General features: G+C 43.7%; 1 protein-coding gene across 1 annotated transcript; it reads right to left on the bottom strand.

Moving 5' to 3' along the window:
- Positions 1-33,291: 33,291 nt before the first annotated feature.
- Positions 33,292-60,286, bottom strand: LOC126474364 (UDP-glucosyltransferase 2-like). The gene is made up of 4 exons (XM_050101831.1): positions 60,104-60,286; positions 34,454-34,635; positions 33,909-34,368; positions 33,292-33,339 (listed from the first exon to the last, which is right to left on the bottom strand). Exons 1-4 carry the CDS (start codon positions 60,284-60,286, stop codon positions 33,292-33,294), a joined length of 873 nt encoding a protein of 290 aa, XP_049957788.1.
- Between the last annotated feature and the right edge of the window lie 11,803 nt (positions 60,287-72,089).

Here is a 72,089-nt window from a genome sequence, read left to right as displayed (position 1 = left end):
CATCTAGTTTCACATCGAGACTAAAGTCGTTTTCTTCCATGGTTGTTCAATATAACTAACCACCACTGTGGCAATCTTAAGTGTTTAAAAAAGAGGCATTACATATACAAGGGAAAGCATTACATTCAATACTGCACAAAAAAGTTGCTATGTGTACCTATTTATGTCTAAGAAACTAATTCTTTTTGCACATTCATATAGCTACCAAATATTATGGACTCCTGTAACTGATTAGTCAGCCAACAAGTGAATTAGCTATCATTTAACTCTGCAAAACTTCATTTGTATAGATAAAATTGTGACATTCAGCGTTACATGATTCACATATATCACAGAAATTTTAGTTATAGATCGTTTCTTACGTATAGTTTTGATTAGATATTTAGTAAGTTGCACTCTCTGTGCACTCCGAAAACCTAACAAGCTATATTTTGGAAGGTCTTCAAAGAGATATAAAAATATTGCAATGATTTCCAAAGGGTTTCAGGAACCAAACTCAGTCCTTTTTGAAGAAATAATGCTGCATTTATTTTTATCCACATGGAGGATTTATTCAAGAGAGTATTGCCTTTGTTGATATTCTTTAAAGAAGGAGTATTTTCAAGTTATTAACATTCACTGTAATATGCCTCATTCAGATACTTCTCTTCAGCACCCAGTAAGCATTTTATGTTTAATTTAAGTTGTTAAAACTGTGTGTTTATATTTTGAGATTTGGTAAATATTTTCAGTATTCATATCACATTGTCACTATTTGCTTTTAAAACTTTCTACAAGTACCACATGGTTTGAATCATATGAGTGGAATTATAAATTCAAAAATTGTTTATTTTTAAATCTTTACTTCTATGAGTTTTATTTTTGTAGCTTTGCTAGTCATAGTTGATATGTAAAGTATCCATACCTTAACGGTTGGAATATTTGTTGGATTTTTATGATAATTGGTTCTTCTTCTGTTGTAGTTACATGTCATTGTGCTTTCTTCCTTTCTGTATCTTCCAGTTTCCTGTATATATGACTGTATTTAAGATTGGCTTTTGGCTTTGGTCTTGTAGAGCACATGCGTTGGTATAGCTGTTACTCAATAAGTTTTCTTTTCATTTACTGTTGTAAGCTATGTGCCTTTTAAATTTAATTGTTATGATATACTCTAAGTTTGCTCTCTACAATGACTAAGAACACTTAATTGACTGATCATCATAGCAAGAAATACGATTGTTATTGTCGACTGTAGTTATTGCATGTATAACAGATACATACTTCACCACCTGAACAATAGTCAAGAGCGAATTTGTAGCTCCAGGAAAATATAAATATCTAATTGTATTTGCATGGCTAATACTAAAGATTCCATAGCTCAGTATTTCATCAACTTTATGTAAGATATCAAATACAAACAAGTGATACACAAAACACACTCTAGCAGGGAAAAAAATCTTGCAGATAGTGAGACAGTAGCTGCTAGAATAACAAAGGCAGTGTGAGTTTTGGATATCTGGAAGCAATCTCCACAAAATTTCTAAATGACAACTTTTTATTCATTGACTGTATGTGTTTAGTGTTATCCTACAACTGAAAATTCTACTTTCAGCCAGTGTCTGGTGGTTTAGCAACATCATCAATAAATATTAAGGACATACATACCCTATGGAACAGCTATTACCATAACACAATGCTTTCATGAAACAATGAGAACTGATAATTAACAAGGACTACTCAAATTCTGATAAATATTGTCAGCATTGTTGAAAGAAATAAGATGAGTGCGATGTTATATGGCTCTTTTCACTGCTGTTATACACACCACCTGTACAAATGATCAAAACACATCTCCTAAAAGTGGTAGAAAAATAAAGCATTCATTACTAAATTTACGAGTATGTAATTGATAGAAATGATTTTCGGGGACTTGGCTTCATGATGTCTATAAACATCCCAGTATTGTACAAAATACTGGTCAAAACAAGTGGAGGAACCTACGACATATTTACAGCAATGCCAAAGTCTGCACTTCAGGCGCTTGAAGGCACCATAATACAGACACTTTTCGTAGTATAAACGAATATAATCCTCTGCAAAGTTAAAAGGGAAGAGAAAATCATGGGACTGGACGCCTCATTGATTGTACTATTAGACGATACATGCATCCACACATTTGAAAAATAATTTAAATCGTAGATAGTCGTGAAGAGATGTCTCGTAAATTGGTTTTATCACAGTTAACTAAATCTTCTATCCTGATGCAACTGTTGACCCAAAATCAATGAACCAAGAGTAATGGGAACTCTTGTCGACTTTAGCAACAACGTTTTCAGTCTTGTTACAAGAGATACAACAGTAGAAAACGGTACTTCTTGCAACAAGAAAATCAACATGTTTGATGGATTTTGTATTTTTAGCCTGAACTCAAAATATTCACGACCCTTCAATCGCGATATTATAATCAATATTCTTAGATTAGGCATTATTTTTTCATAGAGTGACCAAGGACAGCGTATTTATTCGTTTCTCCAAGAAATACTTTGGCGTGTGAAATGTTATGTACACAACATTATTGTTGATTTCATATTGCTTGTAACAAGTTCGCGTGCAATATATTATGGACTTACATCTACCAGAAAAAAACATTTTTCCTTTTCCTTATACCTACTTCCGATCTGTCAGAAATAACCTAATTAATTTTCTCGTCTACACTCTTCAAACATCTATGTAGTATGCATATGTTATTTCAACAATGGCGGATCTAAACAAACGATTTTGTTATTCTTCCCCTGTTATCTCATTCTGTTCTTTGCACCATCTTTCTTTACGGTAATTACAATTGTTTAGTTTTGAAGTATAGGTCCTTATATCACAATCTGCCATTCTATCTCTGAAATGAGCGCACTGGTGACATGAAATTTGCTTCCTCCCTACTGAAACCGTTTTTCAGTGAGATCCCGCAAAACACATATAATGTGAACAAACAGTGGTTCAGTTGTAGTACAACATGAACAATATTACATCACAATCTCAAAACAAGCTAATCAAATGATCTCGTTTTTCTTCCCACTGTTTCCCTTAAAACGTGTACGGTATGACTAAGAATAGTTTGAACTATAATGAGAATTTGCAGTTATTTGTGAGATATTGTGAAAACAGCAGCTACTAAAATCAATACAATTCTCAGGTCGCACTCTATTAAATCACCACTTGAGGGTAAATGTGCGTTGTTTTATTGGGGAAAAATTCTGGAATAACATCCCGTTTCATAGGGTCTTCTTCACAGATATGATTACCAAAATTTGTAGGCAAGGTTTCAAGTAGAGCTTATAACCCTACTACTACTATTGGAATTTAATATGCTTTTACCTAAATAACAGAAACGCTGTCTCTATGTTCCCACGAATAACCCTCATACTAAAATTTAGTTTAGTTTCTAAATAAAGTACACTGTGTGAGGATAGTCCTGTTTATAGGAAAAGCTAACCAATAGAGTTACCCTTTTTACAGGATTTGACCGTGTGTTGTGTCTAATGAATAAGTAAATCAGACTACTCACTTCTTTTCCTAAGATCTTACCCACCGGTTAGATAGAAACGCGGTATGAATAATATTACACTGAATCTGCGACAACTCAGTTCAAAGTTCATTTAGTGGTTTAAAACATGTACTGACGGCCGCCAGCCTATCCAGTCAATTAAACAATGAAGTATTGGAAAAGCAGAAGTATGAATTGTGCCCACTTTCTTGCTACTGTTTAATTTGGCTCTTCACATAAATATTACTCCTCTTAAACAATGCTCGACTACACCCTTATACATTGCGCTTGCAAAAGAGAAAAAAGCCCTGTAGATAACTTCAAGGAAGCTAAAAAAATTGACCAGGGGACCTTTAGAAAAGTACTTTCCATAATAAACAAACTTAAATAGTAAAATACTTAGATACTACAGCGCACACTTTTTATACTGGATATTTAACTTCAAGAAATCCTCTTTCTTACTGGAATTTACTTTCAAAAGATATTACTCTTTGAAGTAATTTTGTATAGTTATTTAACAGATTCTAATAACTTGGCTTCACTTTGGTTGGATTTTACGTAAGCAAACTTTTACTATAACATTTTGCAATAGTTGAGAAAACTTTGTTATTATTTACACAAAAACAATTTAAATGGTAACTCTTTATATTAACTTGGCACTTCAAAAGTCTGTAAAACAGGATACTCGGATTAATCAAACACCAGGAAGAAACTCTATATAGGTGTATGGTTAGGATGAAATAACAGGATGAACCAGTTCCTTTAAAGTTCAAGAATTATTATTAAAACACGGTTTAAATTAATGGTTCACGTTGTACAAAAGTAAAAATACAAAAAAAAATCTTATCTGGTGGCTGTAGGCTTGGGTGTGGCGAACAATTATGACGGCTACACTACCCATAGTATGGCCTGCAATTATCTTGCTGTATGGCTCCATTTCTCTTCTTGGCATTGTTCAATTTTACATACAGTAGCTCAACAACTCGCAGCTATCCCGTAAGCCATTTGCAGTCTTCGTCCGAGGCATTTTTGTGCAAATTTGCAGGCAAAGTTTCTCCTGCTCCACAGAGGTGTTGCCTCAATCACTGCTGCTTACAGACTGATTGGCTTACTTTCCGCGCTTGCTCTAGATAGCACGCCAATTTGCCCTTGCCACCTTTTCGACTTTCCAGAACCACTTCCATTTCAAATGCAAGCATACTGGCTTTTACATAACGCCTATTTCTTACACTGTTCCTAGGGGTGACCAGTTCTTAAATTGTCAAATTTACTCAACATTAACAATTTATACACATAAATATTTTTAAATGCGAAATGTCATTAGAAAATTATTTACAGTAATAAACAATTTACATAGTATTTTACATACATTACTCACATACAATGCGAAGAACTTCAAACTTCAGTGTAGCACACTTTACTTTACATCTACAGAAAATATAGTACCAATATGCGAAAATTTTAAAGCAAAAAAATTATAAAAATTTAAATTAACCATAAACAAGTAATGTTATAGGCTGTGTTGTTTGTTACGAGTGTCTTAAGCCAGAACGGGGTCGCTAAAGAGACTCTGAACCAACTGCAGCATCTGTGATATCTGGAAATGACTCATCCGGTGGTACTGCGAAACCAGATTAAGGAAATATTCAAAGAAAATAGTGATGTCTTCCACGTCAGTACCATATGAAGGACATAAAGATATTAGGGAAAGAACTTTGGGATACTCATAGTTGGTGGCTATTCAGAAATACGATTGGTGACTGAAAAGGAGTGATGAGGTGAGGAATTTTGCCAGTACACTATGTACTGCATGGTGAGTTTCCTTCCCAAGACACCATTTGGGAGATCAGAGCGTATCTATACGCCACAGCTAGCAAGAATGATTTGTACTGGAAAGAATAGTCAATTGCATTAGTGTTGAGTAGCGCTTCAATTTAGACCGCAGTACCCCCAGTGTCATACAACCAGTTGTTGCTGTTGTTGTCTTCAGTCCTGAGACTGGTTTGATGCTGCTCTCCATGCTACTCTATCCTGTGTAAGCTACTTCATCTCCCAGTAATTATTGCAACCTACATCCTTCTGAATCTGCTTAGTGTACTCATCTCATGGTCTCCCTCTACGATTTTTACCCTCCACACTGCACTCCAATGCTAAATTTGTGATCCCTTGATGCCTCAGAACACGTTCTACCAACCAATCCCTTCTTCTAGTCAAGTTGTGCCACAAACTCCTCTTCACCCCAATTACCTCCTCATTAGTTACGTGATCTACCCATCTAATCTTCAACATTCTTCTGTAGCACCACTTTTCGAAAGCTTCTATTCTCTTTTTGTCCAAACTATTTATCGTCCATGTTTCACTTCCATACATGGCTACATTCCATACAAATACTTTCAGAAACGACTTCCAGACACTTAAATCTATACTCGATGTTAACAAATTTCTCTTCTTCAAAAACGCTTTCCTTGCCATTGCCAGTCTACATTTTATATCCTCTCTACTTCGACCATCATCAGTTATTTTGCTCCCCAAGTAGCAAAACTCCTTTACTACTTTACGTGTTTCATTTCCTGATCTAATTCCCTCAGCATCACCCTACTTAATTCGACTGCATTCCATTATCCTCGTTTTGCTTTTGTTGATGTTCATCTTATATCCCCCTTTCAAGACACTGTCCATTCCGTTTAACTGCTCTTCCAAGTCCTGTGCTGTCTCTGACAAAATTACAATGTCATCGGCGAACCTCAACGTTTTTATTTCTTCTCCATGGATTTTAATACCTACACCGAATTTTTCTTTCGTTTCCTTTACTGTTTGCTTAATATACAGATTGAACAACATCGGGGACAGGTTACAACCCTCTCTCACTCCCTTCCCAACCGCTGCTTCCCTTTCATGCCCCTCGACTCTTATAACTGCCATCTGGTTTCGGTACAAATTGTAAATAGACTTTCGCTCCCTGTATTTTACCCCTGCCACCTTTAGAATTTGAAAGAGAGTATTCCAGTCAACACTGTCAAAAGCTTTCTCTAAGTCCACAAATGCTAGAAATGTAGGTTTGCCTTTCCTTAATCTATTCTCTAAGATAAGTCGTAGGGTCATTATTGCCTCACGTGCTCCAACATTCTGCGGAATCGAAACATCTTCGTCGAGGTCGGCTTCTACCAGTTTTTCCATTCGTCTGTAAAGAATTCGCGTTAGTATTTTGCAGCAGTGACTTATTAAACTGATAGTTCGGTAATTTTCACATCTGCCAACACCTGCTTTCTTTGGGATTGGAATTATTCTATTCTTATTGAAGTCTGAGGGTACTTCGCCTGTCACATACATCTTGCTCACCAGATGGTAGAGTTTTGTCAGGACTGGCTCTCCCAAGGCCGTCAGTAGTTCCAACGGAATGTTGTCTACTCCCGGGGCCTTGTTCCGACTCAGGTCTTTCAGTGCTCTGTCAAACTCTTCACGCAGTATCGTATCTCCATTTCATCTTCATCTACATCCTATTCCATTTCCGTCATATTGTCTTCAAGTACATCACCCTTGTATAGACCCTCTATATACTCCTTCCACCCTTCTGCTTTGCCTTCTTTGCATACAACTGGGTTTCCATCAATGGTCTTGATATTCATGCAAGTGGTTCTCCTTTCTCCAAAGATCTCTCTAATTTTCCTGTAGGCAGTGTCTATCTTACCCCTAATGAGATAAGTCTCACACATCCTTACATGTGTCCTCCAGCCATCCCTGCTTAGCCACTTTGCACTTCCGGTCTATCTCATTTTTGAGACGTTTGCATTCCCTTTTGCCTACTTCATTTACTGCATTTTTATTTTTTCTCCTTTCATCAATTAAATTCAATATTTCTTCTGTTATCCAAGGATTTCTACTAGCTCTCGTCTTTTTACCTACTAGATCCACTGCTGCCTTCACTACTTCATCCCTCAGAGCTACCCATTCTTCTTCTACTGTATTTCTTTCCCTCATTCCTGTCAATTGTTCCCTTATGCTCTCCCTCAAACTCTGTACAACCTCTGGCTTAGTCAATTTATCTAGGTCCCATCTATTTAAATTCCCACCTTTTTGCAGTTTCTTCAGTTTTAATCTACAGGTCATAACCAATAGATTGTGGTCAGAGTCCACATCTGCCCCTGGAAATGTCTTACAATTTAAAACCTGGTTCCTAAATCTCTGTCTTACCATTATATAATCTATCTGATACCTTCTAGTATCTCCAGGATCCTTCCATGTGTACAACCTTCTTTTATGATTCTTGAACTAAGTGTTAGCTATGATTAAGTTATGCTCTATGCAAAATTCTACTAGACGGCTTCCTCTTTCTTTTCTCGCCCCCAATCCATATTCACCCACTATATTTCCTTCTCTCCCTTTTCCTACACTCGAATTCCAGTCACCCATGACTATTAAATTTTCGTCTCCCTTCACTACCGGAATAATTTATTTTATCTCATCATACATTTGATCAATTTCTTCATCATCTGCAGAGCTAGTTGGCATATAAACTTGTACTACTGTAGTAGGCGTGGGCTTAGTGTCTATCTTGACCACAATAATGCGTTCACTATGCTGTTGGTATTAGCTTACTCGCACTCCTATTTTTTTTATTAATTATTAAACCTACTCCTGCACTACCCCTATTTGATTTTGTATTTATAACCCTATATTCACCTGACCAGAAGTCTTGTTCCTCCTGCCAACGAACTTCACTAATTCCCACTATATCGAACTTTAACTTTTCCATTTCCCTTTTTAAATTTTCTAACCTACCTGCCCGATTAAGGGATCTGACATCCCACGCTACGATCCGTAGAATGCCAGTTTTCTTTCTCTTGATAACAACGTCCTCTTGAGTAGTCCCCGCCCGGAGATCCGAATGGGGGTCTATTTTACCTCCAGAATATTTTACCCAAGAGGACGCCATCATCATCATTTAACCATACAGTAAAGCTGGATGCCCTCGGGAAAAATTACGGCCTTCTTTCAGCCGTTCGCAGTACCAGCTTAGCAAGGCCGTTGTGTTAGTGTTGCAAGGCCGGATCAGTCAATCATCCAGACTGTTGCCCCTGCAACTACAGAAAAGGCTGCTGGCCCTCTTCAGGAACCACACGTTTGTCTGGCCTCTCAACAGATACCCCTCCGTTGTGGTTGCACCTACCGTACGGCCATCTGTATTGCTGAGGCACGCAAGCCTCCCCACCAACGGCAAGGTCCATGGTTCATGGGGTAGGCATACAACCAGTGATTTATTGGTTTTCCTCAGCTCTTCTGTTCATTGTGTTGGAAAGAAAAATATTGACACGTCACTGTGTTTGTTTTGACCAACTAAAGCGGTAGTAAAGGAGTAGCAGAAGTACTGAACTAGGTTTCCAAATGTTCCTTTACAAAGGAAATACTACAAATATTGACACAGCACAATTAGCGCATCATTAGAAAAATAAGTGCTGTAGATATTAATGGCGATAACGCTGAGAAACAAAAGAGATCATTTAACTGAACAGGTCCCCCAAAGTCCAATGGATTCCCTGCCAGAGTCTATACAGGATCTGCAGTTGACTTAGACCCTTTTTTTGACCATAATAAACCGTAGTGTGCCCATTATTTGCTCACACCTGCCTACAAGAAGAATAGCAGAAATGATTCACAAAATTGCCATGTAATGTCATTGACATCCAGCACTTGTAGGATCTTAGAACAACTTATGAGCCCAAATGTAATGAAATATCTCGAACAGAATCACCTCTTCCAACTCCAACCAGCATGAATTTGGAACGACCCAGTCATACGAAACCAAACTAACCTTCTTCACACAGGACGTCCCGAAACCCGTGGGTCAAGGCAAAAACGTAGACTCAATTTGTCTAGTCTTCCGTCAAAGCATTTGATTCAGTGAAATACGGACGATTATTAACTAAGTCCAATTATACGAGGTTTTTGATTGGGTTAATGATTTCTTTGATATCGACATATGCAGATCTAATTCAACATATACCACAGGGACATGTATTACTATGCTTGCTGTTAATGCTGTACGTTAATGACATGATCGACAATATTGATAGCATTCCCAGACTTCTTGCAGATGATGCTGTTACGTATAATGACCCACTATCTGAGAATAAGTTGCACAGTTATTGAGTAACAGATTAATAATGTTTCAAAGTAGTGCAAAGATTGGAAACGAAACTTGCTTCAGATATTCAGAAGCGTAAAACTGTGTACATCACAAAATGCTAGCACGTTATAGTCCATGAGTACTATGGCAGAAAAATCTGCATGTAACAATTTGTGGGGATATGAAATGGAAAGATATTGTAAGCCTAGTCGTAGACAAGCTGGTGTCTAACTTCGGTTCATTAGTACCATACCATCTACATCTACATCCATACTCCGCAAGCCACCTGACGGTGTGTGGCGGAGGGTACCTTGAGTACCTCTATCGGTTCTCCCTTCTATTCCATTCTCGTATTGCTCGTGGAAAGAAGGATTGTCGGTATGCCTCTGTGTGGGCTCTAATCTCTCTGATTTTATCCTCATGGTCTCTTCGCGAGATATACGTAGGAGGGAGCAATATACTGCTTGACTCTTCGGTGAAGGTATGTTCTCGAAACTTTGACAAAAGCCCGTACCGAGCTACTGAGCGTCTCTCCTGCAGAGTCTTCCACTGGAGTTTATCTATCATCTCCGTAACGCTTTCGCGATTACTAAATGATCCTGTAACGAAGCGCGCTGCTCTCCGTTGGATCTTCTCTATATCTTCTATCAACCCTATCTGGTACGGATCCCACACTGCTGAGCAGTATTCAAACAGTGGGCGAACAAGCGTACTGTAACCTACTTCCTTTGTTTTCGGATTGCATTTCCTTAGGATTCTTCCAATGAATCTCAGTCCGGCATCTGCTTTACCGACGATCAACTTTATATGATCATTCCATTTTAAATCACTCCTAATGCGTACTCCCAGATAATTTATGGTATTAACTGCTTCCAGTTGCTGACCTGCTATTTTGTAGCTAAATGATAAGGGATCTTTCTGTGTATTCGCAGCACATTACACTTGTCTACATTTAGATTGAATTGCCATTCCCTGCACCATGCGTCAATTCGCTGCAGATCCTCCTGCATTTCAGTACAATTTTCCATTGTTACAACCTCTCGATACACCACAGCATCACCCGCAAAAAGCCTCAGTGAACTTCCGATGTCATCCACAAGGTCATTTATGTATATTGTGAATAGCAACGGTCCTATGACACTCCCCTGCGGCACACCTGAAATCACTCTTACTTCGGATGACTTCTCTCCATTGAGAATGACATGCTGCGTCCTGTTGTCTAGGAACTCCTCAATCCAATCACACAATTGGTCTGGTAGTCCATATGCTCTTTCTTTGTTCATTAAACGACTGTGGGGAACTGTATCGAACGCCTTGCGGAAGTCAAGAAACACGGCATCTACCTGTGAACCCGTATCTATGGCCCTCTGAGTCTCGTGGACGAATAGCGCGAGCTGGGTTTCACATGACCGTCTTTTTCGAAACCCATGCTGATTCCTACAGAGTAGATTTCTTGTCTCCAGAAAAGTCATTATACTCGAACACAATACGTGTTCCAAAATTCTGTAACTGATCGGCGTTAGAGATATAGGTCTATAGTTCTGCACATCTGCTCGACGTCCCTTCTTGAAAACGGGGATGACCTGTGCCCTTTTCCAATCCTTTGGAACGCTACGCTCTTCTAGAGGCCTACGGTACACCGCTGCAAGAAGGGGGGCAAGTTCCTTCGCGTACTCTGTGTAAAATTGAACTGGTATCCCATCAGGTCCAGAGGCCTTTCCTCTTTTGAGCGATTTTAATTGTTTCTCTATCCCTATACTGTGTAAATGCATTCACTCTACAGAGGAGATCGCTTAAAAAATACAAGGCGCGCTGAAAAATTCGTTGAATGGTCCCAAAGGCTAACATCAGCGTCAGTTATAATGAGAGAAGTGTCAACAGGCGCTTCCTATGGCGAAAACTGCCGAAGTGAAGCAATGGTGCACCCTGCCACCAAATTAACGGAGTCAATATGAAAACTTGTGTCACTGCAAAATGGTGCAACCCGTTGGCATGAAATTTTGCTTCAACTTAGTGAACACTGTGACGTAGACTCTTGGGATGTCAGTGCAAGTGTACGAAGTTGAAGCAGTAACTAGGAAGTGTGTATTGCGTGATTTAAACTCTTTAGAGTCGGAAAGAGAGGCTTCATGGATGAGCCACTTTTGGGTCGACTGTCAACAAGAACAGTGCCAGACAACGTCGAGAGAGTGAAACGGATGCTTACGGAGGGTCGGCGACTGAGAATGACAACAGAAGAGTCGAAGATAAGCAGAGACGGTGTAAGAGGTATTGTTCAGAAATTTTAAAAAAGGCGGAAGATCGGTGCCCGGTTTGTACCGCACACGCTGACAGACGAGAAGGAGCAAACACGGATGGAAACGTCTGGACATGTCATCGACATGTCTGGCCAGCATCATCACGTTTTGAAAACCATCATTACAGGATATGAGACCTGGTGCTACCAACACGATCCAGGGGCCCACCGACCGTCAGTGGTATGATGTTCATCATCTTTCGCGAACCAAAAAAAAGTCGGCTGGCAAAATCCAAGCTTCCGTCGATGATGATCGCCTTTTCCTACAGGAAGGGCTTCATCTCTCAGGAATTACTACCCGAGGACCAAATTGTCAACATGGAAGTTTATGACTGAGTTTTGAAACGGCTGCTGCAACGCATCCAGCGGATTCGGCCACAACTGTACCTGAGTAGACGGTGGAATTTCGTCGGCGATAACGCCCGTCCGCACATCGCTATCTATGTGCTCAACTTTGTCGCTCTGCGCAAGGTGATTGTTTTGCAACAGCCTCCTTGTCTTTCAGATTTGGCGCCGAGAGACTTCTTTTTGTTTCACTTTAATTTGACGCTGGTAGGCACAGACTTCGAAGACGTTGCGGACATCCAACAACGCGTGGCCGCAGCGATTTGAGCGATTCCACAACAAGCGTTTGCCAACGCCTTAACAAATGATATCAGAGGTGTGTTGTAGCTAATGGTGATTACCTGAAAGAACAAAACGCCGAAGAAGCCTCAAAAGGCCCAGCAGTATCGACCGACTGCAGCGTCATTTTCAGCCTAACAGGTGTCAATGGGTGCGGTTATGGAGGGCATGTGGTCAGCTCTCCACTCTCCCGTTCGTTGTCAATTTTTGTGACCGAAGCCGCTTGTGACGGTACGTCACATAAGTATTGACATTTTTAGCGGTTGTAAATCGTAGTTTACGTATTTTATGAATATAATTAGTGTAAAACATATAGTTAATGTTCTTGAAACAACTGATATGCACCGATAGCAGCTTTATTCAATGTCTATGAAAATAAAAAAGGATCGAAAGAGACGCGATTGTACGGCCGAAGAGGAAGGACGTATTTTGTGGGAGACACACTGTTTTGTTTCGCTATACGGAAGGCAGCCATTGAGCGGCTACACATATTTTATGTAAGTTATTCATATTTATTGCCAAAACAAACTTGTTATTATTATTACAACATGAATTTTTTTGTAATAGTTGTAACCTCAAATGCTCGCAGTGCTAACTATTTTTAATAAGCATTTTTTCAGTAATTTGCGCTGCGAGATGCTCATCTTCCTATGCAGCCTCTGGGCGGCCATTACGCGCCGAACTATTAATTTATTTATCAAAGTGTTAACAGTAAATGTAAATGCGAGAGATTTCGTTGTACGAACCTTTTAAAATTGCAACAGATTAAATAATTTACGTTAAAGTTCATGCTTTTAAATTATACAGATTGACGTCACAAGTGGCGCCCAACAACGTGGGGGCCCAAACTTTATGTACCAATATTAAACACAGAAATGACTGAGATATGGTTGTCCGTCTAGAAAACTATATTCAAAAGAAATTTTTTTATGTATATAATTATATGTATGTGAAATTAATGCCATATATGTAATCTATTTCCATGTACCAAAAATACAAAACTTGAACGAGATCCAACCAGTGAAGATAAATGGACATGAAGCTGATTACATGCCTACCATTGTCTCGACTGAGATAAAGACAACACCAAGCAACAATAACTAATAAAGGTAAGGGTGTATATGCATGCGCTTCTGGGCTGGAAACTAAAGGAAGAAAGGATCCGGGGGCCATGCACTGTGTTTATCTTCTTGAGTTAAAATTTGCCAAAAGTGTTTACGCAATTTGTTTTAACGTCAGTGGATAGTGAAACAGATTCATTTACTAGTACTGAACAAAAATCAGTGTTAGAATTCTGAGACAGTGATTAGTGTTCTGGATTTGAGGTCACACAATCAGCTGTCTGAATCAAATAAATGCTAGTGAATTTGATTGCCAAAGTAATATTTTTGCAGAAGTAAAATTTTTCACAGTGCAACGGAAATATAACGAGTACGAAAGTGTAACTGTTAGTTTCAGTAGTAATAGTAGCAGGTAGCTTCTTTGCTTTACTTGATTTCAGTGTTTTGTATGTGCTTTGTGTAGTTAGAATATTTTGTGTCTGTGTCATTTTTGGGGGAAAATAGATTCTGTGTGTACTCGTGTCTTACCAGTCAGGATTAATACTAGTTTAAATGGTGAAGACACGCAAGGACAAGCGGTTAGAGGGGAAAGATCTGTCAGGCTATGACACAGACGAAAATATACAAGAGTGTCCAGTGAGGAACACACCCACAATGACGGGTTCTCAACTTCCAAAACCGGAAGCTGAGCAACCTGAAACGGACAAAATATTAGGATCTGATCAGGATCAAGCTCAACTGAGCAAAGAAATACACTCGACTACTGGCACAGGGAAGGAGGATGCTACTGCATCGACAGCAAATGTTGTACAAGTACATGCACCAACGACCAATTTTCTAACGGTGCTGATGGCACAATTAGACATGAGAGACAAGCAACGGGAGCAGGCATTAATTAAGCAAGTTAAGGACATTTTAGTGGAAGAGCGTCTCGAACGTGAGGAAAAAGAGAGACAGGAACGCCTTGGACGCGAACGCGGGGAACAGGAGCGTGATGCTCAGTTCCTGGCAAAAATGAATGAAATGTTTGAACAACGTGACAGGGCGTTGGTGTCATATTTGTCGCAGGAGATCGATGCAGTAAAACAGCAAGTGGCTGACTTCGTAGACCAAAACAAAGACATTTCGCAAAAGGTAATGCAAATAGACGAGCGCGTAGATCAATTAGACAAGGCGCATATCGCCTTAGAAATTGAAGTGAAATATATACAGGAAGCAGTCGAACATATGTCAAACAATATAGATCAAAAGATCGATGACTATGTCACAGGCCGCAGCTCGCTTAGAGCGGACCGAGCAGTCATCGACCCCGCGCCACTCACAACAACAACAACACAAAGTACGGAAATGTGCCGATAAATGTATGCCGAGTGAAAAAAGCTGACTGCGAGAAAGTGCAACCGTAACGCCAGTCAATTGTTCAGGCGTTGTCGTCGCGAACGGAAAGGTAGCGCTACCAACTGTAGCGCAAGTAAAGCACGAAGAATCACTATTAAAACACAGGCAGTTCCAGACGTTTAATGATTAGAAAAAGAATGTACATCCGGTAATAGTTATAAAAAGTTTCCGGAATGTACTCCCAGCATCATGGACTGAGCACCAAAAGGTTCAGTTTGTGATCTCTTTCATCACAGGCGACGAGAGATCAGGGGAGTACAAACAACGGACAAGCGAACGGTAAAGGAAAAAACCAATCCCATAATAGCCATCGTAAGAACGGGTATTCAAAGAGTGACGCATATTCGCAATGGGAAAACTTCTCTAAGAAAGGAAACACTATGAATAGCGTGCCCACTGTGGATGGTCACTGGCACAACACTGGATACAATACGTACCAGCATGGCCACTCAAACCCGTCTTCGCCAAAAAGAGGTGGGGAAAACTACAATCGAAAGAGACGAGGCGAAGGGGGAGGAAATTCCAACTTCGGCAATAAAAATATGAGAACTAACAATGAGCAATGGCAACGGGCAGGGCCAGCAAACTGGCAGGCGCATCAAAACATGCCGTCAGGTCATGTGCCTGTTAATCACATCAATGTCGTCCCGATGCCACCGCCTCCACCTCAGCCTCCGAACAATCAGTCACACGTGTACGCACCGCAGTGCACCTCACCAATTGTGACTGATAATGTTCGAATAACCGATGTGTCTGATCACGTGTCGGCAGGGTGCGACAGGCCGTCAAACTCTGGCCGACCTCTATAGGCCCTTCCCAGACGGTGGGCAAGATGAAAGAGGGGGACAGACAGAATGTGGGGGTGAATATGCTCCGCTACAATGACGGATGCGACATGAAAGATGAACTGACAGTTGATCCGCGACCTGCGGACCAACAAGAAATGGAACATGTGCAGGCTGCCTTTGTGGCAAAGATAAATGGGGTCGAAGTAATAATAATATTGGATACAGGGGCGAGTGCTCCTTGTATTGATGAGTAGTTATTCAAGTGCGTGGATCGTGTGAAAAAGTTACCGAGCCTGCCATTAGAAAATTGTAGGATAGTAGGTGCCCTACGGGGCAGGGTGCAGCTAATAAAGAATCAGGTGCAGGCAGAGATTGCCCTGGAAAACGAAGCCATACTGTGCTCAATCCTGGTGGTCAAAAATCTCACAGTGCCTTGCATACTGGGCCTTGACACTCTTAGGGAATTGAAGGCAAAACTTGACCTCTCCCGAGCCAGATGCACTTTAACCTATCTAAACCGAAAAATTGATCTGGCATTAATGAGGACTCCGGACGCGTATGTGAACTACCGCCGGAATGTCCGGGTAACTTTACAGGATACTGACGCATTGAATCACAACAACTGTGTTGTAAATCAAGGCAGCAGCGAACCGGAACCCGGTTGGGAACGGCAAAATGCTATTATTAAGCAGCGTATTGAATCAAAAGTAGCCGAATCTTCGTACCTGAGCCTGTCACAGCAATCTGATTTGAGTCAAGTGCTGAACCAATTTGTACAGGTGTTTTCAGAAAAACCGGGGATAATAAAAGAGTATGAGTTCGACATGCAAGTAAGACCTCATCAAACTTTCTGCCGTGCCTCCTATTCAATACCGTGGTCGAAAAGACAAACCGTGGGGAGAGAAATTCAGAGAATGCTGCGGTGGCAAATATACACTCCTGGAAATTGAAATAAGAACACCGTGAATTCATTGTCCCAGGAAGGGGAAACTTTATTGACACATTCCTGGGGTCAGATACATCACATGATCACACTGACAGAACCACAGGCACATAGACACAGGCAACAGAGCACGCACAATGTCGGCACTAGTACAGTGTATATCCACCTTTCGCAGCAATGCAGGCTGCTATTCTCCCATGGAGACGATCGTAGAGATGCTGGATGTAGTCCTGTGGAACGGCTTGCCATGCCATTTCCACCTGGCGCCTCAGTTGGACCAGCGTTCGTGCTGGACGTGCAGACCGCGTGAGACGACGCTTCATCCAGTCCCAAACATGCTCAATGGGGGACAGATCCGGAGATCTTGCTGGCCAGGGTAGTTGACTTACACCTTCTAGAGCACGTTGGGTGGCACGGGATACATGCGGACGTGCATTGTCCTGTTGGAACAGCAAGTTCCCTTGCCGGTCTAGGAATGGTAGAACGATGGGTTCGATGACGGTTTGGATGTACCGTGCACTATTCAGTGTCCCCTCGACGATCACCAGTGGTGTACGGCCAGTGTAGGAGATCGCTCCCCATACCATGATGCCGGGTGTTGGCCCTGTGTGCCTCGGTCGTATGCAGTCCTGATTGTGGCGCTCACCTGCACGGCGCCAAACACGCATACGACCATCATTGGCACCAAGGCAGAAGCGACTCTCATCGCTGAAGACGACACGTCTCCATTCGTCCCTCCATTCACGCCTGTCGCGACACCACTGGAGGCGGGCTGCACGATGTTGGGGCGTGAGCGGAAGACGGCCTAACGGTGTGTGGGACCGTAGCCCAGCTTCATGGAGGTTGCGAATGGTCCTCGCCGATACCCCAGGAGCAACAGTGTCCCTAATTTGCTGGGAAGTGGCGGTACGGTCCCCTACGGCACTGCGTAGGATCCTACGGTCTTGGCGTGCATCCGTGCGTCGCTGCGGTCCGGTCCCAGGTCGACGGGCACGTGTACCTTCCGCCGACCACTGGCGACAACATCGATGTACTGTGGAGACCTCACGCCCCACGTGTTGAGCAATTCGGCGGTACGTCCACCCGGCCTCCCGCATGCCCACTATACGCCCTCGCTCAAAGTCCGTCAACTGCACATACGGTTCACGTCCACGCTGTCGCGGCATGCTACCAGTGTTAAAGACTGCGATGGAGCTCCGTATGCCACGGCAAACTGGCCGACACTGACGGCGGCGGTGCACAAATGCTGCGCAGCTAGCGCCATTCGACGGCCAACACCGCGGTTCCTGGTGTGTCCGCTGTGCCGTGCGTGTGATCATTGCTTGTACAGCCCTCTCGCAGTGTCCGGAGCAAGTATGGTGGGTCTGACACACCGGTGTCAATGTGTTCTTTTTTCCATTTCCAGGAGTGTAGAACCGTCAACATCACCATATAGTAGCCCTCCGTTAGCGGTTACAAAAACAGACGGCAGCGTTCGGCTGGTGCTGGACGCACGGGATATTAATAATTTAATAATACCTGTTCGGACCCGGCCGGAAAATATAGAGGAACAAATTCAGAAATTTCAAGGTGTTAAGCACTTAGCAAGCCTGGATTTAAAAAGCTCGTACTGGCAGGTGCCGTTAACGCCAAATTCAAGAAAATATACCGCGTTTATATTCGCCGGTAGAAACTATCAATTTCGAGTTTACCGTTTGGGCTGAATATAAGTGCGTGCATGTTCATTGCAGCTCTGGACACCATGTTAGGACCTGATCTTCTTGAAAGGGTAACGGTGTATGTCGATGATATTCTCATCGCCACAGAAACCTGGTCTGAGCACATCGAGATTTTGTACCGTGTGCTGGCAAGGTTTGCAGCCGTCGGGGTTACTGCCAACCTCGAAAAGTCAAAATTTGGCAGGCAAGAAATAAAGTTCTTAGGACATATTATTTCTCCGGTGGGGATTCTACCTAACCCAAAGAAGCTGAAAGCGATAGAGGAGATGCCGTACCCCAAGACGAAAAAGCAATTGAAGGCGTTCCTTGGAGTGGCCTCCTTTTTTAGGCGGTTTTTACCGGCGCAGTTGCTAAACAGTGAGGACTTACTAGGTCTGCTTAGAAAGAATCGGCCATGGAATTTTACGGAAGAATGCAAGAGAGCCTACGACCAAATTAAAGCGGCATTAGTGAATGCAGGAATCCTACACCATCCTGACATGTCACGAGATTTCTATCTAGCAACAGACATCTTTTTGCGGGCTGGGATGTTGTTTATTCCAAGTAGACAACAACGGCCAGCAAACAGAAGTAAAGATAATAGGATTTGCCAGCCGAGTGTTAAATTCATGTGAACGGTCCTATTCTGCAACTGAATTAGAGGCGCTTGCAGTAATCTGGGCCTTGAAGAAATTTCACTGCTATGTATATGGCAAAAGAGTCATAATCTTTTGCGACCACCAGGCTCTCAGCTATGTGCTTACGTGCCGTTTGTTGCACAAGCGACTCACGGGGTGGATTTTAGCTCTACAGGATTAAGATTTTCAAATCAGGCATGTGAAAGGGTCGGACAATGTTGTGGCAGACGCGTTGTCTATATTACCCCGAGCATTACCAGAATTTGCAGGGCTTGTAGAACAATCTACAGAATTCAAAATCTTGGTACTGGGAGATTCCATCCGGCGGAATAAATATGTGCATATGTGTCGAGAGATCGCACATATGCAGCGTGACGATCCGTTGTGGTGTAAAATAATGGATTCTCTAAGCAATGATCCGTATGGGAAACTTGCCAAATTATATATGACACAAAATTATATTTTGTACCACCGAAGGGCTGAAACATCTGAAAACTGGAATGAGATTTTCACTCTGCAGCGGAGTGTGCGCAGATATGAAACTTCCTGGCAGATTAAAAAGTTTTAATCTGCCAGGAAGTTTCATATCAGCGCACACTCCGCTGCAGAGTGAAAATCTCATTCTGGAAACATCCCCCAGGCTGTGGCTAAGCCATGTCTCCGCAGTGTATTTTGTTTCAGGAGTGCTAGTTCTGCATGGTTCGCAGGAGAGCTTCTGTAAAGTTTGGAAGGTAGGAGACGAGATACTGGCAGAAGTAAAGCTGTGAGTACCGGGCGTGAGTCGTGCTTCGGTAGCTCAGATGGTAGAGCACTTGCCCACGAAAGGCAAAGGTCCCGAGTTCGAGTCTCGGTCGGGCACACAGTTTTAATCTGCCAGGAAGTTTCATCTGAAAACTGGTGTGTGTGTATACCAACACAGTCAGTAGAGAATTTAATATGGTACACACACGATTCTTGGGGACACTTTGGCGGAAAGAAATGCGCAGACTTATTGTCTAGGTACTGCTACTTCCCAAACTTGCATCGTAAGGTGAAGGCTCTTGTGAGAACTTGCCTTATTTGTCAAAAGACAAAACCGTGCACTCGTAGCGCGAGACACGAGCTACACCCAATAGTGCCGACAGCACCAGCACCCTTGCCGATAGCAAGAGGCGGGTTGAAGTATGTGGTAGCAGCATTGGACATTTTTTCAAAACATTTGAAGTTGCATCCTACAAAAATGTCTACCACAAAAGCAATAGTCAGGAAAATGGTATCAGATTACATACCGAACGTCGGAAAGCCGATGACTTTATTAACTGACAATGCTACTTATTTTAAAAGTCACGACTGGAAAGTGTTTATTTTGGAACATAACATCAAGCATGTTTGTTTGTCATTGTATAACCCGAGCGCGAACCCTGTCAAACGTTGCTTCCGCGAATTCAACAGGTTTGTCCGCACATATGCGGCAAATCATCAAACGAAATGGATTGAGTTAGCACCTCAATTCGAGAAAATACATAATAATATACCCCATGAATCCACTGGGTGCACACCAAATGAACTCATGACACAGGATTCACCCGACGAGGAGTGGTTAAAGCTTTTGCGACGAATTCCACGACTTGCAAACAGAGAGCAGAAGCTACAGCAAGCCCTGTTCGCAATGCAACACAATGCAGCCATTAGGAAGAAGAAGTAAGATCGCACATTTAATAAACTCTACACGTACAACAGAGGAGACTTGGTGATGCTCAAGAGTCATCCCAAGTCCTCGAGTATCAAAAAAGTCAACAGAAAGCGGCAACTCTTGTATACAGGACCACATAGGATTTTAGAGATACCACATGACGGGTGTTACCTGTTGGCACACCCGGACACAGGAAAGATAAGAGGCTTGTTCCCGCACAAGGACTTAAAACCGTTTATATCCAGGGATACTTAAGGGTTTAAGTCTAAAATGTGTAGTGTGTAAAAGTAGATGTAAGTTGTATGCCTAGTTAGTAAGATTTATTTAATGTTTATTTGATTTTATACTTGTGCTTGTTAGATATAGAGTAGTTGTTAAGTGTATGTATGAGTGAGTTGTGACAGAAGGAGAATACTGAACTTAAACAAGTGCCGTGACAGAAATGAGATTAGCAAATGAATCTGCGTAAGGACGCTCTGCACAGGATAAACCTTGAAAATGGAGGAAGCATTGTGCATGGTTGTCGGACGCGCAAATTAACAGCGAGAATTCTCGTAAAAAAAAAAAAAAAAAAAAAAAAAAAAAAAATTCAAACAGAATAATATCGCTCAACTTCCACACTGATTCCAGCTTGAAGGCGCTTGCAGGTACACCCGCTCGCAAGCAAGGCAGCTGAAAACGCAACAATGACAAAAGTTTCTGAATCAGTGTTGAATGAATAAATAATAGACATGTCATAAAACCTACTGAACTCACGGGTCCAGTATGACCAACTGGTCAACACTTTAAATAAGAGGTGACAACTAGGTCAATCACTGAATACTAAGTGATAAATTGACCTAGAAGGAACTCTAATTGTACCATATCTATGTATATACATAATATTAACATATAAAATGGAAAGCAAATTTATTATGTAATTCTAGTAAAATGCTATAAACCATGTTCCAGTTTAAAAGTGACTATCCGAACGCTCAAATAGTGAAAAAACGGATGAACTGAACTACGAATTGGATCGACATAAAAGTGTGAACAGTTAACTGTGCAAGAACACAACATGTGTGACTGTGTTTAACAGTGGATGACTGTTCTGAAAGTATAGTGAACAAAGGAATAAAAATTAATAGCTCAAATGGTGTGCCTTTCCCAGAAAACAATTTAGATGCGAAACATGATAGACATTCACAATGCGGATAAATGTTTCGGCAAAGAAGTGAGACTTCTGATAAACGGAGCCCTAGCAGTGGACTGAGAAAATACGCTATAGGTAGCGCACAGCGAACTGTGGTTTCCGGACCGGCAGAAGCACGCTAGAAGCGACGCAGGCCAAGTGATATGAAGCGAAAAGTGTCACCGCGACGTACTCAACCGAACACTCACCATAGTGACATAGTGACTGCGATCAAGTGACCACTTAGCTTAAAACTACAGTTATGTTAAATCAGTGTAAAATATGTAAGTTAGTACCAGAACTTATTTAAAGGCCTGGAACTCGTTCGTTCGTACATTCTTACAATGCATTACGTAAACAGTGAACACGAGTGACTGTGGAGTGTTTAATGAATTTTCTTCCAACACTTATAGCAGGTATATTTACTTTATTATGCTGATGAACTGATACTAGGTGAAATCGGCGGTTGTCCTGTCCACGCAGCGGGCGCGGCGCCACGCCCACCGACCGGCAGCTGTTCGCGCCTACGTCACCGCTTGGGCCAACGAACCGGCGCCGGCTGCTACAAGCGGTCACATACGCTATCGTCTACGCCAGAAGCGACACCTCGCCAGACCAACAACAAACCGCCGTCGGCAACGTTTATTTCGATCAGATCCAAAAATGTTGTAGTCGACGATTAACTGATATACCACGTAAAATGGTAACAGTCAAAAACACAAAGCCTAAAACAACTATCTGTACAAAAAAAAGACTGTTGGACGTTATGTAATTTCATGTTTTAGTGATGATTTTTTGTAATGTAAATGTATACGTATATATTTGTCTGTTAATTTGTGTGCATGTGCTATACATTCAATGTAAATCAAAATTAACCGTAATAACAACAATCCGAAGGCTCCGGGCGGGGTTTTTTTGGCCCGTTTTTTTCCTTTACGCCTGTAACCCGAATGGGGGAGCGTAAGTCAAAGTGCCTCGGGTTTGTAAGATACCGGATTGTTCCTATTCATAATAAAACAGAATGACAGATGGGACTGATAGACGTACTCACCTGTAATTGTGACAACCATAATTGTGTAATGAACAGAGTATTGAACAGTGAATTGAAATAGGTGGGCCAAACAAACTTTTGGCCGTCCACAAAACTGAACTAAATATAAAACCGTAGTGAGTCTGTACATAAACAGTGGACTTTATTACGTACACCCTCACTAGGGGGTCCATGTGACGGTACGTCACATAAATATTGACATTTTTAGCGGTTGTAAAAATGGTTCAAATGGCTCTGAGCACTATGGGACTTAACAGCTATGGTCATCAGTCCCCTAGAACTTAGAACTACTTAAACCTAACTAGCCTAAGGACATCACACAACACCCAGTCATCATGGGGCAGAGAAAATCCCTGACCCCGCCGGGAATCGAACCCGAGAACCCGGGCGCGGGAAGCGAGATCACTACCGCACGACCACGAGCTGCGGACTAGCGGTTGTAAATCGTAGTTTACGTATTTTATGAATATAATTAGTGTAAAACATATAGTTAATGTTCTTGAAACAACTGATATGCACCGATAGCACCTTTATTTAATGTCTATGAAAATAAAAAAGGATCGAAAGAGACGCGATTGTACGGCCGAGGAGGAAGGACGTATTTTGCGGGAGACACTGGTTTGTTTCGCTATACGGAAGGCAGCCATTGAGCGGCTACACATATTTTATGTAAGTTATTCATATTCATTGCCAAAACAAATTTGTTATTATTATTACAAAATGAATTCTTTATAATAGTTGCAACCTCAAATGCTCGCAGTGGCTAACTATTTTTAATAAGCATTTTTTCAGTAATTTGCGCTGCGAGAAGCTCATCTTCCTATGCAGCCTCTGGTCGGCCATTACGCGCCCAAGTATTAATTTATTTTTCAGTGTTAACAGTAACTGTAAATGCGAGAGATTTCGTTATAAGAACCTTTTTAAATTGCAATCGATAATTAAATTACGTTAAAGTTCATGTTTTCAAACTATACAGATTCCATGAGTTCAGTAAGTTTCATCTTGGCCGCTCCACGGCAACAATCGAAATTCTCTCAGGCCTTGCTTTGCAATCAATAAATAGAAATTAACAAAATTACATTCAGTTCAGTTAACGGCAACTATATTTTAGTCATCACGTTCAAAATCTAAAGCTGTTACATGAATAACTGAGGCCCTTGAAGAACCCGTTTGATATTTACTTATGCATGTAAGTAAAAGTGGCTCTGAGCACTATGGGACTTAACATCTATGGTCATCAGTCCCCTAGAACTTAGAACTACTTAAACCTAACTAACCTAAGGACATCACACACATCCATGTCCGAGGCAGGATTCGAACCTGCGGCCGTAGCAGTCGCGCTGTTCCGGACTGAGCGCCTAGAACCGTTAGACCACCACGGCCGGCAGATTTCAACTAATCTCTAACAGTCTTAAGAGGCAGTGTTCAGGACTCTAGGAGAATACACTACTGGCCATTACAATTGCTACACCTCGAATATGACGTGCTACAGTCGCGAAATTTAAGTGACAGGAAATAGATGCTGTGATATGCAAATGATTAGCTTTTCAAAGCATTCACACAAGGTTGGCGCCGGTGGCGACACCTACAACGTGCCGACATGAGGAAAGTTACCAACCGATGTCCCATACACAAACAGCAGTTGACCGGTGTTGCCTGCCGAAACGTTGTTGTGATGCCTCGTGTAAAGAGGTGAAATTCGTAACCATCATGTTTCCGACTTTGATAAACGTCGGATTGTAGCCTATCGCGATTGCGATTTATCGTATCACGACATTGCTGCTCGCGTTGCGAGATCCAATTACTGTTGGCAGAATATGGAATCGGTGGGTTCAGGAGGGTAATACGGAGCGCCGTGCTAGATCCCAACGTCCTCGTATCACTAGCAGTCAAGATGACAGGCATCTTATACGCAGGGCTGTAATGGATCGTCCAGCCACGTCTCGATCCCTGAGTCAACAGATGGGGACGTTTGCAAGACAACAACCATCTGCACGAACAGTTCGACGACGTTTGCAGCAGCATGGACTATCAGCTCGGAGACCATGGCTGCGGTTACCTTTGACGCTGCATCACAGACAGGAGCGCCACCGATGGTGTATTCAACGACGAACCTGGGTGCACGAATGGCAAAACGTCATTTTTTCGGACGAATCCAGGTTCCGTTTACAGCATCATGATGGTCGCATCCGTGTTTGGCGACATCGCGGTGAACGCACATTGGAAGCGTGTATTCGTCATCGCCACACTAACGTATCACCCGGCGTGATGGTATGGGGTGCCATTGGTTACACGTCTCAGTCACCTCTTGCTCGCATTGACGACACTTTGAACAGTGGACGTTACATTTCAGATGTGTTACAATCCGTGGCTCTACCCTACATTCGATCCCTACTAAACCCTACATTTCAGCAGGATAATGCACGACCGCAAGTTGCAGGTCCTGTACGGGCCTTTCTGGACACAGAAAATGTTCGACTGCTGCCCTGGCCAGCACATTTTCCAGATCTCTCACCAATTGAAAATGTCTGGTCAATGGTGGCCGAGCAACTGGCTCGTCACAATACGCCAGTCACTATATTTGATGAACTGTGATATGGTGTTGAAGCTGCATGGGCAGCTGTACCTGTACACGCCATCCAAGCTCTGTTTGACTCAATGCCCAGGCGTATCAAGGCCGTTATTACAACCAGAGGTGGTTGTTCTGGGTACTGAATTCTCAGGATCTATGCACCCAAATATCGTGAAAATGTAACGACATGTCAGTTCTAGTATAATATATTTGTCCAATGGATACCTGTTTATCATCTGCATTTCTTCTTGGTGAAGCAATTTTAATGGCCAGTAGTGTACTACAGCCGCACATTTATCGCTCCCATAGGGACAGTGAAGACAATATTATACGATCTGTATCACGTACAGAGGCATTTACGTAGTGAATTTCCCGCGCTCCACATCACAATATGTGGCACATAGGGGAGTGCTATCCACAAATGGTTCAAATGGCTCTGAGCACTATGGGACTTAACATCTGTGGTCATCAGTCCCCTAGAACTTAGAACTACTTAAACCTAACTAACCTAAGGACATCACACAACACCCAGTCATCACGAGGCAGAGAAAATGCCTGACCCCGCCGGGAATCGAAACCGGGAACCCGGGCGCGGGAAGCGAGAACGCTACCGCACGACCACGAGCTGCGGACTGCCATCCACCACACGGTGTTTGTGTAGGAGCATAAGCTATCACTTTTGGGCTATAGACTACATATCTCCTTTTCATGTGATACTTTCATTTAGATACATATTATTGTCTTTTACTTCTTATTGTGATGTATTTTAGCATTTCATGGCGGTATATAAGAGAATTCAAAGCCCAACGCTATTCATAGCAATGCTTAATCCATATTTAACTATGAATGTTGTCGTTGTGCGTAGACGAAAACTGCAGAGGATTCTGCAGCCTTTTATTAAATAGTCACACCGGTTTTAGTCAGATCACCGAAGGAGAGTAACGTCTGGCGTGGATAGTAATTGTATGGTTAGCCGTATGGGTAAAGTACGTGCTGTTGGCTATTTTCCCTTTGCTTTTACGGCGAAGGTGAAATGGGATGGTGGCGTAAAATTCCTGACCACCAGACCTCAGGTCGATGTCCTGGATTATATTCTAAACCTTTTGATGTGTCGACAGTAGTGCCGACACAGTGTGATTTGAGGGGACCGCAATGCACGCTATAAACACACGAAGGATGGCGTGAGGTCTGAAACAGGATACTAAATGAATGCTATAAAGAAAAGTACGTAGCTTCTGGAATACTTAACTTTAATCCATCCTTGTTGTACATCGCTCTTGACGATACAAGTGAGACTCTTTAGGTACAAGCTATGTAAGGCTAATGGCGCCTTGCTAGGTCGTAGCCATAGACTTAGCTGAAGGCTATTCTAACTATCTGCTCGGCAAAGGAGCGAGGCTTCGTCAGTGTAGTCGCTAGCAAAGTCGTCCGTACAACTGGGGCGAGTGCTATTCCGTATCTCGAGACCTGCCTTGTGGTGGCGCTCGGTCTGCGATCACACAGTGGCGACACGCGGGTCCGACATGTACTAATGGACCGCGGCCGAATTAAAACTACCACCTAGCAAGTGTGGTGTCTGGCGGTGACACCACATTCCTCCCCCGCAAATCGGCGGACGGTCGTGTTATAAGGCTTCCGCCCGCCGTGGGAGGACCCCATGTTGACGTATGCGACGAGGTGGGGAGCCTAACAACAGGCGAGGCTGTGCCACCCTCACCCGGCCATTCGGTCCGAGGGGAGCTAGGAAACGCCTGAAAACCTACTCCAGGGTGCACGTCAACATGCGGTGTATGCGCCCGTAAAGAGACAGGAGGGGCCGAAGGGTCGACCTCCATTGCGTCGGGGTACCCGACGCGCGAAGACGCCATGTGGTCCGGAGCGGGCAAGAGTTCCGTGGCGGAGGACAGCTGGTCACGGGAAGCGATCGGCGGCGCGTGACCCAGGGAGGCGCTTGGCGGTTGCAGCGAAGCGTCCACTGCGGGCGGCGCCGGCGGGAGACCAAGCGGCGGCGGCGGCGACGCGTCGCCATGGGGCAAAATGGAAGGCAGCGTCGGTAACACCTGGGGATGAGGCGAGCCAGTAGATGGGTCCCCAGGGCGCTGGCCGGACGGCACCGTCGCTGAAAGCAGACGGGGAGCGGCTGAACCCGTGCGACGACAGAGGCGCAGCTGATTGAGATGCCGACGCACCTCACCAGAGGCCCCCAAAACCAAATACATCGCGCGGCCGAGGCAGCGAAGAATGCGCCCTGCGAGCCAACGCCGTGAACCGCGAAAGTTGCGATAGAACACAACGTCGCCTGGAGCAAAAGCAGGAGTCTGCCGCTGCACAGGAACCTGATGCGGCGGATGCAGCAAAGACATCAAGGTTCGATGAGGACGACTGTGGAGCAACTCAGCCGGCGAGCGACCACCTCGGGGCTGAGAGCGATACGAAGACAAAAAGAGCAACAACGCATCCTCCCGAGAATGCGACTCTTTCAACTTCAACATCTGTGACTTGAAAGTCCGGACCAGTCGTTCAGCGGCACCGTTTGACTGAGGCGAAAACGGCGCGGACGTCAGGTGTTGAATACCATTGGCCTTGCAGAATGACAAATTCTGCGGACATGAATTGTGGGCCATTGTCGGAAACAATAATCTGTGGAAGACCTTCAATGCAAAAAATTCCAGACAACGCTTGGATGGTGGCAGATGACGTCGTGGAAGACATCCGGACAACAAAAGGAAAATTACTAAAAGAATCGACCACAACCAACCATCGAGCATTCCAGAATGGACCAGCAAAATCGATGTGCAAGCGTTGCCAAGGGGAAGTGGCTTTCGGCCATGCAAAGAATTTCCGCGGCGGTGCGGATTGTTGTTCGGCACACGCCAGGCAAGAAGAGCACATATTCGTAATCGCAGCATCGATTCCGAACCAAGTACAGTGCTGACGAGCAAGTTGTTTCGTTCGCACTATACCCCAATGTCCTTGGTGGAGAAGCCGTAAGACAGAGGACTGTAACGAACGTGGGACCACGACTCTGGACTGATCATTATGAGAACGCAACAACAAAACACCACGTCGTACAAAAAGTCTCTCCTTATGAGCAAAAAATCGGCGAACCAACGGATCCTCGATCCGTGACTTTGACAAGAGCCATGGCGTAGCAACAAAACGCAAAACGGTAGCAAGGACAGGGTCAGCAGCTGTGGCTGTAGCTACACGACCAAAACCAATCGGAAACAAGTCGACCACGTCATCGGTTTCCGAATCAATGAACATGCAAGCAATTTCGGAAGAATCGAATGCTCTATCCTCAGCAACAGGCAAACGGGACAACGCATCAGCGTTTCCGTGCTTAGCAGTGGACCGATACAAGATATCGTAGCGGTACTGCAAGAGGAAAATAGATCAGCGAATAAATTTCTGCGCTGTACGTGGAGGTACAGGCTTGTTCGGATGAAAAAGCGATGTCAAAGGTTTGTGGTCTGTGATGATGGTAAAGTGACGACCATACAAGAAATCATGAAGCTTTGTAACACCAAAGACGAGAGCCAAAGCTTCTTTCTCTATCTGCGAGTAATTTCTTTGCGTAGACGAGAGTAATTTGGACTCAAAGGCAATAGGGCGATCATGCGATCCATCTTTGTGCGCAAGCACAGCACCGATCCCGAAGTCCGATGCATCTACCATCAACAAAAGGGGTTTCTGGGGATCGAATGGCGTAAGGCAAGTATTAGAAAGCAACGCCGATTTCAACTGGCGAAAGGCGCGTTCGCATTCCGTCGTCCAGACGAACGGAACACCTTTACGGCGTAAGCGATGAAGCGGAGCTGAAATGGAAGAGGCATGCGGGATAAAGTTATGATAATAGTTAATTTTTCCCAACACACTCTGCAGCTGCTTCAAATTCTGCGGCGAAGGCAAGCCGTGTATGGCACGGAGGTGCTCTGGACTGGGATGTATTCCTTGTGCATTTATGACATGTCCCAGATACGGTAAGTCACGAGCAAAAAAAACGCATTTGTCCTTCTGCAAGCGAAGACCATTGTGTCGCAATACCTGAAATAACGTTCTTAGATTTGCGAAATGTTCTTCTGCTGTCTTTCTGGAGATCACAATATCGTCCAGATAGTTCGCAGCAGTAGGGACCGACGCACAAACAGTTTGTAAATATTGCTGAAACAATGCAGGGGCGGATGCACACCCGAATGGCAGTCTTTTGAATCGGTACAAACCAAAATGCGTGTTAACCACCAAGACGCGCTGGGATTCCTTGTCCACTGGTATTTGCAAGTACGCATCTGCTAGGTCCAACTTTGAAAAATATTGACCCGGGCACAGTTTATCAAAAAGATCTTCCGAGCGGGGTAAAGGATAAGTTCCAATCACTAATTGTGGATTCACTGTTGCCTTGAAGTCCACACAAAGTCTCAATTTTCCGGAAGGTTTCGGCAAAATTACTAAGGGTGAGGCCCAGAGAGAAGCTTGCACAAGTTCAATTACACCTTGTGATTCTAAATCGTGTAATGTTCTTGCGATCTCATCACGCAATGCGTGAGGAACATTGCGCACTCTGAAAAATTTCGGTTGCGCGTTGACTTTCAGTTCCAAATGTGCTTCATAGTTCTGAGCGCAACCTAAGCCCGGTGCAAAAATGTCTGCAAATTCTTCACACAGACGAGAAACACTGTCTGAAGGCACAGTCTGATTCACTGATAGGACCTGATGTACTACAGACATGTTAAACAACTGAAATAAATCTAATCCAAACAAGTTCACTGCAGTAGAAGAACGAAGAACGTAAAATGACAAGTTTTGTTTGTCCCTTGTATGTTGCAAGAAGAGTGCACTGTCCTAACACAGGGATATGCTGTCCTGAATAACTAGTGAGCTGAACATTTGCGGCACGCAATGGAGGTTTGCCCAGTTGTTTGTACGTGTCGTAATTGATCAATGAAACTGCAGCTCCGGTATCGAGCTGGAATGGTATGACCGTGCCATTAAAGTCCAAATCTACAAAAAGTTTATTGTCCTGCTGACGACAAGAGCGACTGTCTCGTGCAATTTGAACTGATACCGGTACAGCATCACTTGCTAATGGACGTGATTTCCAGCGACGTCGACGCACACATTTTGTGGGACGAACACAGTCACTGTGAGAGAAAGTGGCACTGGACGGACTGGAATTAACTACATGAATGTCCACGGGCGAAGTTCCACGAGCCTGAGTGTCCTTAGTTCGATTTCGGCGTAAAGCAAAAGGGCCTGGAATGATTAAGAGCGTCTGATCTGAGCTTTTTCTGGCAAACACTTTGAACATGTCCTTTCTTATTACAGTAAAAACGAATAGCTTGGCGTGACGGGCAATTGTCACGCGAATGTCTAGTTGCACACCGCGGGCATGATTTCACTGCATTTGTATGCTTGCGCGGCACACTTGGAGAGCTAGGCGGTAGCTGCGCGGACGAGCGCGAGGGCTGTTTATCGTTTCGTGCAGCGCGCCCGGCGGGCCGGTTAATGTGACACACGGCTTGCGAAGTTGCAAATGATTCCTGTGCAAAGTCAAGTGTGTCTTGTCTATCTAATATGTCTATCACTTGTTGAAGGGAGGGATTAACTAGTTTCAAAATCTGTTCCCGTATACGAACATCAGAAACGTTCTGTGCAATTGCATCACGGACCATAGTATCTGAATAAGGGAGTCCACATTCACACTCAAAAGCACAATCCCTTGTAAGGCCTTGCAAAGTTGCAACTCACTCCCGATTAGTTTGACCGGCCGTACGTTTTTACGAAAGAACGTATACCGTTTTGCAACTACATTAACTGTTTCCTTGAAATAGGCCTCTAAAGCAGACAAAATTTCTTCGTAGGACAGAGTTGCTACGTCGCGTCGGGGAAATAATTTCACTATCACACGGTACGTTTGCACCCCTACACACGACAATAAGTGAGGCTGCCGCTCGTTACCTTGAATTCTGTAGGCGGCGAGATGAAATCCAAATTGGCGTGACCACTCCGTCCATGTTTCCTTAGCTGGGTCAAATGGCCGGAACGGGGGTGCAACAGCATGTTGTGGCTGCGGTAGCAGTGAAGCGGCGGCCGGCGCATCGTTTTGCATTGCACGTTGACCCTGGACGAGCTGTCCAAGGGCATCCAATAACGCCTGCGTCTGCCCGATTCTGCAGGCGATAAAATTCGGACAGTACATCTGGAGAAGCCATGACAAGTAAATGTAAGCAAGTAGAAAGAACAAGACCCTTTTTTGACTCGTCGCCATATGATGTGTCGACAGAAGTGCCGACACAGTGTGATTTGAGGGGACCGCAATGCACGCTATAAACACTCGAAGGATGGCGTGAGGTCTGAAACAGGATACTAAATGAATGCTATAAAGAAAAGTACGTGGCTTCTGGAATACTTAACTTTAATCCATCCTTGTTGTACATCGCTCTTGACGATACAAGTGAGACTCTTTAGGTACAAGCTATGTAAGGCTAATGGCGCCTTGCTAGGTCGTAGCCATGGACTTAGCTGATGGCTATTCTAACTATCTGCTCGGCAAAGGAGCGAGGCTTCGTCAGTGTAGTCGCTAGCAAAGTCGTCCGTACAACTGGGGCGAGTGCTATTCCGTATCTCGAGACCTGCCTTGTGGTGGCGCTCGGTCTGCGATCACACAGTGGCGACACGCAGGTCCGACATGTACTAATGGACCGCGGCCTATTTAAAACTACCACCTAGCAAGTGTGGTGTCTGGCGGTGACACCACACCTTTCTGCAGCGTCTCGTGTAGTGTAGGCATCTGATACTGTCGATGGTGAGCCGTCCGGCAAAAGGTGGCGCTAAGCTCTGCGCCCCCTTGGTGCTATTCGAAAGGAGTAGGCTGTGTGTCGGTACTGGATTTCACTTCTCCCATCTCTCATCACCATTCACTACAGTCATGACCCCACGATTCACACACACACAATTCTCATACTTCGCGAAGGCATGGCGCCATCGTGGGCAAACTGCAGAAAAACCTAGACGGCTGAACCTGGCCTTCCCGAATCTCCCAACCAACAGCGCCTAAGTAGTGTATTCGCTCACTGCTCGTTGAAAGAGATGAAATTTCAGGAGGTAGAATGAAAACCTGGGGATACTGAGGCAGGTACAAACACACAGAATAAGTGGTGCGCTGCAATACAGGAGTTTTTTGTACTTACAGATTCGCTTCTTACGTCGTTTTTCTAAATATTTGGTTTCATCGTTCTGACTCAGTAACTCGGAAAAATTTGTTACCTTTTCTCCCTACAAAAGCAACACTTCATTTAGCTAACAAAATCAGGTTCTAGACTTCTGTAATCCAATACGTGGATGAAAATAAGAGTAGATGACTATCTTCTTAATCATAACAGCAGTCGTTCCCCGCTTACAGATGGATTTCTGCCCAGTCATTGCTTCGGAAAGAAAGTCACCGGGTAAAACTGAGACAGAAACTAGCAGGACTGCCAGCATTTGAACTCAAAATAAACTGTCGCCCCCATCATCCCCCCCCCCCCCCCCCCCCGCCCAATCATGAATCATGTTACATTCCTTAACACCTTTCGGGACAATACGACAGAAGGTATGTGACTGGCCAATGCAAAACTTCAGGGGAGTCTATGAAAGACGACATACAGATCCGACCCAGGTTTCTGATGTTTTTCATTGGTTTAGAAGCCCCCAAAATGTTCTTAATCGTTTTTCAATTGGGTGATGTAGGAAACCTGTCAAAAATTTCCTTCAAAATTAGACTCCTGCTCAGCTCCGCAGAAGAGCTGAATTTCGCATAGAAAGTCTGAATTATCATGTAAAAGCGACTTTGCTGTAGAAAATATTCTAATGTTGCAGTTCCTATCTGACAATTTCTTAAAACTAGAGTATCCATGACGACGTTTACTTCTTGCCTTCTCTTACAATACCACCGTTGATTATACACATGTGTGCTAGTAGCTCTTCTGGAATCTGTCTGGCACTCTTCTCAAACTTGTCAGTCTCTACAAACATGCAGACATCGGTGGCTATTAATTCTCGTTGTCATTTTCTTCTGACAGAAATCATTTGTATGTACGCATTTACATGCGCAACCTAACGTCGCACGTAGTGTATTCAGTGACATGTATGGCAATTTTTGACCAATCCGCATATGATATATTTATTAGGTATTTCAGTGCACAGTCAGACGGTATTGGAAATGCGTCGTGTCCACAGTTGTGTGTAATGGATCAAGAAATGTTCAGTTACTCATAAAGAGTGGAGGATATTCTTACAAGGAAGAGTTTTACACTAATAATTTAAAAATGAAATTATTCTTCTGGGCTAACACACAGTAAATGTTACTACTTACCCGAGGAAGTGGCTTCCGTTGTTTCTCTAGATGTAGTCCCGTCACCTCAATGATATTAGGCAACAGTGGCCGTGGGTAATTCACGCTGAAGTGGTTGTTGACAATAAGAAGGCTGAAGTTTCTGTCAATTTCTTCCACAGGGGGGTGATCAGGGCCAAAATATTTCCTAATCAGTTCATTTTGCGATGGCATTGTTACGTAGTTCCATATGTAAAACATTCGAGCCATAAAATAGGCATTATATAGTCTTTCCCAGAAAGACATGTGGTCTGTGTAGCCAACCAGCAGATCGGGACAGTATGCTGGGTTGTTGGGATTTCCATAAGAAGCGAGAACTGGAGTAGGAGCGGCCAGAGACACGTAGCCAATTGTTGGTGGGGATCCCAACTGGTGAATCAAGCCATAATAGCAATAATATACTAACTGCTCCAGAATAACTACGTCGAAAGACGGCTGGGACCTGCAAACAAAAGTAAGACATCAAAACATCTTAGTATTAAGCATTTTAGAATGTAAAACATATCGCTCAATTCAAACATAATTACCGGAGAAAATCCTTCATCTGTTGGGATTCTAACTGGATCTCACACGTCGCCTTTCCTGAAGGAGACCATCTTTCTATGAATCCAACTGGACTTCGGTCTGACATCGAAGTAAAGTCAAATGTTTTTCTCCAATAGTCGTATGTCATCGATACATCAATTTCTGTAAAATTCTGGATGTTTTTCTGTAGGAAAAAATGTATTTCAGTAGATACGTCCAGAAATATATTACATGTTCAATAACGAACTACACAATGGTGTCCAACTTCTAAGTGTCGGCGTGAAAAAGGAAAACTGAATGAGAAGAATCTGAAACTCATTCTATAACTACATTACGCAGTCAGCTGAGTAGCTGTAAGTATGTATAACACTTGACACGATATTCTGTTCTTTTCTTTACTGCATGAGCTTGTTTGTCAGTGGACGTGAGCTTAAGAATTACCTGTAACAGACTTCGAATAGGTACGTTATTTAAAGATAACGCATTGCAGAGGATCAGGAACACTTTTTCCCGCCATATCTACATCGTCTGTGCACTGGTTAACTGGATACAGTCCACACGTGCATAAAAGTACGCCACACAACGACCATCGTCACAGCTGAGCTTGCTAACGTATGTCAGTATGGTGTTTCTCCACTCTGAGGTGTGTGGCTCGAGACCGGGCGTTGGAATTAATTTTCATCTCTTGTATTTACCTGACAAATGAACTGCGGCTCATGTGTAGTGCCCTTGAACACAAGATTTTGCGCCAATAACCTGGACTAAATACTGGAAGTCCCCATAACGGTACATGGAGTGAAGGAATGACAAAGTGTTGACTGAAATCCGTCCGATAGATGGGAATGTTAAGCTGGGTGGTCCCTTTGGTGCCTATTTGAGAAGAGGCTACGTGCTGTCACAGGTTTCACTCTCCTTCTTCTCACATTTTCATACAATACAAATACGGCATTATACACTACTGGCCATTAAAATTGCTACACCACGAAGGTGACGTGCTACAGACGCGAAATTTAATCGACAGGAAGAAGATGCTGTAATGCTGTATATGCAAATGATTAGCTTTTCAGAGCATTCACACAAGGTTGGCGCCGGTGGCGACACCTACGACGTGCTGAAATGAGGAAGGTTTCCAACCGATTTCCCATACACAAACAGCAGTTCACCGGCGTTGCCTGGTGAAACGTTGTTGTGATGAGTCGTGTAAGGAGGTGAAATGCGTAATCATCACGTATCCGACTTTGATAAACGTCGGATTGTAGCCTATCGCGATTGCGGTTTATCGTATCGCGACATTGCTGCTCGCGTTCGTCGAGATCCAATGACTGTTGGCAGAATATGGAATCGGTGGGTTCCGGAGGGTAATACGGAACGCCATGCTGGATCCCAACGGCCTCGTGTCACTAGCAGTTGAGATGACAGGCATCTTATCCGCATGGGTGTAACGGATCGTGTAGCCACGTCTCGATCACTGAGTGAACAGATGGGGACGTTTGCAAGACAACAACCAACTGCACGAACAGTTCGACGACATTTGCAGCAGCATGGACTATCAGCTCAGAGACCATGGCTGCGCCGGCCGGTGTGGCCGAGCGGTTCTAGGCGCTTCAGCCCAGAACCGCGCTGCTGCTGCGGTCACAGGTTCGAATCCTGCCCCGGGCATGGATGTGTGTGATGTCCTTAGGTTAGTTAGGTTTAAGGTGTTCTAAGTTCTAGGGGACTGATGACCTCAGATGTTAAGTCACATAGTGCTCACAGCCATTTGAACCATTTGAACCATGGCTGCGGTTACCCCTGACGCTGCAACACAGACAGGAGCGCCTGCGATGCTGTACTCATCGACGAACCTGGGTGCACGAATGGCAAAACGTCATTTTTTCGGACGAATCGAGGTTCTGTTTACAGCATCATGATGGCCTCATCCGTGTTTGGTGGCATCGCGGTGAACGCACATTGGAAGCGTGTATTCGTCATCGCCATACTGGCGTATCACCCGGCGTGATGGTATGTGGTGCCATTGGTTATACGTCTCAGTAACCTCTTGTTCGCATTGAAGGCACTTTGAACAGTGGACGTTACATTTCAGATGTGTTACGACCCGTGGCTCTACCCTTCATTAGATCTCTGCGAAACCTTACATTTCAGCAGGATAATGCACTACCGCAATTTGCTTGTCCTGTACGGGCCTTTCTGGACACAGAAAATGTTCGACTGCTGCCCTGGCCAGCACATCCTCCAGATCTCTCACCAATTAAAAAGGTCTGGTCAATGGTGGCCGAGCAACTGGCTCGTCAGAACACGCCAGTCACTATATTTGATGAACTGTGATATGGTGTTGAAGCTGCATGGGCAGCTGTACCTGTACACGCCATCCAAGCTCTGTTTGACTCAATGCCCAGGCGTATCAAGGCCGTTATTACGGCCAGAGGTGGTTGTTCTGGCAACTGATTTCGCAGGATCTATGCACCCAAATTGCGTGAAAATGTAATGACATGTCAGTTCTAGTATAATATATTTGTCCAATGAATACCCGTTTATCATCCGCGTTTCTTCTTGGTGTACCAATTTTAATGGCCAGTACACATACCCATTACAATCACCTACACTTAACAGATCCATTTAAGACACAACTCTCATATTGTCACGAACTGCGAAGAAAGGGATCATACAACGAGGTGCCAAAAGACCTCCTAATATCGTGTCGGACATTCTTTATCCTTGGGGAAGCGCAGCAACTCGACGTGATATGCACTCTACAAGCCGTTGGTAGTCCCCTGCATAAATGATAAGCCTTGCTGCTTCTATGCAGGATTTTGTGGGCGTTCTGACCTCTCGACTGTGTCCCATAAATGTCCAATGGGATTCATGTCGGGCGAGATGGGTGGCCAAATCAAATCGCTGTAATTGTCCAGAATGTTCTTGAAACCAGTTGCGAACAATTATGGCCCAGAGACATGGCAATTTTAATTCATACAAATTCCAATGTTGTTTAGCAACATAACGTCCACAAATGGCTGAAAATAGTCTGTAAGTAGCCGAAGATAACCGTTTCCAGTGAATGATCAGTTCCATTCCATGTAAACATAGCCCGCACCATTATGCAGCCGGCCACCACTAGCTTGCACAGTGCCTTATTGACAACTATGATCCATGGCCTCGTGGGGTCTGGACTACAATTGAACCATACCATCATCTCTTATCAAATGAATTCGTGACTCGTCTAACCAGGCCACAGTTTTCCAGTCTCTAGAGCCCAGCTGGTATGGTCACGATTCCAGCTGTTAACTGAGGCACTCGTGTCGGTCATCTGCTGCCATAGCCCATTAAAGAAAATTTCGCCTCATTGTCCTAACGGATATGTTCGTCGTGCGTCCTACATTGATTCCTGCCCAGTGTTGCTTGTCTGTTAGCACTGACAACTCTAAGCAAAACCCGCTGCTCTCATCGTTAAGTGAAGGTCGTAGGCCACTGCGTTGTCCATCGTGAGAGATAATAGCTGAAATTTGGTACTCTCGGCACACTCTTGTGGCTGTGAACCTCGGGATATTGAATTCGCTGACGATTTCCGAAATTGAATGTCCCATGCGTCTGACTCTAAGAACTATTCCGCGTTCGAAGTCGATTAATTTCCGCCGTGCGGCCGCAATCACTTGGGAAACCTTTTCACATTAATTACCTGAGTACTAACGACAGCTCCGCCAATGCACTGCCCGTTTCTGCCTTGTGTAGGCGATACTATCGCCGTCTGTATGTGTTGTACTGCGCTGATGAAGCAAATCCTTCTCTATTAAGCTGCTGAATTTACACATAGGACTCTCCCAAGCCAACAGTAGCACTGAACTCTCTTTTGCGACGCTTCTGACATGCACAGTAAGCAGTTTAGTGATTACTGATGTGTCGTATTGGGATGGTCACACTTTTGTTTGTCATCGAGTGAATGTTTCTTCTTCTGTCGACTACAGAGATGGCTCAAATGGCTCTGAGCACTATGGGACTTAACTTCTGAGTTCATCAGTTCAAATGGTTCAAATGGCTCTGAGTACTATGAGACGCAACATCTTAGGTCATAAGTACCCTAGAACTTAGAACTACTTAAACCTAACTAACCTAAGGACATCACACACATCCATGCCCGACGCTGGATTCGAACCTGCGACCGTAGCGGTCGTGCGGTTCCAGACTGAAGCGCCTAGAACCGCTCGGCCTCCCCGGCCGGCGACTACAGAGATGACGCACTGCAACCACGTGACCGAGAGATGTGGCTGAGGCTCGGAATGAAAGCGGTTCGAACCCCATCTAGCTATCTAAATTAAGAATTTCCGGGGTTTCCCTAAATCGCCACGGAAATAAACCAGATTAATTCTCTCGAAAAGATAGCGGCCGATTTCATTTACCTTTTTTACTAAGCACCGCTTTTAGATCGTGCAAAAGAAGCCACCTGTCGTTAAAACTTCATTATTTAAGCGTTTCGGGTGGGGAACATCATCTGAGTGTCTACCAAACACATCACAGTTGACATGAACGCACAACGTAAATATGGAAATTTGTGGTAAGTTCCTATGGCACCAAACTGTTTCGGTCATCGGTCCCTAGCCTTACACACTACTTAATCTAACTGAAACTAACATTCGCTAAGGACAACACACACACCAGTGCCCGAGGGAGGACTCGAACCTCCGACGAGGGGAACCGCGAGAACCGTGGCAAGGTGCCGGCAGACCGCGGGGATACCGCGCGCGGCGCACAACTTAAAGTTGGCCTATTAAGAATAGATGTAATTAAATCCACTGACAAACGATTTCACACAGTAAAGAAAAGAACTTAATACATAATATCATGTAAAGAGTTACTTATCGCACAACTGACTCCGTACTGGAGTTATAGAACCCAACTATCATAACATGTCACCTGGTGGCATGGTTGTACTGACGTTAGAATGCATCATCAAAAGTCAGCGGACAATTACTAAAACATTTAATGAAAATTTAGAGCCACAGAAACGTGCAAACAGAAGAACATCGTAAAGGAAGGAATATGTAGAGTTTAACATCCCATCGACTATGAAGCCATATAGGGGCAGACCATGAGCTCGGGGTAGGGAGGGATGGAGAACGAAATCGGCCGTGCCCTATACAAAGGATCTATCCCGGCATTTGGCTGGATAAAGACAGGGAAAACATGGAAAATCTATATCTCGATGAATGGGCTGGGATTTGAATCGTCGCTTCCAAAAATGGGAGTCCGACCTTGTAACCACTGTGGCACCTCACTTCGTAACATCATAAATACGCGCATCAAAAAATGTTTTGCATCACCCCAGTTCCCAGAACTACTGAAGATAGACGTTGACTGTGGATACTGTTTCGCAGTCAGTCCCTTTGACTGTTCAGAGATGTCACTAAACCCGCCCAAAGATGTGAACAACCATGCATGAGCAGCGCCTATTTGACGGAGGGGATCCGACAGCCGATCAGCTCGTCATTCCACCAGGAAGGAGGTACACAGCTCTTATTGTCTGTAGTTCAACCATGCCTAGACGGGCAATACCGCGGATCCGTCGCGTCCGCATTGTTACTTTGTGACAGGAAGGGCTCTCAACAAGAGAAGTGTCCAGGCGTCTCGGAGTGAACCAAAGCGATGTTGTTCGGACATGGAGGAGATACAGAGAGATAGGAACTGTCGATGATATGCCTCGCTCACGCCGCCCAAGGGCTACTACTGCAGTGGATGACCGTTACCTATGGATTATGGCTCGAAGGAACCCTGACAGCAACGCCACCATGTTGAATAATGCTTTTCGTGCAGCCACAGGACTTCGTGTTACGATTCAAACTGTGCCCAATAATCTGCAAGATGCGCAACTTCACTCCCGACGTCCATGGCGAGGTCCATCTTTGCAACCACGACACCATGCAGCGCGGTACAGATGGGCCCGACAACATGCCGAATGTGCCCCTCAGTGGCATCACGCTCTCTTCACCGTTGAGTGTCGCATATGCCTTGAACCAGACAATCGTCAGAGACGTGTTTGGAAGCAACCTCAGCAGGCCGAACGCCTTAGACACACTGTGCAGCGAGTGCAGAAAGGTGGAGATTCCCTGCTGTTTTGGGGTGGCATTATGTGGGGCCGACGTCTGCCGCTGGTCGTCATGGTAGGCGACGTCATGGCTGTACGATACGTGATTGCCATCCTCCGACCGATAGTGCAACCATGTCGGCAGCATACTGGCGAGGCATTCGTCTTCATGGACGACAGTTCGCGCTCCCATCATGCACATCTTGTGAATGACTTCCTTCAGGATAACGACATCGCTCGATTAGAGTGGCCAGCATGTTCTCCAGACATGAACCCTTACGAACATGCCTGGGATAGATTGAAAAATACTGTTTATGGACGACGTTCCCCACCAACCACCCTGAGGGATCTACGCCCTATCGCCGTTGAGGAGTGGGACAATCTGGACCAACAGTGCCTTGATTAACTTGTGGATAGTATGCCACAACGAATACAGGTATGCATCAGTGCAAAATGACGTGCTACTGGGTATTAGAGATACCGGTGTGTACAGCAATCTGGAGCACCACCTCTGAAGGTCTCGCTATATGGTGGTACAACATGTAATGTGTGATGTTCATGAGCAATAAAAACGGCGGAAATGATGTTTATGTTGATCTCTATTCAAATGGTTCAAATGGCTCTGAGCACTATGGGACTTAACATCTGTGGTCATCAGTCCCCCAGAACTTAAAACTACTTAAATCTAACTAACCTAAGGACATCACACACATCCATGTCCGAGGCAGGATTCGAACCTGCGACCGTAGCGGTCACGCGGATCTCTATTCCAATTCTCTGTAAAGGTTCCGGAACTCTTGGAACCGACGTGATGCAAAACTTTTTTTGATGTGTGTACATGTGGTATGAGCAAGGGATGATGGAAAGAGGAGGAAGAGAGGACAGCGTGAAACAATCCTGGCTCATGCAGTCCACACATTTGCTCCACCTGTAACCACCTTGTATTCAGTGGGACGTTAAACATATTTTTTTTTCTTTCTTCTATGTATCACATCAGTGATGGGATAAACACATTATTATGAGTATTAATGGTTTCCAGAAACTTGATATTTATTCAATTCGATCTACGTATGCAGTGAGACACGGCGAAATCATTAAAATGGTTCACATTAATGTAACATTGGTTTCTAAATTTTTAACGAGATTTGTTTTAAGTTCTAAACAATGTATTCATAGTTCCTTCATCAAATAGACCGCATTTACATACAGAATTGTTTCTACATATTTCCATGGCGATAAACGTAAATTGACAAAAATATTGTTGGATGCTTTCTCTCCAGATGTTCTCTCAGGTTACTGTCAGTCATTTTGGGACATAATGTTTGATTACAAATATCGTACCATGCAAATTCGTAACTTTCGTCTGTTACAGTAACATATCTTCACAAATAACTTGACTTATGCCTGCCAATTATTTTTAGCAACCGGAAACGAACACAGACAAAACTGAATCTAGGATTACTATGCTTTACTTTATGTAATTCTAGCGGAGAAACGCGGTGTTGCCCAGGTACTTATTTATAGCTATGCGACCACGCCCGTACTGCCCAACGTCTGGCCTTGTACTTAATATTTATGACGTCATATCTTCTGAACTATGTGTTCTCCAGTGATATAAATATTTTGGCATATCGCCACCATAAGTGATTACCGACCGAAAAATGTGTTGCGAATGGAGTTACTAGTAAAGAAGTAATTAATTTAAACATCATACATGATGCGGCAGTTTTTCAAATTCAAATGGTTCGAATGACTCTGAGCACTATGGGACTTAACTTCTAAGGTCATCAGTCCCCTACAACTTAGAACTAATTAAACCTAACTAACCTAAGGACATCACACACATCCATGCCCGAGGCAGGATTCGAACCTGCGACCGTAGCGATCGCGCGGTTCCAGACTGTAGCGCCTAGAAACGCTCGGCCACCCCGGCCGGCGCAGTTTTTCACCCAACCCTTTTCTTCTACTTACCTACATGCATCTGTATGATTACTCTCCAACTAACAACTAAGTGCCAGGCAGAGGGTTCATCAAATCATCTTTAAGCTACCGCTCCACTCTAGCTTTCCGTGCGAGCTCAGATTTCTCTTGTTTTATTATGATGATCATTTCCAATATGTAGGCGGGTGCTAGCAAAATATTTTCTCACTGTGAGGAGAAAGTTGGTGATTGAAATTTCATGAGAAGGTCCTGCCGCAGCGAAAAACGCCTTTGTTTTTATGACTGACCTCCCAGTTCGTTTATCAGATCAATGGTAATCTCCTGAACTATATGTTGTACAGTGACAGTAAGGTATACCTGTACCAAGTTTGGCTGAAATCGGTCCTGTGGTTTTGGAGGAGGTGTGGAACATACACACAATGTTAATACCTGCTCACAAGAGCACAGAATACACTCGGAGCTACGAATGTTTCGCCCCTTCCGCGAAAGGAAAGCTGCACTTCTGACGACTTGTTTTTTTCATTCTTCACTAGCACAGCCAGTGAGATGGGGCAATGATTACAACAATGGTCCGCATTTGGGAGGACGACGGTTCAAAATTCGCGTCAGGCTATGCACAATATGTTTTCCGCTATTTCCCTCATCTGCCACGGGAAAATGCTAGGATGGTTCCTTTGTAAAGAGCACGGTCGATTTCCTTCACCATTCTCGAAACATTTCCAGCTTCTGCTTCGTCTCTAATGACCTCAACGTCGACGGGACGCTAAACCTTAATCTTATTTCCTTCACTCCTTTTCCAGAATCGCTGTTATATATTTCCCCGTCTCGTTGAGCTTAGTCGACCTTTTATTTTTCACCTGCCTCTCGATAAGTCATTTCCATTCAACATGTAGTGCAAAAGCCTTTTGATCGTTCATTAACTACTCTCTTCATAGCTTCAGCGTACCAAGAAGATACTGCGCTTCGTAACTGCGTTTATCTTCGACACCGCCTCGAGATATATAAAATACCCGTTTTCTGGGTTAAACATTTACATACCAGTTACACAGCAAATATTGTTTCCTTGAGAATATAAGCTACTCAGTGCACATCTTTAAACAACACATCGAGTGATCCATCCAATCAGCCACTTCTCACGCTGTCCACACCTATCCCTTAAACTGTGAGCTGCTAACGAAGACAGAAGTTCCATCCGCGAGTAACACTGCCCGTGTGGAGCTATTACGGAGTAGCGGCTGCCACTTGGAACGGCTTCGGGGAAACACAAAACTGTTCGTGTGCTTCCTAGGAGTGTGGCCATTGTGCTGATCACACGAGACGTCTCAGTTTAAACAGCTCCGAGACGGAATTCTGAGTCTGTCTACTGCTGTGGCAAGGCGTGAATGGTAAGAGTATTGGTTTGTTGTACATTAATGAAATTTGTAACTGACACCAGCACTAAATTATTGGGGCGGGAGGATTCAATAGATACAGTGCATATCACTAGGGGGTCTAAACATGAGATCCCCTTGAAAGAAGTTGAAAAAATTAGGACCTAAAACCGCTTTATGGAGCATTCTCAATGACTCAGAACAGATATTTCAATGGTGCTTAAAACTTCTAAAGCGTGTCATTTTAAGACTGCATTACCGACTCTAAAAAAGTTATATAGTATTAATATTTAAATTTGTCGACAGTGTGTGGACTATTACTATACATTATGTGCTAAACAATCGTTTTTCAAACTAAATTCCTTTTGGTGAGTAATACAAGCGCATTTGATTCACTGGAACGTTAGTAAATCCTGAAAACTGTAAATTCTTACTGCACAAGAGCTTTCAGTATGTGTAATCAGTTACGTTTGGATCAACGGTATCATTTTTTGTCAACTAAGACTCAAAAAACTTAAATCGCTTTTCAAATAATATTATGGAGGACTCGCGTCTGCGATCCCCCGCCCCCGCCCCCGGACGCTGATGCTCATGGCTAGAGGAAAAGTTGTTTAGTTTCATGGCCATTGCCAGAAGAAATGTATTTTAGCTTCATAGCTACACAAGACGAGGATTGTGGTGAAAATTCGCTTCTCTGTTCGTGAATGTAATATACCCATAGCGAATCGTGTTATTGCTTCATAGTTACAATTCAGTAGCGGTATTATTTTAACAGCTATGTTAAATATCGCCCACCCTTGAGCCAAATGAGTGACTTTTCAAAGTTCCCTCGCAGTCTCTGTCTCTAGAAGACAATGCCTGTCTGCCCTAGGGGACGAATATGTGGTGAAGATGCGTATGCCACGTAGACAGATCACACATGATCCCACATATGATTTGCAGAGAGCCGAGTAGCGATGAATAGGGGGAGAAGAACCGCAGATGACCTGCGACCAAGGACGCATGCAGAGCTGTGCAGGAACTTTGTGGACATCCATCATTGCTCTTTCAACAGCCTCAAAGAGAGCATACTACGATGCTGCCAAGCATGTGTGGTGGCTGCAGGTATCCTTTATTTTGTTAAGTACAAATGTCAAATACAAACACCAGTTTTCTTACTCTTTCTTGGCAAAGGATGAATCCTTTATACCTCAGTTAGTTAGTTACTTAGTTCTGCGTCCCATGCACGACCATAAACGTTATTATCAGGAATTTTTGAACTAAATAAAGGACTGTAGTAACTGTTTCACGTCTCTATACTTGCCAATTATAGTTTTGCATACGTCTACTTATTTCTAATCAAGAGTTGCTGTATGGTGAAGAAAATGTTGTTAAGAAGATACCACTTAAGTCTTCATGTGGAAACACTTCTAAGGTCCTTCATACATTCCATTCCCATACAAAAAGTTATCAAAGACTATCATAGGTCCGTATTTCACACCTTGTGACTAAGGTAGATTCACTAGAACGAAATTAAAATTATTTTTCTTTCTCTTACTGTATTTGTGAACTGGTTCATAACTCTGAAACTGCAGTGAATTGTGGGCAATAAATATCTTTAGGAAATATATGTACTGTAAAGCTGTGGCCAATATTCTCAGTTACCTTACGATTATTTTAATTATTTTCCTTTGTGCAATGAGTGCTTAATGAGGGGTTATTACAGGAAAGGTCACTTGTGGACTTACGCTAAACACACTGGCGGAAAACCATCGCAACACTAAGAAGAAGTAGTGCGACATAAAAGAAAGTTGATAGGCATGTTGTCGTACCTTTTTCTTTTCGAATTTCGCGTCTGTCGCGTAAGAGTGGCGCTATTAGGCCCACTACGAGGATGGAAATCATGTATTTTTCGAATACACACTGTTAAGGTCATCAGCGTTAGTTACCTTTCAGACTGGACGTGGTGAGTTGATGCTACTCAAGAATGGATTTAACGCGGCAAAGACACCATTCTCACCGCATCACTGACTTTGAGAGGGGCCGTATAACAGGGCTACGAGAAGCTGGATGTTCCTTCTGCAATACTGCGGAAAGACTTGAAAGGAATGTAACCACTGTATATAGTTGTTGGCAGTGGTGGTCGCAAGAAGACCGGGCTCTGAAGGGCCACGCGGCACTACCGAGAGGAGAGACCATCGTGTTGTGGCGCATCGTACTGCATGTCCAGCAGCAATGTGAGCACAGTGGCACAATGAACTGCTGTAAATCGTTTACTTCAAGGACAGCACCGAGCCAGACGCCGCATACCGTACAATCCACTGATGCTAATCTACCGTCATTTGGGACTTCGGTGGTGTGAAAGGACAGTCACTGAAGGGCACGGTGGAGGTATGTTGTGTTCTCTGATAAAAGCTGGTTCCGCCTCGGTGGCAGTGATGGTTGTTGTAGGATAGAAAGAGCCCAGTTGAGGGCCTGCTGCCAATCCGTCTGAGTGCTAGACGCACTGGACCGACACCTGGAGTTATAATCTGTGGTTGAAATTTCGTTTGAGCACTCACGGTTATCCCACGCACCCTGACTGCAAATCTGTGATGCAGAATCCACTCGAGCACATGACATGACGTCATCCGAAAACAACTTTAACTGTCCCTGTACTGACCTACCATGCGCAACAGCGCAATAGGCTGCTGTCACTGTCTGCACACACGCATCTCTAGCACGCTCTGTCCTTAGTACTTCCCTATGACGTTACGATTGAATGAGCGAAAGGAGTAGGGGGGAGGAGTGAAACTCATATGGGGACTTCCGGTAACACGATCTTGGTTCGCTGCCAGGCCACTTGGAACGCTGCAAGTTTATCAAGCAAACATCTCGTCTTCTTACAGGGCGATTTAAATCCTTCCATATTTGTTTTGATTTCGTTCAGGACAAATGAAAATGGAAATGAGCGTTTGGCGTCATTGGCTGGGAGGCCCCTTGCGGGGCAGGTCCGGCGGCCGAGGTGCAGGTCTCACTACATTCGGCGCCACATTGGGCGACCTGCGCGCCAGATGGGGATGAAATGATGATGAAGACAACACAACACCTAGTCCCTGAGAGGAGAAAATTCCCCAACCGGAAATCGAACCCGGGCCCTTAGGACGGCAATCCGTCACGCTGACCACTCAGCTATCGGGGCAGACGGTTCAGGACAGAAGTTGATTTCATAGCACTGTGTTACTGACAGAGTACAACTTCATATGTTTATTCCTCTCTATAAATTGCACTGTTAATATTTTACTCGTTTTGTGCTTGATCTTGCTCGCATCTGTAATATGGGGTGGAGAAAATAATTCCTTATTTGTTTTCGTTTCATATAAAACAGAACCTGGTTTCGTTGTACAATTTTCTGTGGCCATTTATTCCTCCTGTAAACCCGTCTGTGAACTGATCGACTTAAATGCGTCGAAATTACGTTGTTCGTATTCTTTTTTATTTTAGTTCGAATCCATTTATCGTACCTTCCCGCATTTAATGGAGAACTCCATGTTCGCAGCTATTGACAGAATTGCTATTCAACTTTATTACAGCTTTTCAGGAACCGCTTCGAATGATGTTCCTCCTTCCCATTTAGTATACATTTTTGAATTAGTGTCTGAGTACGTAGCTCATGTACCAGTTACTATTATGCAGCAAAAACATTCTACTCGATGGGCATAATTGCACATGGGATTGTGTGAATATACTTCCACAGTACTGAATGCTCCGGCATTTAGTAAACTCTAGTTATAAAGATTTCACTAGTAGATCCATTGATGAAAGTATGAGAATGTGTATAATTTGCTTTTAAATTTCCATCAGGGTGGGAAGATGATTATAGCATATTGATTTCTGCTGAGATATATTGCTTGTAGTACATGTTAATAACTTTTGAATACATGTGCGTAACTACTGTTACATTTTTAGCATTTACAAGCAAGGGTGTTTGGGCCACTAAGAGAAAATAACGCCTCTTAAGCACATGTCTAAACCTAAAACTCATCTGACGTGACAGAAGCTGGTTTCATCGTATTGTGTTCACGATTATTACTTCTTCTTCATGTTGTACTCATTGAATTGCTTTGTGAATATCTTGCTAGCAATCTGCTTAATTTTTGCGTAGACTCATAATATTGTGTGGTGTAAATGAACCCACGATTGCCTGTTTGTTTTCTGTATCACATAAATACAAGCTGAACTGATCGCATAAGTATAAACTGCAATATTTGGTTTTAAAAATAAATTATTTTAGATACAAAAGGCAACCACGACGTCTTTTATAAAATTTTACATGATTGTGAAACCCAGCTATGAGAACTTGATCTTGGTTTTTGATTGAGATTTCTGGAATATATCGATAGATGCACGTAAATAGACAAACAAATGATTACAATGTCAAAAAAATTATTTATTCAAGAGAAAGCGCTTCACAAACTGAGCAAATCAATAATGCGTTGGTCCACCTCTGGCCCTTATTCAAGCGGTTATTCGGCTAGGCATTGGTTGACAGAGGTGTTGGATGTCATCCTGAGGGATACCGCGCCAAATTCTGTCGAACTGGTGCATTGTTGTTGTTGTGGTCTTCCGTCTTCTGCCTGGTTTGAGGCAGCTCTTCATGCTACTATGTCCTGTGCAAGCGTCTTCATCTCCGAGCAACTGCTTCAATCTACATCCTTTTGAACCTGCTTCTCTATTCATCTCTTGGTCTGCTTCTACGAGTTTTGCCCTCCATACTCCCCTCCAGTGCTAAAATGGTAATTCTTTGATGCCACAGAATGTATCCTACCAACCTATCCCTTCTTCAAGTCAAGTTGTGCCACAAGTTCCTCTTCTCTCCAATACTATTCAGTACCTCCTCATTAATTACATGATCTACCCAACTAATCTTCAGCATCCTTCTGCAGCACGCCATTTCAAAAGCTACTGCTCTCTTCTAGTCTACGCTATTTATCGTCCATGTTTCACTTCCATACATGACTACACTCCATACAAATACTTACAGAAAAGACTTCCCGACACCTAAATCTATACTCGATGTTAACAAATTTCTCTTCTTCAGGAACGCTTTCCTTGCCATAGCCAGTCTACATTTTATATCCTCTCTACTTCGACCATCATCAGTTATTTTGCTGCCCAAATAGCAAAACTCATCCAATGCTTTAAGTGTCTTATTTCCTTATCTCATTCCCTCAGAATCACCTGATTTAATTCGACTACATTCCATTATCCTCGTTTTGCTTTTGTTGATTTTCATCTTGTATCCTACTTCCAAGACACTGTCCATACCGTTCAACTGCTCTTCCAGGTCCTTTGCTGTCTCTGACAGAATTACGATGTCGTCGGGAAACCTCAAAGTTTTAATTTATTCTGCCGGCCGGTGTGGCCCAGCGGTTCTAGGTGCTTCAGTCTGGAACCGCGCGACCGTTACGGTCGCAGATTCGAATCCTGCCTCGGGAATGGATGTGTGTGATGTCCTTAGGTTAGTTAGGTTTAAGTTGTTCTAAGTTCTAGGGGACTGATGACCTCAGATATTAAGTCCCATAGTTCTCAGAGCCATTTGAACCATTTTAATTTCTTCTCCATGGACTTTTACTCCTACTCCACATTTTTCTGTTGTTTCCATTACTGTTTGCTCAATATACAGATTGAATAACACATAGAACACAGAAAATGTTGTGGGGAAGGCTAACCAAACGGCACTTAGGATCTGTAACAGATCTACTAAGGAGACCGCCTACACTACCCTTGTCCGTCCTCTTTTGGAATACCGCTACGCGGTGCGAAATCCTTATCAGGTAGGATTAGATTAGATTGGATTAGATTTACTTTCATTCCAAATGATCCATAGTGAGGAGGTCATCCGGGATGTAGAACACGTCAGCAAAACAACAATACATGACAAATATTTACAACTAAAACAAATAAGCTAATGTACCATTCCACAGGTCGCAAGTGGAATGATCGTCATTTTTTAATGAACACTATATGAAAGAGTCATTTTACAAATACTAATGCACTGAATTTAAAATAAAAAAGCTCAAACAAGGACAGCTTTGTATTATCGCGAAATAGGGGAGAGAGTGTGACTGAAATGATACAGTATTTGGGATGGACATCATCAGTTTTTCGTTGTGGAGAGATCTTCTCACGAAATTCCGATCACCAACTTTTTCATCCGAATGCGAAAATATTTTTTTGATGCCGACCTACATAGGGAGAAACGATCACCATGATAAAACAAGGTAAATCAGAGCTCGTACACAAAGATATAGATGTTCGTTCTTCCCGCACGCTATACGAGATTGGAATAATAGAGAATTATGAAGATGGTTCGATGAACCTTCTGCCAGGCACTTAAATGTGATTTTCTGAGTGTCCATGTATATGCAGATGAGCATCTGGGACAGGCTACAACCCTATCTCACTCCCTTCTCAACCACTACTTCCCTTTCATGCCCTTGACTCTTTATAACTGCCATCTGGTTTCTGTACAAATTGTAAAGAGCATTTCGCTCTCTATATTTTATTCCTGCCACCTTCAGAATTTGTAAGAGAGTTTGCCAGTCGACATCGTCAAAAGCTTTCTCTAAGTCTACAAATTCTATCTTCTAAGATAAGTCGTAGGGTCAATATTCCCTCGCGTGTTCCAGCATTTCAAAGGAATCCAAACTGATCACCCCCAAGGTCGGCTTCTACCAGTTTTTCCATTCGTCTGTGAGGAATTTGTGTTACTATTTTGCAACCGTAACTTACTAAACTGATAGTTCGGTAATTTTTACACCTGTCAACACCTGCTTTCTTTGGGATTGGAATTACTATATTCTTCTTGAAGTCTGAAGATTTTTCGTCTGTCTCACACATCTTGCTCACCAGATGGTAGAGTTCTGTTATGGCTGGCTCTCCCCAGGCTATCAGTAGTTCTAATGGAATGTTGTCTATTCCTGGGGCCTTGTTTCAACTTAGGTCTTTCAGTGCTCTGACAAATTTTTCACGCAGTATCAATTTCTCCCATCTCATCTTCAGCTACATCCTCTTCCATATTGCCCTGAACTACATCGGCCTCGTATAGACCCTCTACATACTCCTTCCACCTGTCCGCTTTCCATTCTTTTCCATCTGAGCTCTTGATATTCTTACAAGTGGTTCTCTTTTCTCCATAGGTCTCTCTAATTTTCCTGTAGGCAGTATCTATCTTACTCCTAGTGATATATGCCTCCACATCTTTACATTTGTTCTCTAGCCGTTCCTGCTTAGCCATTTTGCAGTTCCTGTCGGTATCATTTTTGAGACGTTTGTATCGTCTTCATTTACTGCATTTTTATATTTTATCCTTTCATCAATTAAATTCAATACCTCTTCTGTTACTCAAGGATTTCTACTAGCCCTCGTCTTTTTATTCACTTGATCCTCTCCTGCCTTCATTATTTCATCTCTCAAAGCTGCCCATTTTTCTTCTACTGTATTTCTTTCCCCTGTTCTTGTCAATTATACCCTAATGCTCTCTCTGAAACTCTCTACCCCCTGGTTCTTTCAGTTTATCCAGGTCCCATCTCCTTAAATTCACAAATTTTTGCAGTTTCTTAAGTTTTAATCTACAGTTCATAACCAATAAATTGTGGTCAGAGGCCAATGTCTTACAATTTAAAACCCGGTTCCTGAAATTCTGTCATACAATTATATAATCTATCTGAAACCGTCCAGTGTCTCCAAGCCTCTTGCACAAATACAACCTTCTTCCATGATTCTTAAACCAAGTGATTAAGTTATGTTCTGGGCAAAATTCTACCTGGTAGCTTCCTCTTTCATTCCTAACCCCAGTCTATGATCACCTACTACTTTTCCTTCTCTTCCTATTCCTGTTATCGAATTCCAGTCCCCATGACCATCGAATTTTCGTCTCCCTTATCTGAATAATATCTTTTATCGCTTCATACATTTCTTCAATCTCTTCATCATCTGCGGAGACGTGGTAGACGTGGACTTCGTGTCTGTGTTGGCTACAATAATGCGTTCACTATGCTGTTCGTAGTAGCTTATCAGTGCTACTATTTTTTTTATTCATGATTAAACTTACTCCTTGTTTGATTTTGCATTTATAATCCTGTATTCACCTGACCAGAAGTCATGTTCCTCCTGCCATCGAACATCACTAATTCCCAGTATATCTAACATTAATCTATCCATTTCCGTTTTTAATTTTTCTAACCTACCTGGCCGATTAAGCGATCTGACATTCCACGCTCCGATCAGTAGAACGCCAGTTTTCTTTCTCCTTTGCCCGGAGATCCGATTGGGGACTATTTTAACTATGGAATATTTCCCAAGAGGAGGCCATCATCATTTAATCACATTAGATCATTAAAATCCCGAGCTGTTTGGAGAGTCCTGCCGATAATGCTCCAAATGTTCTCAATTTGTGGGAGGTCCAGCGACCTTGCTGGCCTAGATAGAGTTTGGTAACCACGAAGACAAACAGTAGAAACTCTCGCCGTGTGCGGGCGGCCATTATCTTTCTGAAATGTTAGGCGAGGATGGCTTGCCATGATGGGCAAAAAAACGGGATGTAGAATATGTCGACGTACCGCCGTGCTAAAGGATGCCGCAGATAAGAACTGAAGGGGTCGTGCTATGAAATAAATGGCACGCCACACAATCACTGCTGGCTGTCGGGCCATATGGTGGACCGAGTGAGATGGCGCAGTGGTTAGCACACTGGACTCGCATTTGGGAGGACGACGGTTCAAACCCGCGTCTGGCCATCCTGATTTAGGTTTTCTGTGATTTCCCTAAATCGCAAAATCCGGGATGGTTCCTTTGAAATGGCACGGCCGACTTCCTTCCCCATCCTTACCTCTATGCCTGGTCCGCTCCCCCGAATCAACCTGGGTGGCCGAGCTATTCTAGGCGCTACAGTCTGGTACCGGGTGACCGCTACGGTCGCAGGTTCGAATCCTGCCTCGGGCATGGATGTGTGTGATGTCCTTAGGTTAGTTATGTTCAAGTAGTTCTAAGTTCTAGGGGACTGATGACCTCAGAAGTTAAGTCCTATAGTGCTTAGAGCCATTTGAACCATTTTGAACCGAATCAACCACCACCACCATCTGACAGGTGACAGACAGGTTGGCGTTCGACTGCTGTCCAAGGCATCTACAAACACGACTTCGCTGGTCATCAGGGAGCAGTCAGAAACAGGTTCATCACTGGAGACATTTCTACTGCAGCCAAGGAGATTCCAGGCCGAGATTTGTTTGGAGGCGCCCCGGATAGCGGTGGGATACCAACCTAACATTCGCCCGCCATAAGGCCCGACAACCAGGAGTGTCGGTTGAGGGTGCATTTCCTTTCACGGCAACACTTGTTTGACTGACATCCGCTTACAGCACAGCGGTGGCCAACATCCAACAACTCCATCAACCAACGCCAAGCCGAATAACTGCGTGGACCACCGCGTTGTTGACGTGTACCATTTGTGGAGCACTTTCTCTTTAATAAACAATGGATTTTTTCTGAAATTCGAATCACTTGTTTGTCTGTTCATATACGTCATATCTATAGATTTCCGTCCCACTCGGATAATTCCTTTATGTTGAATCGTTTCTTCTTTTTTGTCTTAGAGCATACGAATAAAAAATTATCAACTAAATCGCGAATTTCGAATTAGAAATACGCATTTTCGTGATTTGTTTTCTCGTATTCAGAGTTCGCTGCGAGGACTCTAGGAGCGCTGCTGTCGTTCTTTACTTCCGTGTCGTACCATGGGCCTCGCACTTCTTATATTTTGTTGTCCTTCAGGGAGGAATACACATGTTTAGTGAGCGGCTGAATGTAACACGAAATGATGCTCGTGATAACACCAGTTCTGCCAGCTGATTAAAACAAAATGGTAGACCATTACCATAAAACAAGAACACTATTGGGCCCATGATGAAACCCCGAGAAACGCCCTTCGTGATTTTCCCCCATGAACATGATGTGGCGTCCCTACACTCAAACATCCTAGCGTACTTTTCCGTTAACAGTTTGTTAAAACAGATCTAAATAAAGATTGTTCTGAAACAAAGTAAACAATAAAAACGTTGTTGCTCTTAACAGAATATTATGACTGATACAACCAAATAACTTTGAATAGTCACAAAAAATAACAAATGCTTGCATTTTATTTTGTACTCAATAAAATTATAAATAGCTGCCTCATTAGAATAGCCCTTTTAAAAACATACTGTGATTGACTCATCACATTACATATTACACGGCCGCAGAGTTTGAGTTTCTTATTGAGATTTTTTTTATTCTATATGAATTTTTACTACTGAGGATAGTGGTATTTTCCTTATTTTAAATGGTGATATTTTTGTACCAGATTTACTTAGTACCACTTCCTCAATGACTGTTCGCTTACCCCTCTTAACTTCTTGCAAATTTTTAAACTTTTCGTGGTATGTTCCACTTTTTTGTCACTAATCACATTATTTTTTTCTTTGAGATTTTCTGGAATGTTCATGTGAATGAAATTTGAACGACTCTGGGTCACGTTCTGATGCTCCATTGCCGGCCGAAGTGGCCGCGCGGTTCTGGCGCTGCAGTCTGGAACCGCGAGACCGCTGCGGTCGCAGGTTCGAATCCTGCCTCGGGCATGGATGTGTGTGATGTCCTTAGGTTAGTTAGGTTTAACTAGTTCTAAGTTCTAGGGGACTAATGACCGCAGCAGTTGAGTCCCATAGTGCTCAGAGCCATTTGAACCATTTTGATGCTCCATTAACCACAGAACAGCAAAGTTCTGGCACTGAGCGCCACGGGTTTTGAATCCGCGCCAGACGGCATGGACCTCGATTACCACTAGAGGTCTCTACAGCCGTCGCGCAATAAGCCGTGGCTGCGCGCGCTCTCCTGGCTCGCTACAACGTGAGGGCGCCACGGTGGAGCACGTGGTCCCAGCAGCCAATAGCGAGGTACCGTACCCTGTATATAAGCGCCTGCCTCTCGCTCAGCTAGCTTTTTGCTGCATGGTGTAACCAGTGGCACCTGAAACTCAATCCTTCCAAGACCCAGGCCATCATCGTAGGTCGTACCACTCTCTCCTTCCGGCTCCTGGATTTCTCCCTTACTGTCTGCACCCGTCCTGTCCGCCTTACCCCCACCCTCACCTACCTTGGCCTCACCATTGACCGTCACGTCACCTGGATCCCTCATCTCCGCTCCATCCAATCCAAAGCCCACAACTGCCTCCGACTCCTCAAACTCCTCTCTGGCCAGACATGGGGGTTGCACCCCTCTACCATCCTCCACACCTACAAATCCTTAATCCGTCCCATCCTATGTTACGCCAGTCCTGCCTGGATATCTGCCCCCCTCCCCAAATTCTATAAGTCCCTCCAGATCCTTGAGCGTCATGCACTCTGCCTCGCCTTCCGTATACGCCTCCCGCCCCCCACGCGGATCCTCTATGATCTCATTCCTTTCCCCCATCTGCTCCTATTCCTCGAACATACCGGCATCCTCTACACCTCCCACTGTCTTGAACCCCCTCACCCCCTGGTTGCTCCTCTCCTCTCCAATCCCCGCCCCCTGCCACGTCTTCACCGTTGTGTCCCCCCTACCCTCCATCTCTACACCCTACATCTCCTTTCCCAAGGTGGCTTCCATCAACTTCCCCTCCCGGATGATGCCCTCTCTCCCTCCATTTATCCTTCCTATCAACTCTGATCCTCACTCTCCCTCCTTTCCTCTGTCCTTTTCCTGGGCTCCCTTTCCCCCCTCCTTCCATCCTCTTTCTTCCCCACCTCCCCTCTCTCTGCCCCCTTCTCTCCCCCGAGACCTTTTACATTTCCCTCCTCTGCCTCCTCTCATTCCCTCTCGCGTCTGCCCTTCTCCCCCTTTATTAGTCCTCTCCCTCCTTGGTTCCCCCCCCCTTTTCGTTTTTTCCTCTCCTCCCTCCTTGTTTTTCCCCCTTCTCCAAGTCCCCCCCGCCAATCTGCCTTTGGATCGGGAGTGCCGTATTTGTGCCGCCATTTTCGTGCAGTGTTTTACAGTGTGTTTTTCCAGTGAGTGTTCCGTGTTGTGTCTTTTGGGAAGTGTAGCGAACAGCCATCATACTGTCGCTGGGTGTGATTTTTTATCTCTTGCGAACAGAAACCAGACTGTCGCCATGGTTTTTTTTAATTGTGTGTCTACTTTGTTCCTTGTCTGATTCCTGTGTATTTTATCAACATTGCCTACCCCTTTTGCTTTCTGTTTTAACTTTCCGCATTTTTACGCCATTTTACACTTTAAATCACCGTTTTATCGCCTGTTTTTCCTTGTTTCTTTCTTCTTCCTTTTTTTTTTTAAAAAAAGTCTGTAGGCTATAGAGCAGCGTAGTAAGCTGCTGCCAGCCCGCCCCCTTTGGGGGGAACTGAATATCAATAAAGAAAAAAAAATGATCAGCTAGCAGGCGATCATTGTAGGCAGAACCACCTCTTCCTTCCGTCTCCACAGCTTCTATATCACCATTTATGGCCGTCCTTATCATCCTCACCCCTACTCTCAAATACCTTGGCGTCACCCTTGACTGTCACTTCTCCTGGACCTCCATCTCCGGACGATCCAAGCCAAGGCACGTTCCCGCCTCCATCTCCTCAAGCTCGTTTCTGCACATGGGATCTGGACCCCTCCACCATCCTCCATACCTATAAATCCCTCATCTGCCCTATCCTCTGCTACACAGGTCCTGCATGGATCTCCGCCCCTCCTACCTTTTACAAAGCCCTTCAAATCCTAGAACGCCATGTGCTCTGCCTCGCCTATTGCATCCGTCTCCCCTCCCGCACACAGATCCTGTATGACCTTATTCCGTTCCCGCACCTCCTCCTTTTCCTTGAACAGATACGGATCCTCTACACCTGCCATAAACTTGATCCCCCTCACCCTCTTGTCTCTCCCATCCTCTCCCACCCCTGTCTGCTGCCGCGCCTCTATTCCTACGTCCCACCTGATCTCCATGTCTCCACTCTCCATACCCTCGTCCAAGGTGGCTTCCACCAACTCCCCCTCCCTGATGATGCCCTCATCCCCTCCATCTACCCCTCCTACCAACTTTTATACTCCCCTTCCACACCCTGTGTTTTTTTGTTAGGACACCCTCTCTCCCTTCTCTCCCTCCTCCCTTCCTCCCCCCCTCCTCCCCTTGGGCTTCCCCTACCCCCTACCTTCTTTCCTCCATCTCCTCTACCACTGGCATCTACACCCTCCCCTCTCCCTCCTCCCCCAACTTTTACCCTTTTTGGCAAGTCCCCGGACTCGTACACTTCAAGTGAACATTCACACCCCAGAGATCATCGCCGTCGGTTCTTTGCGTGTGCCGTCGTGTTAGTGCTTTAGTGTTTCACCGCTCACGCTCCATCGTTCACGTGCGTTATTTCAGTCAAGTTTCTTATTTTACTACACCTGCGAACGGCTCCGTGTTTTGTACTCATGTGTCTACTGTTTTTTGTACTTCATTATGTTTTGTTTTTCTATGTCTTCCTTGTTGCTATTTGTACTAGCTGTAGCCGAAGAGCAGCGTAAGATTGCCGCTGTCGGCCCACCTTTGTATAAGGTGTTAAAGTAAAAATAAAGAAAAAAGAGCTCAGCTAGGCAGTCCGATATTCGTGGAGTCTATCGACATCGCTTCAACAGACAGAGTGTTTGGAGTACTTCGTTTCCGTTACTAGTGGACGTTGTGCATTCGTGTCGCTTGTCACCCCGTTGCTTATTGTCGTCGTAAGGTCTCCCTTGGTCGTCCGTCGTTGTTCGTGTCCATCCTTTCCCGTTCGTTTGTTGTTCTCGGGCCGCTCCCGTTTGGTTCCGCCGCGCTTCGTTCTCGGCAACCCCGCTACCGTTCCGGTAGTGGTTACAACAAAAGTGTTTATTTAAATTTAGCGTTTCCGAAAATTCATTATATTTCGTCAGTATTTCAGAGTTATTAAAGGAGTGTTTAAGACATAACTCTACAGCTTGTCTTGCATTTAAGGACAGTTATTGCTTCGTAGTTAAACCTACACTGTTTGTTAAAAAGAGTGAAACACCGGAATAAATGGTTGGAGGTCAATCTAACTTCATACGTGTGCCGCACTCGGCGGGTATGGAAATTATTAGAGTTGCAATTCTACCTGTAAGGTAAGAGCAGTGGATAGTGTTACTAGTGTTTAGTGTTGTTACCAGGTACGATAGGTATGTAAGGGGCGTGGGCAGTGTCAGATGTTGAGTGAACTCTGTGATGGACACGAAGATGCCGCTTACTCGTGTCAGACATCGTTATCAGCAACAGAGTTTCAAAGCAATCTTACTGTGGGTCTCCATTGGACTGGCTGATCGTATCGTGCTGTGTCCAGATTCGTGTGGCACCTGGACTCGACCGTGGCCCGATGTTGGACTGCATGGAACGGACGGCAGGCATACTCGTCGAAAAGCTTTCGGTCGAGCAATTCTGACCACCAGAAGGGACGATCGCCGTATTGTGCACTAAACACATCGTAAACCCTTCTGCCCTCCGAAAAAAAGTAATAAACTTCCTGCAACATTTTGTGCCATCGCACATAATTGGACGGAGACAAGCAGGAGCCAGACTAGGGAGCAGCCGTCCGACGCGTATTCTGCCGTTAACATCGCAACACAGACGGCTGCTTTTGGAGGAGTACATTGATAGGGAAGCGAGGACTGGTTATGAATGGCGTCGCACTGCGTTCAGCGATGAATCGCGGTTCGTCACTACCCAGTCTGAGCATCGTCAGTAAGTGCGACGGCGAGTCGGTGATAAGCCCCATTCCTCCAATGTTTTGGAGAGGCCCAGCAGTGTTGCCGGCCGCTGTGGCAGAGCGATTCTAGGCGCTTCAGTCCGGAACCGCGCTGCTACTACGGTCGCAGGTTCGAATCCTGCCTCGGGCATGGATGTGTGCGATGTCCTTAGCTTAGTTCGGTTTAAGTATAGGGGACTAATGACCTCAGATGTTAACCCCCATATTGCTTAGAGCTATTTGAACCATTTTGAACCCAACAGTGTTAATCCTGACGTCGTAGTGTGGGCAGACATCAGGAATAACTTCTGGTCATGGCTGGTAGTGACTGAAAGAACTCTGACGGCACAGTGGTACGTCATGGACATCCTGCGGCCTCGTGTGTGAGATTCTTTAAAAGTGTAATTCTCTTCCACACATGACACGTGTCTCTACGAGCTGGCTGCGCGATATGAGATACTCTGTTGGCCAGCAAGATGCTGAGTTCCCCCCGATGGATTAGGATATCGACGAGCAGTTACAACAGCTGTGGGCCGGCTTGCCGCAGGAGAGGATACAACGTCTTCCCGACACCCTGCGCAACCGAAACAATGCACACATCCAGGCCATACTGATAAGTGGACTCATACCGACAGGTTCCTTGTAAATCTGACTCGACTTAATCTCTGAACTACCTCGAGATGACTGGGTGCTTGTGTTGTACTCATTTCATCATCATTCGTGAATGTGGCGCGTTTGGACTGAACGAAGGTTGGGACTTTGTACGGGCGCTGATAACCGCGCAGTTGAGCGCCCCAAAACCCAAACATCATCATCATCATCATCATCATCTCTGAACCAACTTACAGAACCAATTCAGTTTAATGCAAGCACCTTGCAGTTGACAAAAGCAGCCGTTATGTTTCGATAACAGACTGTGATACGACCTGATTTTCATAATGTACAGTTGATTCCAGAGCCTCAGTTCGATCCTCAGTTTGGTACAAGGAGGAGATGGAAAGAGGATCGGCGTCCAGTCGGTATCGTTAGAACTGGTAAAGAATTACAGAAAAAATGGAGAGCTGCAAGCTATACCTGTGAGCCCACAATATTAGCGTCCAGGAAGCAGCGATAGGTCGACAACTTTCCGTGGACCCCTGACCATAAACTCTTTTTGGGTTATTCAGTGGCAGTAAGGGATATCAGAACATTGCGGATTAAGGACAACTGCTCATGGAATGAATGTTATCTTCTTAGTGTATACTGTCACAGCCAAAAAAATTCCACATGCACTTCCAACTCTCGACGTCTATTTAGAGATTTATTTTTTTCCACCTGCTCTTCCGACTCTCGACATCTGTAGAGGTTTTTATCTATGTACTATAATTTAAACGGTTTCACAATCGTTCTTTTGATATTTAAGAAATTTTTTCTGCCTCCACTAGAAAGTGAAGAAACCTACATTCCATATTGAAGAACCCGTAAGCCACGCCAACGACTTTGACTCTAAAAATTATTTTCTGTCGAAGGTGCACTTACTCTTATCGGGTCCGTTGTCATGACTGTGACCTGATGGCCTCTCTTGGCGAGCTCGAGAGCTATCAGTCTGAAAGGCAGCTGGTGGCTGATGGAGGCCGTCGGGATGATGCCCAGGATCCTGGCTGAGTGGGCCACTCGAGCCGCCAGCATCACTACTAGGATCAGCGTCACGGAGCCATTCATTGTGAAAATGGCACAGTCTCACCTGCAGGCAGGGTTAACGACAACGTAAAAGAAACCTGAGTACAAATTTGTGGCATTCTGAAGAGATGACATAAAAAAACGTTTTGAAATTACAATGAAATCCAGACCATTTGCTGCTTACAGGCATTGATAAATATCAACGGGGACATCTGAAAATGTGTCCGCAGACCTGGACTCGAACCCAGGATCACCTGATTATAAGGCAGACAGTGTATCCGACTGAGCCACCGAGGACACAGAGGACGGAGTGACTGCAGGGACTGATCTCTGGCAAACTCCCCGTGAGATCCACATATCCAACTTACTGTCCACACATTACATTTGTTGTGCCCCTGCCCACTATACTCATTACTCGCGGCAGTAAATCTACCGATTTCGGTTAGAGTTTGAGCAATGCGAGTGCTTACGCATTGAAGAAGATCATTGTCCGGTAAGCCTTATCTATATGAACATGCTATCTGTTCTTTCGGACATGTCTTCATATAGATAAGACTTACCGGCCAATGATCTTCTTCAGTGTTGCTCAAACTCTTATGGGAACCAGTAGACTGGCTGCGGTGAGTAATGAGTGTAGTGGGCAAGGGCACTATAAATGTAGTGTGGGGACAGTAAACTGGAAACGTGGAATTCACGGGGAGCGTGCCAGAGATCAGTTCCTGCAGTCGCTCAATACTTTGTGTCCTCGGTGGCTCAGTCAGCCGGCACGGTAACTCAGCTTGTCGGTCAAAGGCTTAGTTGCCCTCCGTAATTAAAAAAGAACAAACACTGAGTGAATAGATCAACGATGAACCTGAGCAAGTTTCATGGTACATCCGACCCAAACAAACACAGCGGCCAATGACGAACAAAATGAGATCAGAAAAAAAGTCGCATAGAACATGTAAGCAGGTGATCCTGGGTTCGAAGCCTGGTCGGGGCACACATTTTCAATTGTCACTGTTGATATTTATCAAGGCCTATAAGCAGCTAATGGTCTGGATTTCATTGTAATTTCGTTCTTCGAGAGCTACAAGATCACCAATGGTATCTGCTCTTTCGGACATATCCGAAAGAACACATACCATCTTCATACACTCATATGTCATATAAAAACGTTAGGTTGAACTTTATATTGTATTTTATGAAAATTGATACTTTAAAGTTTATGTTCCTTTTTCTCAGAATCTACGAATTATTTAATTTCGTACACTTTTTCTGTGAACACAATAATTGTCGTCTCAAGAGCAAATTCTAAAATTCTGAGTGTGAACTGAGATAACTGGCAAGGTGCTTAGAATTTTACCTGAATTTTATATTACCCTTAAGAATTAAATTTAAAAAATTATTAAAATTCTCCTGTTCCGTACATTCAAAAGAGTCTCACGAGAGCAGCTTACTATATGCAAAGGGATTAAACAGGGAAAGTTGTATAGAAATCTAGAAGTCTCTCGAACAGTTTCTGAAAAAAAGATGATTATATTATTTACTGCTATTTCTTGAAAAAGTTCCTATCTTAAATACTTAAGAATTAAATTAATACTATATTAAAAAGTATTATACAGCCTGCTTTGGCCCGCAACGTTCACTGTGTGTTAACGTACCGCTGCAATGCCTCGTCGACGTTACTATCGTCGGCAACTTCGGTGGTATGTTCCTGTGTATGGTTCATTGAAAGAAATAAAAATTGACCTTACTGGGAAATTTAGTACTGTTATATACATATATAAATATATATAAAAATAATAATCCAAGGAACTTAACAGTAATGTGTTACTTTCATGTAAAGCACGTGCAAAATCTCGTCATGTATTCAAAACTATGGATTTGGCGCTTCTTTTAAATAGTGTCTGTTTTCCATGTACATGTCCCCCCTCCCTACTTAAGGGAGTAGTGAAAAACGGTCAAATTAATGATTTCACTTGTTCATTAAATGTTGAGTCTTCTGGTCAGAGATATAAAATGTGCTGGCTTCATTCACCTATCGTCTCTCAATTCCAAGTTACAAAGTTTCATTATGGACTGCTTCTGCAGCACAATAGCGCACAGGCGTTTAATGTTCTTACTAAAGGAGAACTCTCTACACAATGTTATCCCACTCAGACACTTAATGAACGCGGATAGTCAAAATACGTAACACCGTTTAAATATTTTGATAAAGAAACTAGTAATGATGAAGGAGTGTTGTACTCATTGGAAAAACTGTTCTGTGTTTTTAGTTGAGGATCAGTAATTTGTAAATTAATTACAGTTTCCTGCCTTGCGCTTTGTCTGAGGTTGATTGTAATAATTTTTGCCACTTCAAAAGATATAAGTTCTCGTCAGTATCCATTAAATAGGAGGAAAACAATGTATTTATTGAACACAGTTGATATTAATATCGAACCTTGTGGAGCTTCATTAATGATTTCCTCAACCGGAAAATCTTTCCTGCCTTATTACTTGAATTATCCACTTGTTAAACTATTAATTCTTTGAATGCTTTGTTTTTACAGTAAAATCTGCTATGTCGATTTTACGGAAGCTGAGAAAAGCCTGGAGGCGTCTGTGCTCTTTATTGGGATCCCTACGCTGGCCACCTTTGTGAAGAACTCTGGGTGTTTATTATACACGTCTTAGCGAATACAGGTCATGTTTCCTATTTCCGCCTCATAGTCAAAACATAATAAAAATTAATAGACGAAAACCCGAAGAAAAATGCATAATTTTAGGTTTATACTGGTGTGTTGCACGATGTTTTCTTTCACCTTAATTGAAGTTGATGGTATGGCTAAAATAATTCCATTGGGTCACTCAAAAACAAAGAATACATAGTGAAAAATATGTGAGCACCCACAGGTATGTGTCCTTGATGAGTGATAAATACCCAGAGAAATAGAAGAAAAATTCTATTAGCAATACTGAAGACTTTTCCAGAACACTGTACCACCGTAAACGTCATAGGAAATAATTTCAGAGACATGTTAGGTAGGTATAACTGTACAACTGTAGTATCACGTTCTCTAAAAGTGATGTATTGTAATTTCACTAAAAGATGTTCCTTAGCCTTTCCTCTTTTGTTAAGATACGATTTTTACAAGAGAACGAGTACTGACCGGTGAAGTTGTAACCCTGTAATACGCCTTACGCTGTATTAAACTTCAAAGAAATTGAATTTTTATCAGTCTTCTTCACTTACTCTTATCTGCCACTTGAGCGTGTTTTCCTCTTCAGATGTCATCATCAGCAGCAGCAGCAGCCAATTCAATCATTAAATGATGTGGCCTCCTCAAGTCTTGGATTCAGATGGGCTTTCAGCAGTCCTCTCCAAGTGGATCGGTCTTGGACTGTTCTCTGCCACGTGCTACCAGCGATCTTCTTGATATCTTTGACCCATCTGTCCGGTGGTCTTCCTCTAGGCCTCCGATGCTCTCTCGGACTCCACTAAAGTACTAGCTTCGTCCATCTGCTATTTTTTCCTCTGGCGACGTGACCAGCCCACTGCCATTTCAAGGAGCCTGCTGTCTCTAAGATGTCCTTAACCTTCGTCACAGGCCGGATGTCACATGCCCTTTTCCAATTCCTTCTTGTATAGCCCAGCATTGATCTTTCCATGGCTCCTTTTGTAAATGAGTTCAGTGTCCATGACGCAACCACACGTCACCATAGGAAGAATGCATTAATCACATACTGTTTTCTTTAGATTTACTAGCATTTTTGATCTGAATGCTGTTGAATTACGCCGGCCGCGTTGGCCGAGTGGTTCTAGGCGCTTCAGTTCGGAACCGCGCTGCTGCTACGGTCGCAGGTTCGAATCCTGCCTCGGGCATGGATGTGTGTGATGTCCTTAGGTTAGTTAGGTTTAAGTAGTTCTAAGTCTAGGGGACTGATGACCTCAGATGTTAAGTCCCGCTGTGCTTAGAGCCTTTTTTTTTTATTATTTCTCCCAAACGCTTGCCAGTAAGGCAATATCATGAGCAAATCTCAAGCTGGTAAGCCTTCTTCCATCAATTCTAAATCCCTTACCTTCCCAGCTCAGCTCTGACATAGCATTTCCAGTACAGCCTAGGTTTTGAGGAGATAGGATCGCCTTGCTTGACACCCCTCATGATGCGGAATTCTTGAGTTGATTCGCTGATATTAACATAAGCTGAAGAAGTCTTGCAGATATTGCTGAGCACTTCAGTGTACGCTGCTCCCATTCCTTGCTCACTTAAAGCTTGGAGGACAGCTATATGGCTAACGGAGTCAAAGGCCTTTTCAAAGTCAACAAAGGCAATGCAGAGAGGCAGCTGGTATTCATTTTTCTGCTTATCACTTCACTAACGGGCAGAATGTGGTCAATAGTGCTAAATTTTCTTTGGAATCCTGCTCGTTCTATAGGTTGGGCTGAGTCTAGAGGGGGACTAATTCGATTTAACAGAATCATTGTGAAAAATTCGTACGAAATTGAGAGCAAGCTGATAGGAGGATAGTTTTTGATATTGTGAGTACTTCCTTTCTTGTGTATCAATATAATCTTTGCCTTGATCCACGATAGTGGGACTGAAACATAGAGCCGCAGGAAGTAAATACTTTTGCCAAGTGATTTATTGTTTCCTCTCCTGCCAGTCTCAGGATGTCAACACTGAGCTCATCATCACCCGGCACTGTTCCCTTCTTCATGCTGTCTAGAGCACACTTGACTTCCGATGAGAGTATATCTGGAACAATAGGTAAATCAATTAATTTAGATACACTCAAATTTTGCCTTGGTTTGCTATACAAATTGCTATAAAAGTCTCTGATGAACTTCAAAACCTCCTCCTTTTCAGTGATTCGACTATCATTTCCACCAAGTGCGATAATCTGCTTTTTACCGATTGTGAGTTTGCGTTTGGGTGACTTCAAACTTGTCTTGTTCTCTGCGTTTGCTTGTAAGGTGTCTTCACTGAATTTCTATATGTCAGTTTTCATTTCTCTTCGCACTACCTTACATAGTTCGGAATTCGCTGCCATGTCACGAACGGTTTGGATTTTCATTTCTCTCCTCTGTTGTAAAAGGTTTTCAGTCTTGACACTGAACTTCTTTGGTTGTTTATTCTTTTGGCATAGCCCACCAACTTCTTCTGTACTTGAAACAATCATTTCCGCCAAAACTCCATCTTTAGTTGTGGAATTTGATTAGAGGACTTCTTGGAATTTCGACGAATGTTCTTCCAGGTTTTTGAAGGTTGATTATGCCTCTCTTCCCTTTCATCTCTTACACTGAGCTCGGTCTTTGCTCTCACCAGACGGTGATCACTGCCAGTGTTGAACTGATTTAGCACTGTCACGTCTTTTACAATTCGCGAAATGTTTGACAGAATAAAGTCTACCTCATTTTTGACATTGAAATTTGGGCTACTCCAAGTCCATTTTCGGTCACGGTATTTCTTAAAGAATATATTCATAATGGGCATATTGGTGTACTCAGCGAACTGGACTAATCTCTCACCTCTATCCTTTCGGTCATCAATCCCATAGTTACCCACCACTGTGTCATATTGTTTCTTGGTGCCAACTTCTGCATTAACATAGCCAATAACCATTTGGAAGTGACAATCGCTACCTTTTTTACAGGTACTATCCAGGATTTCATAAAAATATTCAATTTCTTCGTCAGGGTGGCTTGAAATGGGAGCATACACCTGAACAATCTGTATTTTATACCTATTCGACACTTTAAGGACCATTCGAACAATCCTGCTGGAAGTTTCTTCTAAGAAAGATTCTCTGTCAGAGATATTCTTGTTAATTAAGAACCCAACGCCATTGAGTTTCCTTCCGTGTCGCCACAAAAGTAGAACAAGTTGCCAGAGTGCAAACAGAGACAGTCTTCCCCTTTTCGGCGTACTTCGCTTAAACCAACAATAGTCCAGTTGATTTCTGTAAGCTCTTTCTCGATCTCTTTTAGTCGGTCGTTGCCTATCAGACAGCGACAGCGACAGTTATATGTACAGACTTGAAAAATCTGCTTCTTCTTCTCATCACATCTTGGTTCCAAGGTGGGTGTAAACCGAATGTGTATGCAACGGAGAATAATACACGCTAAAACGAAGATCTGGCCCAGTCTTACTACCCCCTGAAGCAGATCTTAGGATCTCTTAATTCTATAAATTAGAATCTAAACATAAATGAATGATGAAGGCAACTAAACCTACTAAATGATAAACGTTGCTCCTGCTTATATATTTATTGTAGTTTTAAAAAAACTTTCTAATGTAAAGTTTACATTCCCTAAGTAAAATTACTAATCAATCCAACTCTGCTCCTTATTATGACTGCACGGTCTAATATCAATAACGCGAAATGACTGACATCATCTACGTACCAAACACTAGAAGACTCTACTTTCAAAGATGATCTACGATGGTGTGGAACCTCAGTGGAAATAAACTAACGTGATCACAGCTGTTTAACTTTTATAGCCCTAATAAGCCGAAGCAGTTTGCGATATCACCGTATGTACTGCGTCCGGTGCGTCGACGTGATGGTTCTCGTACTCGACTGCGACGATGGAATTACTGCAGCCACAGATAAACTCCTTCAAACACTAGGACGGCAGAAGGCGGTCCTCTGACATATACTCTGATGCTGTCTTCTCCTCTCTGTGTTCTACAGACGAGAAACGCGAACTCCCAGCCACAAGGACGGAGTTCAGGCAGGTAACGTCTCAACGTAAGTATAGGCAGAAGAAGTGCTCTCAATTACTGAACGCTGCGTACTCAACGACGACAATCAACCTGGAGGTGAAGTCCAGAACCGTATAGGTTCGCAACAGTGCCTAGCTGTTCAAACTATAAACTCTCCTGAGAGCAAGGACAGCAAATCCGCCTGTATCAACAAAGCTGATATCGAGCGACCGTCACACACGGGCACTCACGACGGAAGACCTCGTCTCTCCAGCGCTGGCTTCCCAGCAAGGCTCGGCTCCCAACCATCGTAATTCTGAAAACGAATAATATTCCCGTAACCACGGAATATTCTCCCTCTCTGCAGATTCTTCCGAACGCCGACCAACAATATTTTAGTCTTTTGTCGTACAGCGCGGAAAGTTTGCGAGGAAAAACCTATACTCGTACAGTGGTACGCTACTGAGCAAAAATCCTTGGAAATAACCCAGCCTGCGTGGTTTCTGAGGTGCCGCTTTTTCGTTCCTCTCACCTTCGTCCAAGAGTTTCAGCGTTCGCAAGTATTATCCGGTTATCCTTCCGACGCCTACTACAATAGCGGCCAGCCGTCACCCTATTGTGCTGCAGAGCTCAGGTGCCACGATGTCCATCTAGTGATTTCCTGTGCTTAACAGGAAAGTCAAAACAACAAGCAACGGTGGTAACATTAAGAGTGCAACGGGAATTCCACTGTTAAATGCAGAGGAGAGAGCAGATAGGTGGAAAGAATACATTGAAAGCCTCTATGAGGGTGAAGATTTGTCTGATGTGATAGAAGAAGAAACAGGTGTCGATTCAGCAGAGATAGGGGATCCAGTATTAGAATCGGAATTTAAAAGAGGTTTGGAGGACTTACGGTCAAATAAGGCAGAAGGGATAGATAACATTCCATCAGAGTTTCTAAAATCATTGGGGGAAGTGGCAACAAAACGACTGTTCACGTTGGTGTGTAGAATATATCAGTCTGGCGATATACCATCTGACTTTCGGAAAAGCATCATCCACACAATTCCGAAGACGGCAAGAGCTGACAAGTGAGAGAATTATCGCACAATCAGCTTAACAGCTCATGCATCGAAGCTGCTTACAAGAATAATATACAGAAGAATGGAAAAGAAAATTGAGAATGCGCTAGGTGACGATCAGTTTGGCTTTAGGAAAAGTAAAGGGACGAGAGAGGCAATTCTGACGTTACGGCTAATAATGGAAGCAAGGCTAAAGAAAAATCAAGACACTTTCATAGGATTTTTCGATTTGGAAAAAGCGTTCGACAATATAAAATGGTGCAAGCTGTTCGAGATTCTGAAAAAAGTAGGGGTAAGCTATAGGAAGAGACGGGTCATATACAATATGTACAACAACCGAGAGGGAATAATAAGAGTGTACGATCAAGAAAGAAGTGCTCGTATTAAGAATCTGTACATCGCGGAAGCAATGATGGAAATAAAAGAAAGGTTCAGGAGTGGAATTAAAATACAAGGTGAAAGGATATCAATGATACGATTCGCTGATGACATTGCTATCCTGAGTGAAAGTGAAGAAGAATTAAATGATCTGCTGAACGGAATGAACAGTCTAATGAGTACACAGTATGGTTTGAGAGTGAATCGGAGAAAGACGATGGTAATGAGAAGTAGTAGAAATGAGAACAGCGAGAAACTTAACATCAGGATTGATGGTCACGAAGTCAATGAAGTTAAGGAATTCTGCTACCTAGGCAGTAAAATAACCAATGACGGACGGAGCAAGGAGGACATCAAAAGCAGACTCGCTATGGCAAAAAAGGCATTTCTGGCCAAGAGAAGTCTACTAATATCAAATACCGGCCTTAATTTGAGGAAGAAATTTCTGATGATGTACGTCTGGAGTACAGCATTGTGTGGTAGTGAAACATGGACTGTGGGAAAACCGGAACAGAAGAGAATCGAAGCATTTGAGATGTGGTGCTATAGACGAATGTTGAAAATTAGGTGGAGTGATAAGGTAAGGAATGAGGAGGTTCTACGCAGAATCGCAGAGGAAAGGAATATGTGGAAAACACTGATAAGGAGATGGGACAGGATGATAGGACATCTGCTAAGACATGAGGGAATGCCTTCCATGGTACTAGAGGGAGCTGTAGAGGGCAAAAACTGTAGAGGAAGACAGAGATTGGAATACGTCAAGCAAATAATTGAGGACGTAGGTTGCAAGTGCTACTCTGAGATGAAGAGGTTAGCACAGGAAAGGAATTCGTGGCGGGCCACATCAATCCAGTCAGTAGACTGATGACAAAAAAAAAAAAAAAAAAAAATAAGCAGGACCAACACCTGTGCGGGCCTTCCGCCCAGAGGTTGAGTTCTGCCTGCCGCTTCATCTCCACTGGCGTTCCAACCTCTACTAGTATAGGCAATCATTCATTACGCCGTTTTTATAATAAAGAAACCCCGTCACCTTTCATGCAATAAGCGTTAACAATTATTTATAGTGCGTACGTGACATTGTCAGTCTCCTTTAAATATTCATATATATGATGTACTACCTATCAAATAATACCTAATGTGGTAATAGATCACGGCAAAGTATGTGGATGAGTGCTTGTAAGGTACGAAATTATAGCCACCTTACATGGTGTTTGGGACATCGAAATTGCTCCCACCCGGAGATCCGATTATGGGGCTATTACTCCGGAAAATTTAACATTAATGTCACACATCACAACTCAAATACATCAGAAAACATAATGAACCATACGCGCTGCCGTCTGAGTTTTTGTTTATGACCATCAGTTTAACCTAACAGTGTATTTTCTTCATCTGTGACATATGTTACTTCACTTCGTTTTATTACAATCCATATCGATTTAGGCCTGTTACCTGAAATGTTAATCAGAAGAACTGCGGCCAAGACATTGCTTTCAACGACATACCAATAGTTATAGTATAAAAGTCCGAGTAGAGATTGACATTTCCAGGAACGAATATAGATTCATTATAGAGGAGGGCTGTGTGCTTCACGCTTTGTGGCTTCCCGGAGGGGAGGTGAATACGCAGCCACGGTGCACTAGGAATACAGTGGCCATGAAGCCATCTCCGTGGACAGTAATATTTTTGATAAACATTCCCCCTCCCTTACTCCGCACGTTTCGCTTCTACATAACGACGATGACCAACCAGTAACTGAAGGAAGAATTTTAACCAGTAACTCCTCTTCTTCCGCATAAGCGTGGGGATACTCCTTTTCTATCGAATGACAATGGCCCATCAATGGTAGCCACAATAATTTTACCCATTTCTTCTATATAAGCGCGGGAATACTCTCTTCTAGAAGAAAAAGCGACACTAGCCTTTGACGTGTTCAGCTCTACATGAACTGCTATCCTGAAGAAGACCCCAGCAGCAGAGAGGTCGAAACATCGATCGTGTAGAAGAAATATGTCATGACCTAACAACCTACAATATTTTACCTTCAATTGTTAATTTGTCTCATAATATGCAGACGCTTAGGCTTTTGTAATAAATGTCCTTTACAAACTGCCGAACAAAAAACGGTAAAGGGGGGAGGGGGGAGGGAGGGAGGAGGGAACGAAATTAAACCTCACAGCTTTAGAAGGTATGCGTTGTTATTTCAATGGTTACAGTATCGACAGAAATTTACGAAGAACTTGGCAGTAAGATCCCACTTGTCAGGATGTTTTTGCACTTCCTCTGGCCTGGATGAGTGCTCTCATTAGCTTGGGAAGAGTGTCATAAAGCCATTGTATCCTTTCCTGTGGCAAATAGTTCATAAATGTGTAACTGGTGCTTGATATCCTTGATACTGGCATGTCCCACATATGTTCTGTCAGGTACAAACCTTAGGATCTTTCACAGGAGTACGTCAATATCCGGCACACAATTCATAGAGACACGTGCCATGCGTGGAGGAGCATTGTCCTGCTGAAAAATAGTATTGCGATATTGTCGGGTGAGAGGTAACATATGAGAATGCAGGATGTCCCTGACATTCCGTTATGCAGTCAGAGAGCCTTCAATGGCTATTAGCCGTGTCCTAAAGCCGTAGCTGATGACACCATGCACCAGGAGTCACACAGCTGTGTCTCTCTAGAACACTGTTAAGTATGAGACTTCTTCCCAGGATGCCGCTATACTTTCCAACGATGGTCATCTGGTAGTGCAGAATCGCGATTCATCACCAACACAGTGCAACGCCATTCATCGGCAGTCCATGCTTCCCGGTCATAGCACCTCTCCATAGGTAGTCTACTCGAGCGACGGTGATTCCGAAGTCCGACTGCAGCTGGTTTTCGTCCAAAGGTGTCACAGAATGTTGCAACGGGTCCATTACGTGTTGTATAATGGCAGGCGCAGAAGTAAAGAGATTACTGTGTGCTTGGTGCACAATACAGTCATGCTCCCTTGTGGTGGTCAGGCGTGACTGATGAGAACCTCGATGACGAGTACACCTTCTCTCAGGTTCCCAGGCTGTCTGACATCAGGTCACTATCACATCCGAATGCCCCACAAATCTGTACATTGCACGATTCGACCAGGTGGTGAAATGGAGACCAACAGTGAGGCTACTTTCTAACTCTGTCAGGCGCTGATAGTGTTGACTAACATGAGTACGCAGCTTGTCAGTGTCCTTCACACGATCATTCAACTTCTCTCGCTGATCACACCTTTTATATGAGGTGTGACAAAAAGTAATGAGACTGATGCGAAAAAAAAATGTAGTGTAACGCTTTAGTCAGTTTAGTGTTGTCTCCTTCAAAGTAGTTTCCTTCTGATTGCACACACTTTTTCCAGCCCTTCTGCCATTGATGGTAACATTTCTGGAATTCATGATCTGTAATATCCTCCAAGACCCTCGTCACAGCTTTTTGGACATCTTGTGTTGTTTGAAAATGGTGTCCCTTGGCCGCCTTTTGAGTCTTGGAAATAGTATAATGTCGCAGGGAGCGATATCTGGCGAATAAGGTGGCTATGGTATCTGTTTTGAGGTTAAAAATTGCCGTACTGACAGAGCAGTATGGGATGGCGGATTACGGTGATGCAGAATCCAATTTTGCACAAATCTTTCTCATACCAAGATCTTCAGTTATTATCAGACGAGCCGTTTCTCGACTGATGTTCAGTTCTTCTCCAATAATTTTC

This window comes from Schistocerca serialis, chromosome 4 (assembly GCF_023864345.2).
Source record: "Schistocerca serialis cubense isolate TAMUIC-IGC-003099 chromosome 4, iqSchSeri2.2, whole genome shotgun sequence".
NCBI lineage: Eukaryota > Metazoa > Arthropoda > Insecta > Orthoptera > Acrididae > Schistocerca > Schistocerca serialis.
Note: the sequence above shows the minus strand (reverse complement) of the source record. Positions and strands in the feature narration are given on the sequence as shown.

Bases quoted from the DNA above. Each gene is read 5' to 3' on its own strand.
- LOC126474364 (XM_050101831.1), bottom strand. From the start codon at position 60,286: ATGAATGGCTCCGTGACGCTGATCCTAGTAGTGATGCTGGCGGCTCGA. The intron at 34,369-34,453 runs GTAATTATGTTT...TTTTGTTTGCAG, and splicing joins CAGATGAAGGATTTTCTCCG to GTCCCAGCCGTCTTTCGACG. The intron at 33,340-33,908 runs GTAAGTAGTAAC...TGCGAAATTCAG, and splicing joins AACGGAAGCCACTTCCTCGG to CTCTTCTGCGGAGCTGAGCA.